The sequence below is a fragment of the Arachis stenosperma genome, chromosome 3 (genome assembly GCF_014773155.1).
Source record: "Arachis stenosperma cultivar V10309 chromosome 3, arast.V10309.gnm1.PFL2, whole genome shotgun sequence".
Lineage (NCBI taxonomy): Eukaryota > Viridiplantae > Streptophyta > Magnoliopsida > Fabales > Fabaceae > Arachis > Arachis stenosperma.
This window is the reverse complement of record NC_080379.1, coordinates 63,534,861-63,598,088: the sequence shown is the minus strand read 5'-3', so window position 1 is coordinate 63,598,088 and position 63,228 is coordinate 63,534,861. Positions and strand designations below refer to the sequence as shown.

Genomic DNA, 63,228 nt, shown 5'->3' with positions numbered 1-63,228 from the left:
TCAAAAAGGCGCCACCTTCACTCAGGTGGATTCATTCCTTGTTCTTTATTTCTTTTCTATTTTCGGTTTTTTTATTGTGTTTATCTATGTTTTGTGTCTTTATTTCATGATCATTAGTATGTAACCATGCCTTAAAGCTATGAATAAACTCCATTAGTCCTTCACCTCTCTTAAAAGAAAAATGTTTTAATTCAAAAGAACAAGAAGTACATGATTTTCGAAATTATTATTGAATTTAGTTTGATTATATTGATGTGGTGACAATGCTTTTTGTTTTCTGAATGAATGAATGAACAGTGCATATGTCTTTTGATCTTGTTGTTTATGAATGTTAAAATTGTTGGCTCTTGAAAGAATGATGAACAAAGAGAAATGTTATTGATGATCTGAAAAATATCATGAAATTGATTCTTGAAGCAAGAAAAAGCAGTGAAAAAAAAAATGGGGGATCTAAAAGAGTATATAGAAAAGGCAGCAGAAAAGCCAATAGCCCTTAAAACCTAAAGGCAAGGGTAAAAAGGATCCAAGGCTTTGAGCATCAATGGATAGGAGGGCCTAAGGAAATTAAATCCAGGCCTAAGCGGCTAAATCAAGCTGTCCCTAACCATGTGCTTGTGTCATGAAGGTCCAAGTGAAAAGCTTGAGACTGAGTGGTTAAAGTCGTGATCCAAAGCAAAAGAGTGTGCCTAAGAGCTCTGGACACCACTAAATGGGGGACTTTAGCAAAGCTAAGTCACAATCTGAAAAGGTTCACCCAGTTTATGTGTCTGTGGCATTTGTGTATCCGGTGGTAATACTGGAAGACAAAGTGCTTAGGGCCACAGCCAAGACTCATAAGTAGCTGTGTTCAAGAATCAAAATGCTTAACTAGGAAAGTCAATACACTATCCGAATTCTAAGTTCCTAGAGAAGCCAATCATTCATAACTTCAAAGGAAAAAAGTGAGATGCCAAAACTGTTCAGAAGCAAAAGCTATAAGTCCCGCTCATGTATTAATTAATATTCATTGATATTTGGACTTTATAGTATATTCTCTTCTTTTTATCCTATTTGATTTTCAGTTGCTTGGGGACAAGCAACAATTTAAGTTTGGTGTTGTGATGAGCGGATAATTTATACGCTTTTTGGCATTGTTTTTATATAGTTTTTAGCAGGTTTAAGCTACTTTTAGGGATGTTTTCCTTAGTTTTTATGTTAAATTCACATTTCTGGACTTTACTATGAGTTTGTGTGTTTTTCTGTGATTTCAGGTAAATTCTGACTGAAATTGAGGGATTTGAGCAAAACTCTGAAGAAGGCTGACAAAAGGACTGCTGATGCTGTTGGATTCTGACCTCCCTGCACTCGAAATGGATTTTCTGGAGCTACAGAACTCCAATTGGCGCGCTCTCAACGGCGTTGGAAAGTAGACATCCAGGGCTTTCCAGCAATATATAATAGTTCATGCTTTGTTCGAAGAATGACGACGTAACTTGGCGTTGAACGCCAAGTACACGCTGCTGTCTGGAGTTAAACGCCAGAAAAACGTCATGATCCGGAGTTGAACGCCCAAAGCACGTCATAACCTGAAGTTTGACGCCAAGAAATGCCTCTACACGTGGATTGATCAAGCTCAGCCCAATCATACACCAAGTGGGCCCCGGAAGTGGATTTATGCATCAATTACTTACTCATGTAAACCCTAGTAGCTAGTCTAGTATATATAGGACCTCTTACTATTGTATTAGACATCCTGGATTGTATTTTCTATCCTGTGATCACGTTTAGGGGGCTGGCCATTCGGCCATGCCTGGACCTCTTGCTTATGTATTTTCAACAGTGGAGTTTCTGCACACCATAGATTAAGGGTGTGGAGCTCTGCTGTACCTCAAAGATTAATGAAGTTCTATTTTCTTTTATTCAATTCCTCTTTTATTCTTATTCCAAGATATTCATTCGTACCCAAGAACATGATGAATGTGATGAGTTAATAACCCTCATTAACATTCTCACTCATGAACGCGCGTGATTGACAACCACTTACGTTCTACATGCACCACAAGCTTGAATGTGTATCTCTTAGATTCCCCAACAGAATCTTCGTGGTATAAGCTAGATGGATGGCGGCATTTATGAGGATCCGGAAAGTCCAACCTTGTCTGTGGTGTTCCGAGTAGGATCCTGGGAATCCGGAAAGTCTCACCTTGTCTGTGGTATTCCGAGTAGGATTCCGGTAATGAATGACTGTGACGTGCTTCAAACTTTAACCTGCTGGGCGTTAGTGACAAACGCAAAAGAGGGATTCTATTTCAGTAGGAGCGGGAACCAACCGGTGATTGGCCGCACTGTGACAGAGTGCGTGCATTAGCTTTCACTGCGAGGATGGGATGTAGCTATCAACCATGGGTGATGCCTCCAGACTGGTTAGCTGTGCGAGTGACAGCCGCACAGGTTATTTCCCCGAGAGGAATGAAAGTAGCCACATCTGATAGTGAACCCCTATACAAAGCTTGCCATGGAAAGGAGTAAGAAGGATTGAGTAGAAGGAATAGGAAAGCAGGCGTCCGTGAGCTCTACAGCACCTCCATTCCACTTATCTGAAATTCCTACCAATGAACCTGCATAAGTATTCTATCCCTTTTTATTATTTATTTTATTATTAATATTCGAACTCACCATAAACAGATTTAATCTGCCTAACTGAGATTTGCAAGGTGACCATAGCTTGCTTCATACCAACAATCTCTGTGGATTCGACCCTTACTCACGTAAGGTATTACTTGGACGACCCAGTACACTTGCTGGTTAGTTGAACGGAGTTGTGAAGGAAGGTCAATTTCCAAAAGGAATAATAAATAAACAGTGCCCTAAGGCTATTTGCCAAAGCTCAAAAGATAGAATAAAATTTATACAACTTAAGAATGTTGAATCACAATTTCGTCCACCACTCCTCCCTCATAGCTCTTTGATCTTCTCTAATCTCATGGAGAATCATGGAGTGCTCTTGATGCTCCACCCTTAGTTGGTCCATGTTATAACTCAAGTCTTCTAGAGAAGTGTTGAGTTGTTCCCAATAGTTGTTTGGAGGAAAATGCATCCCTTGAGGCATCTCAGGGATTCCTCGATGATGAGCTTCCTCATGTGTCTCTTGAGATCCATGAATGGGCTCTCTTGTTTGCTCCATCCTCTTCTTAGTGATGGACTTATCCTCCTCAATGAGGATGTCTCCTTCTATGACAACTCCAGCTAAGTAGCATAGATGGCAAATGAGATGAGGAAAAGCTAGCCTTGCCAAGGTAGAGGGCTTTTCAGCTACTTTGTATAATTCCAGAGAGATAACTTGATGAACTTTTACTTTCTCTCCAATCATGATGCTATGGATCATGATGGCCCGATCCATAGTTACTTCGGATCGGTTGCTAGTAGGGATGATGGAGCGTTGGATGAACTCCAACCATCCTCTAGCCACAGGCTTAAGGTCCAGTCTTCTCAATTGAACCGGCTTGCCTTTTGAGTCTCTTTTCTATTGAGCTCCTTCCACACATATGTCCATAAGGACTTGGTCCAATCTTTGATCAAAGTTGATCCTTCTAGTGTAGGGGCATGCGTTTTCTTCCATCATAGGCAAGTTGAACGCCAACCTTACATTTTCTGGACTGAAATCTAAGCATTTCCCCCGAACCATTGTAAGATAATTCTTTGGATTCAGGTTCATACTTTGATCATGGTTCCTAGTGATCCATGCATTGGCATAGAACTCTTGAACCATTAAGATTCTGACTTGTTGAATGGGGTTGGTCAGAACTTCCCAACCTCTTCTTTGGATCTCATGTTGGATCTCCGGATACTCATTTTTCTTGAGCATGAAAGGGACCTCAGGGATCACCTTCTTCTTGGCCACAACTTCATAGAAGTGGTCTTGATGGGCTTTTAAGATGAATCTCTCCATCTCCCATGACTCGGATGTGGAAGCTTTTGTCTTCCCTTTCCTCTTTCTAGAGGTTTCTCCAGCCTTAGGTGCCATAATTGGTTATGGAAAAACAAAAAAGCTATGCTTTTACCACACCAAACTTAAAATATTGCTCGCCCTCGAGCAAGAGAAGAGAGGATAGAAGAAGAAGAAGAAGATATAGAGGAGAGGGAGAGAGATGTGTATTCGGCCAAGGGGAAGAAGAAAGGGTTGTGTTGTGTGAAAATGAAGAAGGATGGGGGTTTTTATAATGGAGGGAGAGGGGTTTGGTTCGGCCATTTAGGGTGGGTTTGGGTGGGAAAGAGATTTTGAATTTGAAGGTAGGTGGGGTTTTTGGGGAAGAGAGGATGGGTGTGAGTGGTGAAGGGGTAATTGGGAAGAGGGATTGAGGTGATTGGTGAAGGGTTTTTGGGGAAGAGTGTTATTGGATTATGTGAAGAAGAAAGAAGGTAAGTTGAGGTAGGTGGGGATCCTGTGGGGTTCACAGATCCTAAGGTGATCCTGTGGGGTCCACAGATCCTGAGGTGTCAAGGATTTATCATCCCTACACCAATTAGGCGTGTAAAACGTCCTCTGCATGCAATCATGGCATTTAACGCCAGATTAATGCTTGTTTCTGGCGTTAAACGCCAACTCTATGCTTGTTTTGGGCGTTCAACGCCAATCTGCAGCATGTTTCTGGTGTTGAACGCCAGTTCCATGCTTGTTTCTGGCGTTTAACGCCTGCTCTCCTCAGGGTGTAATCCTGGCATTTAAACGCTAGACTGGTGCTTATTTCTGGCATTCAACGCCAGATTCATGCTCTGTTCTGGCATTGAACGCCAGCCAAATGCTCCTTACTAGCGTTTAAACGCCAGTAAGCCCTTCCTCCAAAGTGTACTTTTTCTTCTGCTATTTTTGATTCTGTTTTTAATTTTAGTATTTATTTTGTGACTCCACATGATCATGAACCTAATAAAACATAAAGGAAAAATATAATAAAAATAAAATTAGATAAATAAAAATTGGGTTGCCTCCCAATAAGCGCTCCATTAATGGCAATAGCTTGACAGTGGGCTCTGATGGAGCCTCACAGGTGATCAGGTCAATGTTGTAGACTCCCAACACCAAACTTAGAGTTTGCATGTAGGGTTTTAACACCAAACTTAGAGTTTGGTTGTGGCCTCCCAACACCAAACTTAGAGTTTGATTGTGGGGGCTTTGTTTGACTCTGTCTTGAGAGAAGCTTTTCATGCTTCCTCTCCATGTATACAGAAGAATACCCTTGGGTCTTAAACACAAGGTAGTCCCCATTCAATTGAAGGACTAATTCTCCTCTGTTAATATCTATCACAGCTCCTACCGTGGCTAGGAAAGGTCTTCCAAGGATGATGCATTCATCCTCCTCCTTCCTAGTGTCTAAGATTATGAAATCAGCAGGGATGTAAAGGCCTTCAACCTTTACTAACACGTCCTCTACTAATCCATAAGCTTGTCTTACTGACTTGTCTGCCATTTGTAATGAGAATATGGCAGGCTATACCTCAATAATCCCCAGCTTCTCCATTATAGAGAGTGGCATAAGATTTATGCTTGACCCTAGATCACACAGAGCCTTTTCAAAGGTCATGGTGCCTATGGTACAGGGTATTAAGAATTTGCCAGGATCTTGTCACTTTTGAGGTAAGGTTTGCTGAACCCATGTATCTAGTTCACTAATGAGCAAGGGAGGTTCACCTTCCCAAGTCTCATTACCAAATAATTTGGCATTCAGCTTCATGATGGCTCCTAGATATTGAGCAACTTGCTCTCCAGTTACATCTTCATCCTCTTCAGAGGAAGAATAGTCTTCAGAGCTCATGAATGGCAGAAGGAGATTTAATGGGATCTCTATGGTCTCTATATGACCTTTAGATTCCTTTGGGTCCTTAATAGGGAACTCCTTCTTGCTTGAGAGACGTCCCATGAGGTCTTCCTTATTGGGATTCACGTTTTCTCCTTCCTCCCCAGGTTCGGCCATGTTGATTATGTCTATGGCCTTTGGTGCGCGAAATTGTGAACAATACTTTTCACAACTCTCATAATCCCCGGTAATGAACCCCAAAAACTTGGTGTTCAATACCATGGCATAAACACAACTTCGCACAACTAACCAGCAAGTGCACTGGGTCGTCCAAGTAATAAACCTTACGCGAGTAAGGGTCGATCCCACGGAGATTGTTGGTATGAAGCAAGCTATGGTCATCTTGTAAATCTTAGTCAGGCAAACTCAAATGGATATGGTGATATACGAATAAAACATAAAGATAAAGATAGAGATACTTATGTAATTCATTGGTGGGAATTTCAGATAAGCGCATGAAGATGCTGTGTCCCTTCCGTCTCTCTGCTTTCCTACTGTCTTCATCCAATTCTTCTTACTCCTTTCCATGGCAAGCTTATGCAAGGGTTTCACCGTTGTCAGTGGCTACCTCCCATCCTCTCAGTGGAAATGTTCAACGCACCCTGTCACGGCACGACTATCCATCTGTCGGTTCTCAATCAGGCCGGAATAGAATCCAGTGATTCTTTTGCGTCTGTCACTAACGCCCCGCCTTCAGGAGTTTGAAGCACGTCACAGTCATTCAATCATTGAATCCTACTCAGAATACCACAGACAAGGTTAGACCTTCCGGATTCTCTTGAATGCCGCCATCAGTTCTAGCTTATAACACGAAGACTCTGATCTCACGGAATGGCTGGCTCGGTTGTCAGGCGAGCGCTCGGTTGTCAGGCGATCAACCATGCATCGTGTATCAGGAATCCAAGAGATATTCACCCAATCTAAGGTAGAACGGAGGTGGTTGTCAGGCACACATTCATAGGTGAGAATGATGATGAGTGTCACGGATCATCACATTCATCAAGTTGAAGAACAAGTGATATCTTAGAACAAGAACAAGTGGAATTGAATAGAAGAACAATAGTAATTGCATTAATACTCGAGGTACAGCAGAGCTCCACACCTTAATCTATGGTGTGTAGAAACTCCACCGTTGAAAATACATAAGAACAAGGTCTAGGCATGGCCGTGAGGCCAGCCTCCCAATGATCTAAGATAGCATAAGAACGAAGATAGCTACCCAGATGTCTCAATACAATAGTAAAAGGTCCTACTTATAGAGAACTAGTAGCCTAAGGTTTACAGAGATGAGTAAATGACATAAAAATCTACTTCCGGGCCCACTTGGTGTGTGCTTGGGCTGAGCAATAAAGCATTTTCGTGTAGAGACTCTTCTTGGAGTTAAACGCCAGCTTTTGTGCCAGTTTGGGCGTTTAACTCCCACTTTGGTGCCAGTTCCGGCGTTTAACGTTGGAATTTCTGAAGGTGACTTTGAACGCCGGGTTGGGCCATCAAATCTTGGGCAAAGTATGGACTATCATATATTGATGGAAAGCCCAGGATGTCTACTTTTCAACGCCGTTGAGAGCGCGCCAATTGGGCTTCTGTAGCTCCAGAAAATCCACTTCGAGTGTAGGGAGGTCAGAATCCAACAGCATCTGCAGTCCTTTTCAGTCTCTGAATCAGATTTTTGCTCAGGTCCCTCAATTTCAGCCATAAAATACCTGAAATCACAGAAAAACACACAAACTCATAGTAAAGTCCAGAAAAGTGAATTTTAACTAAAAACTAATAAAAATATACTAAAAACTAAACCAAATATACTAAAAACATACTAAAAACAATGCCAAAAAGCGTACAAATTATCCGCTCATCACAACACCAAACTTAAATTGTTGCTTGTCCTCAAGCAACTGAAAATCAAATAAGATAAAAAGAAGAGAATATGCAATGAATTCCAAAAACATCTATGAAGATCAGTATTAATTAGATGAGCGGGGCTTTTAGCTTTTTGCCTCTGAACAGTTTTGGCATCTCACTCTATCCTTTGAAACTCAAAATGATTGGCTTCTTTGGGAATTCAGAATCCAGATAGTGTTATTGATTCTCCTAGCTAAGTATGATGATTCTTGAACACAGCTACTTATTGAGTCTTGGCTGTGGCCCAAAGCACTCTGTCTTCCAGTATTACCACCGGATACATACATGCCACAGACACATAATTGGGTGAACCTTTTCAGATTGTGACTCAGCTTTGCTAAAGTCCCCAATTAGAGGTGTCCAGGGTTCTTAAGCACACTCTTTTTGCCTTGGATCACAACTTTGTTTCTTTCTTTTTCTTTTCTTTTTCTCTTTTTTTTTCGTCTCTTTTCTCTCTCTTTTTTTTTTGTATTCACTGCTTTTTCTTGCTTCAAGAATCATTTTGATGATTTTTCAGATCCTCAGTAACATGTCTCCTTTTTCATCATTCTTTCAAGAGCCAACATTCATGAATCACAAATCAAAAGACATATGCACTGTTTAAGCATGCATTCAGAAAACAAGAGTGTTGCCACCACATCAAAATAATTAAACTGTTATAAAATTCAAAATTCATGCAATTCTTTTTCTTTTTCAATTAAGAACAATTTTTTTATTCAAGAAAGGTGATGGATTCATAGGACATTCATAACTTTAAGGCATAGACACTTAAGATACTAATGATCATAAGACACAAACAAGGATAAACATAAGCATGAAAATTCGAAAAACAAGAAAATAAAGAACAAGGAGATTAAAGAACGGGTCCACCTTAGTGATGGCGGCTTGTTCTTCCTCTTGAAGATCTTATGGAGTGCTTGAGCTCCTCAATGTCTCTTCCTTGTCTTTGTTGCTCCTCTCTCATGATTCTTTGATCTTCTCTAATTTCATGGAGGAGAATGGAGTGTTCTTGGTGCTCCACCCTTAGTTGTCCCATGTTGGAACTCAATTCTCCTAGGGAGGTGTTCAGTTGCTCCCAATAGTCTTGTGGAGGAAAGTGCATCCCTTGAGGCATCTCAGGGATCTCATGATGAGAGGGGTCTCTTGTTTGCTCCATCCTTTTCTTAGTGATGGGCTTATCCTCATCAATGGGGGTGTCTCCTTCTATGTCAACTCCAACTGAATAACAGAGGTGACAAATGAGGTGAGGAAAGGCTAACCTTGCCAAGGTGGAAGACTTGTCCGCCACCTTATAGAGTTCTTGGGCTATAACCTCATGAACTTCCACTTCTTCACCAATCATGATGCTATGAATCATGATGGCTCGGTCTAGAGTAACTTCGGACCAGTTGCTAGTGGGAATGATTGAGCGTTGGATAAACTCCAACCATCCTCTAGCCACGGGCTTGAGGTCATGCCTTCTTAGTTGAACCGGCTTCCCTCTTGAATCTTTCTTCCATTGGGCGCCCTCTTCACAAATGTCAGTGAGGACTTGGTCCAACCTTTGATCAAAGTTGACCCTTCTAGTGTAAGGATGTTCATCTCCTTGCATCATAGGCAAGTTGAATGCCAACCTTACATTTTCCGAACTAAAATCCAAGTATTTTCCCCGAACCATAGTAAGCCAATTCTTTGGATCCGGGTTCACACTTTGATCATGGTTCTTGGTGATCCATGCATTGGCATAGAACTCTTGAACCATTAAGATTCCGACTTGTTGAATGGGGTTGGTAAGAACTTCCTAACCTCTTCTTCGGATCTCATGTTGGATCTCCGGATATTCACTCTTTTTGAGTGAAAAAGGGACCTCGGGGATCACCTTCTTCAAGGCCACAACTTCATAGAAGTGGTCTTGATGCACCCTTGAGATGAATCTCTCCATCTCCCATGACTCGGAGGTAGAAGCTTTTGCCTTCCCTTTCCTCTTTCTAGAGGTTTCTCCGGCCTTAGATGCCATAAATGGTTATGGAAAAACAAAAAGCAATGCTTTTACCACACCAAACTTAAAAGGTTTGCTTGTCCTCGAGCAAAAGAAGAAAGAAGAGAGTAGAAGAAGAAGAAATGAGAAAGAAGGGAATGGCTTAGTGTTCGGCCAAAAAGAGGAAGAAGTGGTGTTTAGGTTGTGGAAAAATGAATGAGTGAAGATGGGTATATATAGGAGTGGGGGAAGGGTTATGGTTCGGCTAAGGGAGGGTGAGTTTGGGAGGGAAAGTGGTTTGAATTTGAAGGGTGAGGTATGTGGGGTTTTATGAAGGATGGATGTGAGTGGTGAAGAGAAAGATGGGATTTGATAGGTGAAGGGTTTTTGGGGAAGAGGTGTTGAGGTGATTGGTGAAGAAGAGAGAGAGTGGTGGGGTAGATGGGGATCCTGTGGGGTCCACAGATCCTAAGGTGTCAAGAAAAAGTCATCCCTGCACCAAATGGCATGCAAAAATGCGTTTTGAGCCAATTCTGGCGTTAAATGCCGGGCTGGTGCCCATTTCTGGCGTTTAACGCCAGGTTCCTGCCCTTTCCTGGCGTTTAACGCCAGTCTGGTGCCCCTTTCTGGCGTTAAACGCCCAGAATGGTGCCAGACTGGGCGTTAAACGCCCTCCTACTAGCCTTACTGGCGTTTAAACGCCAGTAGGTTCTTCCTCCAGGGTGTGCTGTTTTTCTTCCTGTTTTTCATTCTGTTTTTGCTTTTTCAATTGATTTTGTGACTTCTCATGATCATCAACCTACAAAATAAAATAAAATAACAAAGAAAAATATATAAAATATAACATTGGGTTGCCTCCCAACAAGCGCTTCTTTAATGTCAATAGCTTGACAGAGGGCTCTCATGGAGCCTCACAAATGCTCAGAGCAATGTTGGAACCTCCCAACACCAAACTTAGAGTTTGAATGTGGGGGTTCAACACCAAACTTAGAGTTTGGTTGTGGCCTCCCAACACCAAACTTAGAGTTTGACTGTGGGGGCTCTGTTTGACTCTGATTTGAGAGAAGCTCTTCATGCTTCCTCTCCATGGTGACAGAGGGATATCCTTGAGCCTTAAACACAAAGGATTCTTCATTCACTTGAATGATCAGTTCACCTCCATCAACATCAATCACAACCTTTGCTGTGGCTAGGAAGGGTCTGCCAAGGATGATAGATTCATCCATGCACTTCCCAGTCTCTAGGACTATGAAATCAGCAGGGATGTAATGGTCTTCAATCTTTACCAAAACATCCTCTACAAGTCCATAAGCTTGTTTTCTTGAATTGTCTGCCATCTCTAGTGAGATTTTTGCAGCTTGCACCTCAAAGATCCCTAGCTTCTCCATTACAGAGAGAGGCATGAGGTTTACACTTGACCCTAAGTCACACAGAGCCTTCTTGAAGGTCATGGTGCCTATGGTACAAGGTAGTGAAAACTTCCCAGGATCTTGTCTCTTTTGAGGTAATTTCTGCCTAGACAAGTCATCTAGTTCTTTGGTGAGCAAAGGGGGTTCATCCTTCCAAGTCTCATTTCCAAATAACTTGTCATTTAGCTTCATGATTGCTCCAAGGTATTTAGCAACTTGCTCTTCAGTGACATACTCTTCCTCTTCAGAAGAAGAATACTCATCAGAGCTCATGAAAGGCAGAAGTAAGTCCAATGGAATCTCTATGGTCTCATTTTGAGCCTCAGATTCCCATGGTTCCTCATTAGGGAACTCAGTGGAGGCTAGTGGACGTCCATGGAGGTCTTCCTCAGTGGCGTTCATTGCCTCTTCCTCCCCTCCACATTCGGCCATGTTGATGGCCTTGCACTCTCCTTTTGGATTTTCTTCTGTATTGCTTGGAAGAGTACTAGGAGGGAGTTCAGTAATTTTCTTGCTCAGCTGTCCCACTTGTGCCTCCAAATTCCTAATGGAAGACCTTGTTTCAGTCATGAAACTTTGAGTGGTTTTGATTAGATCAGAGACCATGGTTGCTAAGTCAGAGTGGTTCTGCTTAGAATTCTCTGTCTGTTGCTGAGAAGATGATGGAAAAGGCTTGCCCTTGCTAAACCTGTTTCTTCCACCATTATTGTTGTTGAAACCTTGTTGAGGTCTCTGTTGATCCTTCCATGAGAAATTTGGGTGATTTCTCCATGAAGAATTATAGGTGTTTCCATAGGGTTCTCCCATGTAATTCACCTCTTCCATTGAAGGGTTCTCAGGATCATAGGCTTCTTCTTCAGATGAAGCATCCTTAGTACTGCTTGGTGCATTTTGCATTCCAGACAGACTTTGAGAAATCAAATTGACTTGTTGAGTCAATATCTTGTTCTGAGCCAGAATGGCATTCAGAGTATCAATCTCAAGAACTCCTTTCTTATGATTAGTCCTATTGTTCACAGGATTCCTTTCAGAAGTGTACATGAATTGGTTATTTGCAACCATTTCAATTAGTTCTTGAGCTTCTGTAGGCGTCTTCTTCAGATGAAGAGATCCTCCAGCAGAGCTATCCAAAGACATCTTGGATAGTTCAGAGAGACCATCATAGAAAATACCTATGATGCTCCATTCAGAAAGCATGTCAGAAGGACATTTTCTGATCAATTGTTTGTATCTTTCCCAAGCTTCATAGAGGGATTCTCCATCCTTCTGTCTGAAGGTTTGGACTTCCACTCTAAGCTTACTCAATTTTTGAGGTGGAAAGAACTTTGCCAAGAAGGCATTGACTAGCTTTTCCCATGAGTCCAGGCTCTCTTTAGGTTGTGAGTCCAACCATGTCCTAGCTCTGTCTCTTACAGCAAAAGAGAATAGCATCAGTCTGTAGACCTCAGGGTCAACCCCATTAGTCTTGACAGTGTCACAGATTTGCAAGAATTCAGCTAAGAACTGATGAGGATCTTCCAATGGAAGTCCATGGAACTTGCAATTCTATTGCATTAGAGAAACTAATTGAGGCTTAAGCTCAAAGTTGTTTGCTCCAATGGCAGGGATAGAGATGCTTCTCCCATAGAAGTCGGGAGTAGGTGCAGTAAAGTTGTTTGCTTCAAGGTTCTTTCAGGTTCAGGGTCAGCTTCAACAAGAATGCTTTTGTCTTTGTTCCTGCTCATATGAAAGAGAAGAGAACAAGAAAATGTGGAATCCTCTATGTCACAGTATAGAGATTCCTTGAGGTGTCAGAGGAAAAGAAAAATAGAAGAAAGAGGTAGAAGAATTCGAACTTAGTGAGATAGAGTTCGAATTGTGCATTGAGAAGGAGTGATACTCCATAAATAGAAGGATGTGAGAAGAGGGGAAGAGGTTTTTTCGAAAATTAATTAAAAAGATTTTAAAAACATTTTGAAAAACATTAATTGATTTTTCGAAAACCAAGAGTGGGAAAGAAATCAAGTAATTTTTGAAAAAGATTTTGAAATTAGAATTTAAAAAGATATGATTGAAAACTATTTTGAAAAAGATGAGGTTAAGAAGATATGATTGGCTTTTAAAAAATATGTGATTGAGAAGATATGATTTGAAAACAATTTTAAAAAGATTTGATTTTAAAAATTAATGACTTGCCTAACAAGAAAAGATATGATTCAAACATTAAACCTTTCTCAACAGAAAAGGCAACATACTTGAAATGTTCAATCAAATCATTAATTGTTAGCAAGTATTTTTGAAAAAGGAAAGAAATTGATTTTGAAAACATTTGATTGAAAAGATATGATTTGGAAAAGATTTGATTTTGAAAAACTTTGAAAACTTGAAAAAAAATTGATTTGAAAACAAAATCCTCCCCCTTGTGCCATCCTGGCGTTAAACGCCCAGAATGGTGCACATTCTGGCGTTTAACGCCCAATGCACTACCTTTTGGGGCGTTAAACGCCCAACCAGGCACCCTGGCTGGCGTTTAAACGCCAGTCTGTCCTTCTTCACTGGGCGTTTTGAACGCCCAGCTTTTTCTGTGTAATTCCTCTGCTGCATGTTCTGAATCTTCAGTTCCCTGTACTATTGACTTGAAAATAGAACCAAGATCAAATAAACAATGCATGCAAGACACCAAACTTAAAATTAGACACTAGACTCAAACAAGAAACATAAAATATTTTTGGTTTTTATGATTTTGAAATTTTTTTGGATTTTTCGAAAATTATATGGAAATAGAAAATAAAGGTTTCAGAATTCTTAATTTGGATTCCAGGAATCATTGCAATGCTAGTCTAAGACTCCGGTCCAGGAATTAGACATGGCTTCACAGCCAGCCAAGCTTTCAAAGAAAGCTTCGGTCCAAAACACTAGACATGGCCAATGGCCAGCCAAGCCTTAGCAGATCATTGCTCCAATAGCAAGATTGATAGAGATCAACAAGCTCTTGTGATGATCAGTTGAAACCTCGGTCCAATAAGATTAGACATGGCTTCTCAGCCAGGCAGATTTCAACAGATCATCATGAAACTCTAGAACTCATTCTTAAGAATTCTGAAAAATACCTAATCTAAGCAGCAAGATGAACCGTCAGTTGTCCATACACGAAACAATCCCCGGCAACGGCGCCAAAAACTTAGTGCGCGAAATTGTGAACAATACTTTTCACAACTCTCATAATCCCCGGTAATGAACCCCAAAAACTTGGTGTTCAATACCATGGCATAAACACAACTTCGCACAACTAACCAGCAAGTGCATTGGGTCGTCCAAGTAATAAACCTTACGCGAGTAAGGGTCGATCCCACGAAGATTGTTGGTATGAAGCAAGCTATGGTCATCTTGTAAATCTTAGTCAGGCAAACTCAAATGGATATGGTGATATACGAATAAAACATAAAGATAAAGATAGAGATACTTATGTAATTCATTGGTGGGAATTTCAGATAAGCGCATGAAGATGCTGTGTCCCTTCCGTCTCTCTGCTTTCCTACTGTCTTCATCCAATTCTTCTTACTCCTTTCCATGGCAAGCTTATGCAAGGGTTTCACCGTTGTCAGTGGCTACCTCCCATCCTCTCAGTGGAAATGTTCAACGCACCCTGTCACGGCACGGCTATCCATCTGTCGGTTCTCAATCAGGCCGGAATAGAATCCAGTGATTCTTTTGCGTCTGTCACTAACGCCTCGCCTTCAGGAGTTTGAAGCACGTCACAGTCATTCAATCATTGAATCCTACTCAGAATACCACAGACAAGGTTAGACCTTTCGGATTCTCTTGAATGCCGCCATCAGTTCTAGCCTATACCACGAAGACTCTGATCTCACGGAATGGCTGGCTCGGTTGTCAGGCGAGCGCTCGGTTGTCAGGCGATCAACCATGCATCGTGTATCAGGAATCCAAGAGATATTCACCCAATCTAAGGTAGAACGGAGGTGGTTGTCAGGCACACGTTCATAGGTGAGAATGATGATGAGTGTCACGGATCATCACATTCATCAAGTTGAAGAACAAGTGATATCTTAGAACAAGAACAAGCGGAATTGAATAGAAGAACAATAGTAATTGCATTAATACTCGAGGTACAGCAGAGCTCCACACCTTAATCTATGGTGTGTAGAAACTCCACTGTTGAAAATACATAAGAACAAGGTCTAGGCATGGCCGTGAGGCCAGCCTCCCAATGATCTAAGATAGCATAAGAACGAAGATAGCTACCCAGATGTCTCAATACAATAGTAAAAGGTCCTACTTATAGAGAACTAGTAGCCCCGAAGGTTTACAGAGATGAGTAAATGACATAAAAATCCACTTTCGGGCCCACTTGGTGTGTGCTTGGGCTGAGCAATGAAGCATTTTCGTGTAGAGACTCTTCTTGGAGTTAAACGCCAGCTTTTGTGCCAGTTTGGGCGTTTAACTCCCACTTTGGTGCCAGTTCCGGCGTTTAACGTTGGAATTTCTGAAGGTGACTTTGAACGCCGGTTTGGGCCATTAAATCTTGGGCAAAGTATGGACTATCATATATTGCTGGAAAGCCCAGGATGTGTACTTTCCAACGCCGTTGAGAGCGCGCCAATTGGGCTTCTGTAGCTCCAGAAAATCTACTTCGAGTGTAGGGAGGTCAGAATCCAACAGCATCTGCAGTCCTTTTCAGTCTCTGAATTAGAGTTTTGCTCAGGTCCCTCAATTTCAGCCAGAAAATACCTGAAATCACAGAAAAACATACAAACTCATAGTAAAGTCCAGAAAAGTAAATTTTAACTAAAAACTAATAAAAATATACTAAAAACATACTAAAAACAATGCCAAAAAGCGTACAAATTATCTGCTCATCAGCCTTGCACTCTCTTTTTGGATTCTCTTCAGTATTGCTTGGGAGAGTACTAGGAGGAGTTTCATTGACTTTCTTACTCAGCTGGCCCACTTGTGCCTCCAAATTTCTGATGGAGGACCTTGTTTCACTCGTGAAACTTAAAGTGGCCTTAGACAAATCAGAGACTAAGTTTGCTAAATTAGAGGTGCTCTGCTCAGAATTCTCTGTCTGTTGCTGAGAAGATGATGGATAAGGCTTGCTATTGTTGAGCCTATTTCTTCCACCATTATTAAAGCCTTGTTGAGGCTTTTGTTGATCCTTCCATGAGAAATTTGGATGATTTCTCCATGATGAATTATAGGTGTTTCCATAAGGTTCACCCATATAATTTACCTCTTCTATTGCAGGGTTCTCAGGATCATAAGCTTCTTCTTCAGAAGATGCCTCTTTAGTACTGTTGGATGCATTTTGCCATCCATTCAGACTTTGAGAAATCATGTTGACTTGCTGAGTCAACATTTTGTTCTGAGCCAATATGGCATTCAGAGCATCAATTTCATGAACTCCCTTCCTCTGAGGCGTCCCATTATTCACGGAATTCCTCTCAGAAGTGTACATGAACTGGTTATTTACAACCATGTCAATAAGTTCTTGAGCTTCTGCAGGCATTTTCTTTAGGTGAATGGATCCACCTGCAGAATGGTCCAGTGACATTTTAGAGAACTCAGATAGACCATAATAGAATATATCCAGAATGGTCCATTTAGAAAGCATGTCAGAATGACACCTTTTGGTCATCTGCTTGTATCTTTCCCAAGCTTCATAGAGGGATTCACCATCTTTTTGTTTGAAGGTCTGAACATCCACTCTAAGCTTGCTCAGCTTTTGAGGAGGAAAGAACTTAGCTAAGAAGGCCGCGACCAGCTTATCCCATGAGTCCAGGCTATCTTTAGGCTATGAGTCCAACCATGTTCTAGCTCTGTCTCTTATAGCAAAAGGGAAAAGCATGAGCCTGTAGACTTCAGGATCTACTCCATTAGTCTTAACAGTCTCACAGATCTGCAAGAACTCAGTTAAAAACTGGTAGGGATCTTCTGATGGAAGTCCATGGAACTTGCAGTTCTGTTGCATGAGAGCAACCAGTTGAGGTTTCAGCTCAAAATTGTTATCTCCAATGGTAGGGATTGAGATGCTTCTTCTATCAAACTTGGAAGTAGGTGTAGTGTGAGTGGTGCAATATATCAAACAGTTAGTGGGTTAGTGAACTAAATGGTAGATAGCAAGGAAAACAGACGAAGAAGAAAGAAAACAGAAACGAAATAGCTAAATTGGAAGTAAATGACTAAGATGAAATAATCAAAACAAAGAAAATTGCTCAATCTGGTTTTTCTCTAACTTAATCATTGTCGATACAAAATCAATCCCCGGCTACGGTGCCATAAACTTGATGCACGGAAACTTGTCTCACAACAAATTTCCCTCGGCAAGTATACCGAATTGTTGTCAAGTAAAAACTCACAATAGAGTAAGGTTGAATCCCACAGGGATTGATTGGTCAAGCAACTTTAATTGGAGGAATGTTCTAGTTGAGCTAAGCAGAAGTTGAGTTGATAATTGCAAAAAATTAAATGGCGGGCAAACAAATGACAGAAAATGTAAATGCTGGAAATAAATGGCGGAAAGTAAATTGCAGAAAGTTAATTGCAGAATTTTAAATGGGGATTTGGGGAGATGAACATAAAAGTAAATGGCAGAAGGTAAAGAGAATGGGTAAGATCAGAAATGGAGGATTCATTGGGCTTAGGAGATGTTGCATTCTCTGGATTAAGTTCATTCTCATATCTTTCTCAATCAATGCATTCATTGATCTCCTTGGCAATCTTAAGTGATTGGATCCCAATTCCTTGGCAACCCAATCTCTCTAAGCTTGAACAATTGCCCAATTCCTTGATTTAATTGCTCATGGGAAGAGATGAAGTATGGTCACTGATTATACCACATGTATTTCCAAATCAAAGTGTTGGTAGGATTATATGTCACTATATCCATCCAAACCCCAATTTGGTCCAACATGAGAAAGCAATTCTAGCATGATCTCCTCATCCCTTTTCCAAGGTTCAGAGGAGATCCAATTATGGAGAGTTTCTTTTCCAAGACAACTAACCAATTAATTTAAGATCGAAAGCTTTCTAGTAAAATCAAGAGAAAAGAAAGAAGAAGAAGAATGAAAACTATAATTGATCCATCAAATTACAAAAGAGCTCCCTAACCTAATGAAGAGGGATGTAGTTATTCATAGCTCTAAAAATGGAAGATGATAGAGAAGAGTGCATTCTAAAAGTAAACTAGAATTTTCAGGAAAAGTAAATATACAAAATGTAGTTCCCAATAATGCCAAGCCTCTTTCTAGTTCAAAACTACTCCTATATATACTACTCTTCTTTATCTTCTAGTCAGCTCTTCAAGTCTTGGATATGGGCCTTTGATCTTGAGTTAAAGCAGTTACAATCTTCAGTGGGCTTAGTTTTGCTTGCAGAAAAAGTGTGAGTCAGGCATGGGTGGACGATAGTTAGGATGTTAGTGGTGTTAACGTTAAGTGTAAATTTGGGTTCGAAAACGTTAATGACGATAACCTTTTTCACTAACGCTCCAAACCAAATTGATCCACGTTAACTTCAACGTTAGTGGCACTAACGTGACCATTAACGTTGCCTCTTAGTCCTTCGCAAACGTTATTGGCATTTACCTTTACCAATAACGTTGCTTCTTAGTCTTTCGCAAACGTTATTGGCATTCACCTTTACCAATAACGTTGCTCCTTGCTTCCCTTCCCCACGTTAGTGATCCACGTTAGTGTAACTAACGTGGCCCTTAACATGGGCATGCCCAAGCTTCGAGGGCGTTAATGACACTCAACTTTGTCACTAACGCTTCAAAACACCCCTTCTTCCCACGTTAGTAACTCACGTTAATGGCATTAACGTGACCACTAATGTGGTGGTAATTGCCATTTCCAACATTAGTGACAAAGGTGAGTGTCACTAATGTTGGCCTATCATTCCTTGCTCCATATTACCCTTCACATTAGTGGTCTTAACGTGACCACTAACGTAGGCAATATTGGCTTAGTCCAACGTTAGTGACAAAGGTGAGTGTTACTAATGTTGGCGATTTCTTTCTCCTTCCACGTTAGAGTTCATGTTAATTGGATTAACGTGTAACGTGGCTAAGTATGGCATTTTGGAACGTTAGTGGTGTTCACCTTTACCATTAACGTTAGAGCTCACCTTTCCTTTCCACGTTAGCTCCCTCGTTAATGTAACTTGGTGGACGAAATTGTGATCACTATTCTTTTCAAGTTGTTTGTCTTTATATGGATTTATTCAATAATTGTCCTTATTTGAAGTCACAACTCCGTTCAACTAACCAGCAAGTGTACTGGGTCGTCCAAGTAATAACCTTACGTGAGTAAGGGTCGAATCCACAGAGATTGTTGGTATGAAGCAAGCTATGGTCACCTTGCAAATCTCAGTTAGGCAGATTAAAGGGTAATAGTGATAATTGGATTGTTAAATAAAAAGGAATAATAAAAGGGATAGAAATACTTATGTAGATTCATTGGTAGGAATTTCAGATAAGCGGAATGGAGATGCTGTAGAGCTCTAGGACGCCTGCTCTCCTATTCCTTCGACTCAATCCTTCTTACTCCTTTCCATGGCAAGCTCTGTATAGGGGTTCACCATCAACTGTGGCTACTTTCATTCCTCTCGGGGAAATAACCTGTGCGGCTGTCACTCGCACAGCTAACCAGTCTGGAGGCATCACCCATGGTTGATAGCTACATCCCATCCTCGCAGTGAAAGCTAATGCACGCACTCTGTCACAGTACGGCCAATCACCGGTTGGTTCCCGCTCCTACTGGAATAGAATCCCTCTTTTGCGTTTGTCACTAACGCCCAGCAGGTTAAAGTTTGAAGCACGTCACAGTCATTCATGAACGGAATCCTACTCGGAATACCACAGACAAGGTGAGACTTTCCGGATTCCCAGGATCCTACTCGGAACACCACAGACAAGGTTGGACTTTCCGGATCCAGATAAATGCCGCCATCTATCTAGCTTATACCACGAAGATTCTGTTGGGGAATCTAAGAGATACACATTCAAGCTTCTTTGCATGTAGAACGTAAGTGGTTGTCAATCACGCGCGTTCATAAGTGAGAATAATGATGAGGGTTATTAACTCATCACATTCATCATGTTCTTGGATACGAATGAATATCTTGGAATAAGAATAAAAGAGGAATTGAATAAAAGAAAATAGAACTTCATTAATCTTTGAGGTACAGCAGAGCTCCACACCCTTAATCTATGGTGTGCAGAAACTCCACCATTGAAAATACATAAGCAAAAGGTCCAGGCATGGCCGAATGGCCAGCCCCCTAAACGTGATCACAGGATAGAAAATACAATCCAGGATGTCTAATACAATAGTAAGAGGTCCTATATATACTAGACTAGCTACTAGGGTTTACATAAGTAAGTAATTGATGCATAAATTCACTTCCGGGGCCCACTTGGTGTGTGTTTGGGCTGAGCTTGATCAATCCACGTGTAGAGGCATTTCTTGGCGTCAAACTTCAGGTTATGACGTGTTTTGGGCGTTTGACTCCGGATCATGACGTTTTTCTGGCGTTTTACTCCAGACAGCAGCATGTACTTGGCGTTTAACGCCAAGTTACGTCGTCATTCTTCGACTAAAGTATGGACTATTATATATTGCTGGAAAGCCCTGGATGTCTACTTTCCAACGCCGTTGAGAGCGCGCCATTTGAAGTTCTGTAGCTCCAGAAAATCCATTTCGAGTGCAGGGAGGTCAGAATCCAACAGCATCAGCAGTCCTTTTGTCAGCCTCTTTCAGAGTTTTGCTCAAATCCCTCAATTTCAGTCAGAATTTACCTGAAATCACAGAAAAACACACAAACTCATAGTAAAGTCCAGAAATGTGAATGTAACATAAAAACTAATGAAAACATCCCTAAAAGTAGCTTAAACTTACTAAAAACTATATAAAAACAATGCCAAAAAGCGTATAAATTATCCGCTCATCAGTAACTAACGTGGCAACTAACATGGGCTATGATAGCTTTCGAAGGCGTTATTGGCAATCACTTTTTCCATTAACGCAGCAAACTTACTCCCATTACACGTTAGAGGTCATGTTAGTTAGACTAACGTGGCTGTTAACGTGGCTCTTCCTTGCTTCCTTTGTCCTAAAATCAAGCAAATAAAGTGCATCAAAGCTTGGTTCTTAATCATGAGACCATGCATCATCCATTTTATCATTCAATTCATGCAAAATTCTCATGAAATCATGTAAAGTTCGCAATGTTTGCTTGAATCAAGGTGTAAGTGTATATTTACCCAAAACTTGCTTATTTACTAAGATAATGCATGAAACTACCCTAAAACAGTAAAAAAAAGGTCAGTGAAACTGGCCAAGATGCCTTGGCATCACTGGCTTATGTATTCATTAAATGAATGAACTCTATTATGCCAACCTAACAAGTGTTTATTAAAGCAAAACAAAGGGTAGCGTTCATTAGTTTGAACTTAGCGTTCACTTTGGTGAAATTTGCACGACACAAAGCTTGGAAGCTAGGGAGCACACGGCCAGCGCTCAATTGAATGAACTGAGCGTTCAAAGAAGTGAACGCTAGGCAAGGAATGGTGGCAACAATTGAAGCACCAAGGCGCAACACAAGAAGTAGCGTTCAAACAAGTGAACGCCACGTTCACTCTTGCGAACATTTTTGAGACTTTTCCAGGGAAAGCAAGGCATGCATCAAAGAGAAAGGGGCAATGTTGGGTGAGTGAATGCTACATTCACTAATGTAACGCTAGAAGAAATGTTGCACGAGGGAAGCATGCTTGGCAAAATGAACGTAGCGATCATTCAAGCAAACTGAGCGCTCCACTGGGAGCTACCCATGCAACCTAACTCACTTGAACCAAGCCACTCCTAACCCACTCTCATTCAAATCCAAAGCAAGCAAAGCCCATTAATATGACTCAAAGGCACACGGATAAGCTAGATTAGGAATTTCATTTGTAATTTGTTTTCAATTTCAATTTCATTTTTATTTTGTAAAGCCTATATAAAGGCATAAATTTCATTTCATTAGAGAGGCTGGCTCTGCTAGAGAGCAATAGGAGTAGGAGTAGGAGTAGGATAGAATAGAAAGCTCTCTTTGATACACTTTTTATTTTTTGCATTTTCTACACTTGAGTTACATTGAATTCAATTTGTGCAAATTTCAATTTCTACAATCCTCTACTCCAGTTTCCTTTTCTGCAATTTTTCCTTTCTATTATGTTCATGATTCAATCTGATTTACTCTTCCTGCAATTTAATTTTCTGTAATTGATCTGAGTTCTAATTTACTGCCTTCATTTAATTTTACAGTACCAATCCCTGATGCACGAAAACTTCTCTCAACAAAATTCCCTTCGGTAAGTATACCGAATTATCATCAAGTAAAAACTCACAATAGAGTGAGGTCGAATCCCACAGGGATTGATTGGTCAAGCAACTTTAGTTGGAAGAGTATGCTAGTTGAACTAAACAGAATGTAGTTCGAGAACTGCAGAAAATTAAATGGCGGAAAAGTAAATAGCAGAAAATAAATTACAGAATCTTAAATGGGGATTTGGGGAAATGAGCATGGAAATAAATGGCAGAAAGTAAAGAAAATGGGTAAGATCAGAAATGGGGAATTCATTGGGCTCAGGAGATGTTGTATTCTCCGGATCAAATTCATTTTCATCTCTTCCTCAATCAAAGCATCTATTGATCTCCTTGGCAATATTAGGTGATTGGGTTCCAATTCCTTGGCAACCCAATCTCTCTAAGCTTGAACAATTGCCCAATTCCTTGATTTAATTGCTCAAGGAAAGAGATGAAGTATGGTCACTGATTATACTACATGTATTTCCAAATCAAAGTGTTGGGAGGATTACATGACACTATATCCGCCCAGACCCCAATTTGGTCCAGCATGAGAAAGCATTTCTAGCATGATCTCCTCATCCCTTTTCCAAGGCTCAGAGGAGATCCAATTATGGAGAGTTTCTTTTCCAAGACAACTAGCCAATTGAATTAAGATCGAAATCTTTCTAGTAAATCAAAGGAGAAGAAAGAAGAAGAAGAATGAAAACTATAGTTGATCCATCAAATTACAACAGAGCTCCCTAACCCAATGAAAGGGGTTTAGTTGTTCATAGCTCTAGAAATAGAAAATGGCAGAAAATAATACATGCTTAGCTAAAACTGCAGAAAAGTAAATATACAGAGGGTAGTTCTCTAAAGTGCCAAGCTTCTTTATAGTTCAAAAGCTACTCCTATATATACTACTCTTCTTGATCTTCTAGTGAGTTCTCCAAGTCCTAGATGTGGGCCTTAGATCTTGAGTTGAAGCAGTTACAATCTTTAGTGGCCTCAGCTTGTAGAAAATGTGAGTTAGGCATGGGCGTTAGAGATGTTAACGTTAAGTGAAATTGTGGGTTCGAGAACGTTAGTGGCAATCACCTTTTTCAGTAACGTTCCAACCCCATATAGCCCACATTAACTCCAATGTTAGTGACACTAACGTGACCACTAACGTTGCCTTATGAACCTTCGCAAGAGTTATATGGACTCACCTTTCCCAATAACGTTGCCTTGTACCCCTTGTCCCTACGTTAGAGTTCACGTTAGTGTAACTAACGTGGCTCTTAACGTGGGTATGCCTCATCTTCGAGAGCGTTAGTGACACTTACCTTTGTCACTAACGCTCCAAGTGCCCCTACTCTCCACGTTAGAGCTCACGTTAACTAAGTTAATGTGGCCACTAATGTGGTAGTGAATGCCATCTCCAACGTTAGTGACAAAGGTGAGTGTCACTAACGTTGGCTCATCAATCTTGGCTCCACGTTAACTTTCACGTTAGTGGTCTTAACGTGACCACTAGCGTGGGCAATGCTAGTTTGATCCAACGTTAGTGACAAAGGTGAGTGTCACTAACGTTGGTATTGTTCCTCTCTTCCATGTTAGAGTTCACGTTAACTAAGTTAACATGACTCTTAACATGGCTCATTGCCAATTTTTGGAGCGTTAGTGGTGTTCACGTTTACCACTAACGTTAGAGCTCTCTTTGTCTCCACGTTAACTACCACGTTAACCTAGTTAATGTGGCAATTAACGTGGGCTTATGATGGCTTCGCAGGCGTTATTGACAAGTCATCATATGCTTGTTTTTCAAGCTAATTTCACTTGTTTCATTGGTTTTTATGCACTTTCTTGCATTACAAGTAAGTAATTTGGAGTAGAATTGTAGGGTTTCTTTGAATCAATCAACCACCCTTTAATTGACACAAAATCATGAAGTTTGAGCTTGGATTAATTGATTTTTAAATGAATTTTAAGTTTTGTGAATTTTGTGATACTTTGATTGGTTGTTTTGATTACTTGAAGGTGAAGAAAAGAAAAAAATAGGAAAAGCGTGGCCTAAGGAGCATGATCTAAGCAAAGAAAGAAAGTGTGGCACAAGGAAGAGAAGCATGGCTCAAAGAAGGAAAAGCATGGATGCATTCAAGGAACAAGGGCATAAAGCTCTTGCCAAGAACTTAAAGCTCTTGTGGAGAGCTTTCCTTTAAATAATCAAAAGCCAAGCTCTTGCCAAGAGCTTAAAGCTCTTGCCAAGAGCTTTATCACAAGCACATGGAAGAAGGAAGCAAGGCAAGCTCACATGCAAAGCTCTTGCCAAGAGCTTTTTCGGGCATTCCAAGGAAAAAATCAAGGAGAAAAAGCTCAAATATGCACTCACCAAGACTTGAACCCATGACCAAGGGGAGGGAGCCAGCACTATTCAACAAGGAAAAACAAGCCAAAATTGGCTTGTTTTCATTCAGCAAGGTTCGAACAGGGAGCATTAAGGAAGCAAGGCCTTGTGCGCCACTCACTTGCCAAGGAAATTGGCCAGCAACTTCCTTCACCAAGATTCGAACCGGGTACCTCAAGGAAGCAAGATTTTGGGTGCTACTCTTGTGCCAAGAAAGCTAGCTGATGCCAGGGCATTTTGGTCAGTTTCACAGACCTTTCTTTACTATTTTTAGGGTAGTTTCGTGCATTTTCTTAAGAAATAAGATAGTTTTGGGTGGATATTCACTTACATCTTGATTCAAGCATACATTGTGCACTTTACATGATTTCATGAGAATTTTGCATGAATTATATGACAAATTGGATGAAGCATGACTTATGACTTGGACTAGAACTTTGATGCACTTTGTTGCTTGATTTCAGGACAAAAGAAGCAAAGAAGAACCACGTTAGCAGCCACGTTAGTTTAACTAACGTGACCTCTAACGTGGAATGGGAGCTAGCTTGCAAAGTTAGTGAGAAATGTAATCGCCAATAACGCCCTCGAAGCCATCATAGCCCACGTTAAGAGTCACGTTAACTTAGTTAACGTGAACTCTAACGTGGAAGAAGACAACAAGGCCAACATTAGTGACACTCTCTTTTGTCACTAACGTTAGACCAAGCTCATAATTGACCACATTAGTTGCCACGTTAACTTAGTTAACGTGGACTCTAACATTAAGAAGCGAAAGAGAAGTCAACGTTAGTGACATTCACCTTTGTCACTAACGTTGGCCAAGCCTCCATAAGCCACGTTAACTCCCACGTTAACTTAGTTAACGTGGAAGCTAATGTGGAGAGAGCAATTGATTGCCAACGTTAGTGACACTTACCTTTGTCACTAACATTGGGGTGAACAACCAAGAGCCACCATTAGCAACGTTAACTCCCACGTTAACTTTGTTAACGTGGAAGCTAACGTGGATAAAGAAATGATGAGCCAACGTTAGTGACACTCACCTTTGTCACTAACGTTGGAGATGGCTAACATAACTACGTTAGAAGCCACGTTAACTTAGTTAACGTGGACTCTAATGTAAGGAGAAGGGGTGACTCACCACGTTATTGGGAAAGGTAAGTCCCAATAACGTATGCGAAGGACCAAGAGGCAACGTTAGTGGTCACGTTAGTGCCACTAACGTTGAAGTCAACGTGATCTTATTTGGGTAAGGAACGTTAGTGAAAAAGGTGATTATCACTAACGTTCTCGAACCCACACTCTCACTTAACGTTGACACCACTAACGTCCTGAGCCAAAGTCCCTGCCTACTTCACATTTTCTCTCTGCAAGCAAAGCTAAGCCCAATAAAGAGGATAACTGCTTCAAACTCAAGATTCAAGAGGCCACACCCAAGATTTGAAGAACCAACTAGAAGATCAGAAGAGTAGTATATATAGGAGTAGCTTTGAATTAGAAGGGGGTTGGAACTTTAGGGAGCCTTGGGCATAGAACGACTCTCTGTATTTACTTTCTCTGCAACTTCTAGTTTTATTTTCATGATGTATTCTCCATCTTTGTTTTCAATTTTCAGAGCTATGAACAACTAAACCCCTTTCATTGGGTTAGGGAGCTCTGCTGCAATTTGATGGATCAATATTAGTTTTCATTCTTCTTCTTCTATCTTTTCTCTTGATTTTACTAGAAAGCTTTCAATCTTCATCCAATTGGGTAGTTATCTTGGAAACGAAACTATTCATATTTGGATCTCTTCGAAACCTTGGAAGAGGAATGAAGAGATCATGCTAGAAATGCTTTCTCATGCTGGATCAAATTGGGTTTGGATGGATATGTGACTATAATCCTACCAATACTTGATTTGGGAATGCATGTGGTATAATCAGTGACCATACTTCATCTCTTCTCATGAGCAATTGACCAAGGAATTGGCTATTGATCAAGATTTGAGAGATTGGATTACCAAGGAATTGGAATCCGATCACTTAAGATTGCCAAGGAGATCAATGAATGCATTGATTGAGGAAGAGATGAGAATGAATTTGATCCGGAGAATGCAACATCTCCTAAGCCCAATGAACTCCCCATTTCTGATCTTATCCATTCTCTTTAATTTCAGCCATTTACTTTTATGAGCATATCCCCAATTCCCATTTAAGATTCTACCATTTACCTTCTGCCATTTACATTCAGCTCTTTATTTCTAGCATTTACTTATTCTGCTATTTACCTTTCTGCAATTTAATGTTTTGCAATTCTCAAGTCAAATTCTGGTTCGCTCAACTAAAACATTCCTCTAATTAAAGTTGCTTGATCAAATCAATCTCTGTGGGATTCGGCCTCACTCTATAGTGAGTTTTTACTTGACGACAATTCGGTACACTTGCCGAAGGGAGATTTGTTACTAGACGAATTTTCCATGCATCACTAGCTCCACAAGTGCTCCACCCAAGATTTAAACCAAGGACCTCAAGGACAAGTAAAGCTCTTGCCAAGAGCTTTAAGCTCTTGCAAAGAGCTTTGTTCTCTTGTCACAAGGGAGGACCGTGCACACACTTTAGCAAGGAAGGGAACCAAAGCTCTTGGCCAAAGCTCTTGCCAAGAGCCAAGCTTTCCCCTGGGAGGAGCACCTTGGGCCAAAATTCATTCAAAATCCCAAGTTAATTCATTTCTTCACCAATTTTGAGAGCCCACCCAAATTCTTAAATCCATATTAGGAAGTGTATAAATAGGTGTTAGTTAGATGTAGAGAGGACACTTTTTTTTACTTTTTTTACTTGAACCTTTACTTTCACTTTTTGGGATTTTGGAAATTGTAGTTGGAGAATTGAATCATTTTTCTGCTTTCTGTTTTAAATTTTGCTTCCTCATTTGGGAAACCTCTGCTTGAATTGGAAGGAGAATTGAGTTCTCTTCCTTTGGGCATTCTTATTTCCTTCTCTGCAAGCTTTGCTTGGATCTTAAGTGTGAAGAATAGAGGGAATTCTTTCTCATTCTCCTCTTAAGATCTCTCTGTTACATTCACTGCATAATTCAATAATTTGAGTTCTTCTTTACTGATTTTCATCTTTAATTCTCTTTCACTTGTTTTTTGAATTGGATCAAGGAAGGTAGTGAGATCTAGACTTGGTTTTCTAGTCTCTTGACCCCTGAGATCTGCAATTTCTTTTCTGTTCATCTGCTGAGGCTTCTTCAAGCCAATTTACTTTTCTGTTGAGATCTACTTCAGTTTAATTCATCTTTTATTTTCTGTCTTTTGCAATTTACTTTACTTTGTTTAAATTTTGCAATCACAACTCCCAATTCCCTTTTACATTCAAGCAATTTACATTTCTTGCACTCTAAGTTTCTACAATTTACATTTCTTGCACTTTAAGTTATTGTCATTTACTTTACTTGTTCTTTAAGATTCAGCACTTTAAATTCTCTAGCTCTTTAATTTACTGCCAATTTTCCCTCTCCCTTTACAATTCATGCAATTTAGCTTCTGTCAATCACAAATCACTCAAATCAACTCTTGTTTGCTTGACTAAATCAACCACTAAACTAAAATTTCTCAATCCTTCAATCCATGTGGGATCGACCTCACTCATGTGAGTTATTATTACTTGATGCGACCCGGTACACTTGTCGTTGAGTTTGTGTTGGATCATTTTCCACACATCAATGAGATTATGCATCATCAATTTGTCATTCAATTCTTGCAAAATCCTCATGAAATCATGTAAAATTCATAATAGTTGCTTGAATCAAGGTGTGAATGTATTTTCATCCAAAACTTACCTTATTCTGTAAGAAAATGCATGAAACTACCCTAAAACAGTAAAGAAAAGGTCAGTGAAACTGGCCTAGATGCCCTGGCATCACAACACCAAACTTAAAGCTTGCTTATCCCTAAGCAAGTACTAAAATATAGGAAGAATAGATGAAAGAACAAGAAGACAATATAGAAGTAGAATTCCTGGTTTTTGGGGTTTCATGCATAGCAACTTAGGTTCATTCCTTTACTAGGTTTCAGGCCTTTATCAAGTCCTTGGTCACTCTCTTGATTGCATCCTTTGAGACTTCTTAATTGTTGATCCTTCCCCTTTTTTTTAAGATTTATTGCATTTTTCTTTTGGCTAAATGCTCTGTAAGAGGGCGACTCTTTATGATAAGCTTTCAGCCAACACTCCCGAACCAGTTGGTTCAAGGTGCTAGGTGTTAAGACACCCCTAAGGACTTACTCCCTCAAGTCTCTTTCCCTCATACATACACACCACAGGCACATGGTTTGTTATTTTTCTTTCTTGAGACCTTGGTGTCCAGCACCTCTTTGGGTTACTAAGTGGTCTGTAGCAAAGGTCACTCTTGATAGTGGACTTTCAGCTGATAATCCCGGATTAGTTAATCCAAGTTACCAAGTGATAAGGCACCCCTAAGAGCTTATTCATCCAAGTATATCCCTTGCACATGAACACCACAGACACATGCCTCAATCTTAAAACCTTTGGTGCCTAGCATTATTTCTTATTGTGTTTCTCTTCTTTTCAGCTTTTATTGCTCTTTCTCTTTTCTTATTGGGATCTTATTATTTAGTTAGTCTCATAGGATGTGTTTCAAGCATTGGATTCAGGATAGATAGTTGCCTTCTTTCCTTGTTGGTGAACCAACTTAGCTAATTAATCACCCTACCACAAACATTCAGAACTCACTTCACAAAATAACTCCACTCTTGTTCTTATCATAACATTTTCTTTTTGATTGACTTAAAGGACAGTCATATAAGTAAGGAAGGTGGAGATGAAAACTAGGGACCTAGACTAGTGAGCATGGACCTAAGCAACAACATTTTAAAGCATAATAAAAAATTCCTAAGCTACTATGGAAGCATGTTCTGTTTCATACATGATTTTCCTTATTTAAGGCTTTAAAAAAAAGATAGAACTAAGAAGGAACTCCACCACCTTTTATTCATGGGGATGCCTATGTTCTTCTGCTTCCTTGTCTTCTTTATGTCCACTTTGTCCACTTGTGCTTCCTCTCATCCGATTCATTCTGGCTATTTTCCAATCTTCCAGTGCCTTCCTTACTGACTCATGACTCTTTTCGGCCCTTTCGCGCTCCACTCGTGCTAATTCATCCTTTACATCCTCATATTTTGTGATCCCAAGATGCAATACAGGTAGTTGTCCGACTAAGTATCCAAGCCTGGCTTGGGTATTTACATGATATCCAATTTCACTCATGTAAACCCCTTCCTAAAATGCTCTGTATTCATCAAAAAGATCTGCCTATTCTCTTTGTTTTCTATGCATCTTATGAATGTGTGCACTTTGATGTGCTTGGATGTTGATTAGCTTTTGGATGGCTTCTTGTTGTTGATCTTGCTTTTGGTTCAGGTTATGCAAGGACTCACTCCATTGTCTTCCTTATTCCAATTACTGGTCCATCAATTGTTTTTGCCATTCCCCTTGCTGATTCATCCATCTAGAGAGTGATTCTTCTTGGCGGTCCATTATTTGCATTTGAAGCTCCTTCTATGCCCCTTGATTTTCCATACATTGCCTAGATAAGGTATCAATAGCCTCTTGTAATTGGTGCATGCCTAAGGTGGCTGGGGCTTGCTCCTGTGGATGTTGTCCTTCCTCAGCTTGATGGGCTGGCCTCTTTCTTACCCTTCGTTGAAGTAGGGGAGTTGCAACAGCATGCATCTGACGATAAGTGATTAGAAGGCCAACCTTTATCCACTCGGGGTTTCCATCCTCGAATACCACCCTAGCCTTGTTGCAAAGATGGAGAATAGTACTGGGATAACCCAACCTTCCTCCAGAATCACTCTTCTCAGCAAGCTTCCGAATGCCTTGGGCTATGAGTTCATGAACCTTGATTTCTCCTCCCTTTATTATGCATTGCACCATTGTTGCTCTCTTAAGGTTTACCTCTGAGTTGTTTCTGGCTGGGAGGATGGATCTTCTTACAATTTCAAACCACCCCTTAGCCTCAGGAAGGAGGTCTCCTCTTTTTATAAATCTGGGTTTCCCATGGGGGTCTCTGTCCCAATCTGCTCCTTGCACAAAGATATCTTTTATAATCTGGTCATGGTTGGGGTTATTATCCATTCTTGAGTGATAGCTCTCTTCTGCAAAGGGTATAGTTCATAGCTTTAGCACTCTCATGATGCTCATGGGACTAAAATCCACCATGACCCCTCTCACGAAACTTGTATAGGATTCATCTACCTTATCATGTCTAACTGTATTTGCATAAAACTCTCTTACCAGAGTTGCGTTCACCCTTTTAATCGGATCGGTGAGGAGCTCCCATCGACGTTTTTCCACCTTCTCTGTGATTTTCGGGCACTCAGTTTGTGTGACTTGAAAGCCTAATTCATATATGATTTCTTTGTCAGCCATCCACCCAAATTGTAGTGCATGGTAAAAGGTTATAATTTTTTTTTTCATTAAAAGGAGGCTGCTCTATAGGTTCCTTCCCTTTTCGTCTCTTGGAGCTTGATGATGCCATGCAAGATGGTTGATGTGTTTGTTACTCACAAGATGGCTAGGAGAGTATGTATGAAAACCTTTGATGGAGAACAGAGTGTATGGTGTATACTTTGAAGGTGAAGAGTTGAAATAGAGGGATGCTGTATGAATGGGTTTATATAGGAAGATGGTAAATGATTGAAGGGTGTGGATTGATTGTGTTGTTTGATAGTGGACGGTTAGGGTTTGGTATTAAATGAGCACAAGGATCACCCCTTTTATCATGGTCTTGGTTCGGTCTCCAAGGCTATCCACTCCCAATGTTGCATGGCAACACTCCCCAAGATACTCCCATTGAAGATAAATGTGTAAGTTCCTTGGTATAGTGGCCGAATTTCCCCTCTTTAATTGTCCTATCAAGTGCCATCAATACCCTTTTTGATTTCCTATACAAGACAAAAGGGAATGCAAAGGATTAATTGAATTTTTGGTGGGAAAAAAAATTAAAGTGTGAAATAGCTACTAGTAAAGATTTTTTTTCTTTGTTTTTGAAACAACTAAATGCTTTTCATAAATACAAATCAATCGACCACTCAAGTTCCCATGCATGCAACGTAAGTAACACCAAACTTGTTTGTGATCATATGGTGCAACAAGATTTGAAAGGGATCTTATACTATTGAGTGTGTTCAAGCCCTCTTGGTGTGCCTTGAACATCAAACTTATCATGTACTATATGCTGCATGTAGGGGGTCTTATATTGTTTGTCGAAGTTGATTTAGAATCCATGAACTTTGCTTTATTACTACTATTAGAGATTAAAGAGAGAGGGTGTAGAACATGGGTTGCCTCCCATGAAGCGCTTCTTTAGCGTCATTAGCTTGACGTTTGGTCCTTGTCAAGGTGGTTGGTAATGCTTAAAATCTTCCCCTTTACAGTGAACATGTTTCCATTGGCTTTGTTGAGAAGTTCCACATGTTCCAGAGATAAGATTTTGTTGATGGTGTATACTGGAGGCAGTTGAGATGGAATGGTGGGGAGATGAGGTGGTATAGATGGGAAGTAGGTAGAGACCACTTCATCTCCTGAAGAGAAACCTTCTGTAGGGATTTTCTTGTTTTTCCATCCCCTTGGGACCTTTTTTCTTGTGTCATTTGATGTCGCTTTGCTACTTGTGGTTTTCCCTTTGAGGGAAGTTTTGTTGCTTGTCTCATACGACTCTGGTGGGTTTGGTTCCTTTTGGATTGCACTTGGTTGATGTTCTTTCTGATCACATTGGTTGTTAACCACAGGAGTTCTTAGGGGTAATGCTTCCCTTGTTTGACTTTTCCTTCAGCTCTTTGTTATCATGATCTACTTCTTGTGAGAGTTTGAAAACATTGAAGGTGAGCTGTTCATCATGTATTCTCAGTACTAGCTCTCCTCGCTCCACATCTATAAGTGCTCTGGCTGTGACTAAGAATGACCTTCCCAAAATGATGGGGTGAATAGGATTCTCATCCATTTATAGGATGACAAAGTCTGTGGGGAGGAAGTAGTTCCCAACCTTCACTAACACATTCTCAACCACTCCTATTGCCTGTTTTTGAGTTTTGTCAGCCAATTTGATGATTACATATGTGGGTGTTAGCTCATTGATTTGAAGCTTTTTCATGAGGGATAGAGGCATTAGGTTGATACTTGCTCCCAGGTCACAGAGTCCCTTATCAATCATTGTTTCTCCTATAGCACAGGTAATGTAGAAACTCCCTGGATCCTTCTTCTTTGTGGGTGGCTCTGTTTGAATGAGAGCACTGCAATCCCTGTTCATCTTTATTGTTTGTCCACCCTTCAATAAACTCTTTCTGGCTAGTAGCTCCTTTAAATACTTGATGTAGGAGGGCATTTGCTGGAGGGCCTTAATGAATGGTATATTTACATCAAGAGATGCAAACATGCCGAGGAACCTTGAATACATTCTCCCTGCTACACCACCCTTAAGCCTTTGGGGAAAGGGTGCATATGGGTTCAGTATCTCCCTTTTCTTTACCTCTTCCTTGAGTGTGAGTTGGGGTGCATGGTTTCTTTCTTCAGGGTTTCCCTTTGGACTATCTTGGTTTCTTTTTTTCTTTACTTTCTTTGTTTCTCCTCTTGGATTCTTCTCTGTGTCACCTGGAAAACCATCAGTGGGTTTGGGAATCTGTTAAGATAAATACCCTACTTGGGACTCTAGTCTTTTGATGGTTTCCCCTTGGTTTTTTATATTGGCTCGCACTTCATCCTTGAACACCTTGTTGTCTTGAACTTCTCTACATATGTCTTCAAGTAGAGTTTCAATTTTGGAAAGCCTATCCTCAGTTAGTGATGGTGGGTTGAGATTAGGTGGTTGAGAAGGGTGATTAGGTGAGTGTTGATAGGATCTCTGTGAGGTATGTTGGTGAGTTGCATTGTTGTTGGGATTGTGGTTGTGGCGTCTCTGATCTTGGCCTTGGTCTTGTTGATTTTCGCACCCAAAGTTGGGGTCATTTCTCCATCCAGAGTTAGTTTTGGAGTACGGATCATGGATTTGTCTGGGTGAGTTCCCAACGTAGTTGGCTTGTTTCCAGTCACCTTCTTCTCCTATATTTACTCATTCTTGAGCTGGTGATGAAGTGATGACTGTTGCCACTTGGTTTTTTTCCACCTTCTTAGTAAGATCTGCTAGCTGCTTAGTGATCATCTTATTTTGAGCCAGCAATGCATCCATGTGGTTCAGCTCCATTACTCCTCGGGTGTTGCTTCTTTCAGAAGCATAGAAGTAGTCATTCTCAGCTACTGTTTCAATGACATCTATGGCTTCTTCAATGGTTTTCTTCTTGTTTAGAGAGCCCCCTGATGAATGGTCTACAGCCTTCTTTGACTCATAAGAAAGACCTTCATAGAAAATGTGAAGTTGAACCCATTCATTGAACATATCTGGTGGGTATCTTCTTGTTAAGTCCTTGAACCTCTCCCATGCCTCACAGAGAGTTTCACCATCTTGTTGCCTGAAAGTTTGTACCTCAGCTCTCAACCTGTTAATTCTTTGAGGAGGGTAAAATCTTGCCAAAAATTTGTTCACCACATCTTCCCAATTTGTTAAGCTCTCCTTTGGGAAAGACTCCAGCCACTTGGATGCCTTGTCTTTGAGTGAAAAAGGGAACAAAAGCAGCCTATAGACATCCGGGTGGACTCCATTAGACTTCACAGTGTCACAAATTCTCAGGAAGGTGGTTAGATGTTGATTGGGGTCTTCTTAGACACTTCCTCCAAATGAGCAGTTGTTCTGAACAAGGGTGATGAGCTGGGATTTTTGTTCAAAGTTGTTGGCATGTATGGTGGGCTTTTGGATGCTACTTCCATAGTTTCCTTGGTTTGGATTAATGTAAGAGCCTAGAACTCTCCTCTCTTGCCCAGCATGATTTACAGGGCCTTCTCTGGCATGGTTGTGATCTTCTCCTTCTTGATTGTTTTCCAAATTCTCTTCCATGTTTGTTTCAAAATACTCTTCCTCTTCCTCAGCACCAACAAATCCTTTCCCTCTTGCTTCCCTCCTTAACCTCCAGAGGGTCTTTTCAGGTTCTGAATCGAAGGAAGTTAAAGCTCCCCCTCTTCTCCCTGTCATATAACTAACAAAGCACACAGCAAGAGATGAAATGAAGAGATTATTCTTGTTAGAGTGATTGTTAGTGTGAGTGGTGCAAATTATCAAACAGTTAGTGGGTTAGTAAGCAGAATTGTAAATAATAACAAAGAAAGAAAGAAAACAAAGAGGGTCTAGGGGATGAGGAAGAAAGTAAACAAACTGAAGGTAAACGACTGAATAAAGTAAACAAACAAAAGAAAAATGTTCAATCTAGTGAACTTCCAACTTAATCATTGTTGATACAAAATCAATCCCCAGCAACGGTGCCATAAACTTGATGCACAAAAACTTGTCTCTCAACAAATTTTCCTTCGACAAGTATACCGAATTATCGTCAAGTAAAAACTCACAATAGAGTGAGGTCGAATCCCACAGGGATTGATTGGTCAAGCAACTTTAGTTGGAAGAGTATGCTAGTTGAACTAAACAGAATGTAGTTTGAAAATTGCAGAAAATTAAATGGCGGGAAAGTAAATAGCAGAAAATAAAGTGCATAATCTTAAATGGGGATTTGGGGAAATAAGCATGGAAATAAATGGCAGAAAGTAAAGAGAATGGGTAAGATCTGAAACGGGGAAGATCAGAAAGTATTCTCCGGATCAAATTCATTTTCATCTCTTCCTCAATCAAAGCATTTATTGATCTCATTGGCAATCTTAGGTGATTGGGTTCCAATTCCTTGGCAACCCAATCTCTCTAAGCTTGAACAATTGCCCAATTCCTTGATTTAATTGCTCATGGGAAGAGATGAAGTGTGGTCACTGATTATACCACATGTATTTCCAAATCAAAGTGTTGGGAGGATTACATGTCACTATATCCGCCCAGACCCCAATTTGGTCCAACATGAGAAAGCATTTCTAGCATGATCTCCTCATCCCTTTTCCAAGGCTCAAAAGAGATCCAATTATGGAGAGTTTCTTTTCCAAGACAACTAGCCAATTGAATTAAGATCGAAAGCTTTCTAGTATAACAAAGGAGAAGAAAGAAGAAGAAGAATGAAAACTATAGTTGATCCATCAAATTACAACAGAGCTCCCTAACCCAATGAAAGGAGTTTAGTTGTTCATAGCTCTAGAAATGGAAAATGGCAGAAAATAATACATGCTTAGCTAAAACGACAGAAAATTTAATATACAGAGGGTAGTTCTCCAAAGTGCCAAGCTTCTTTATAGTTCAAAAGTTACTCCTATATATACTACTCTTCTTGATCTTCTAGTGAGTTCTCCAAGTCCTGGATGTGGGCCTTAGATCTTGAGTTAAAGCAGTTACAATCTTTAGTGGGCTCAGCTTGCAGAAAAGTGTGAGTTAGGCATGGGCGTTAGTGATGTTAACGTTAAGGGAAATTGTGGGTTCGAGAACGTTAGTGGCAATCACCTTTTTCACTAACGTTCCAACCCCATATAGCCCACGTTAACCTAGAAGAGTTGTTAGTGACTGAAGTGATGATCCTAGAAGAGTTGTTAGTGACTGGTTAAGCTAGAAGATAAGAAGTTAAACTGAGACAGCTAAGGAAACTCATATGGCTGAAATGGTTAAGAGAAGAGGACATGAAGTTTCTCACCTATTTATTGATTTTTGGGCAGCTAGGAAGAGATGATGGTGGAGGAGGATCAAGCTTCTTGGTCTCTTAAGGAAGATGATGCCATGAGGATGATGTTCTTGGTGATGGATTAATGGAGATGATCTCTCTTGCTTCAAGTTTTGGGTAGCTCTCTTTCTCTTCGTTCCTCACTTGGCTCTCACTTTCTTGGCTCTCACTCAGCCCCTTGGTATTCTCTTTTTGTTTTCATAATACTCATACTAACACTTAAAAATTTATAGGGAGATTGGGTGGAGGGAGATGAAGCTACGTTGTTTTTCATTAAAGAAGCAACAGATGTTAATATGCATGTAACCATCTTATTAATGCCACTAACTTAATCACACTTTTAGTTGTTCATTTGTAATGACCTAATTTCTAGTATGTCATGACCATGCTAAAAACCAAACTCCAACAACCTACTTTCCTAAAAGTTATCTAATATTTATTATTAAGCCTATAGTCAAGTTAGCACGCGATCAATTTTTTTTATATGAAAAATAAATGATTGCAAAAAATTAAACAGACACAAACAAGAATAAGAAAATAAATAGCATAATACACAGGGTAAAATAATAGTATATATCATGTACAATATATATTAAACATCATACAAAAAGAACCAATCAATGTACCACCTTAACATAGCTTATGACTATACACACACACACACACATACACACACACACACACACATATAACACTCTGGGCCCTGGTTTATAAAGGAAACCCCTAATCTGGCTCTTGAACTAGCCAGCTATATGATGAGCGGATATTTTATATGCTTTTTAGCATTGTTTTCTTAGTGTTTTCGGCAAATTTTGTTAAGTTTTATTATAATTTAGTAAGTTTTATTGCAAAATTCACTTTTTGGATACTACTTTAAGCTTTTGTATTTTTCCTATGAATTTATATGAATTTTGGGTGAATTTGGCCAAGTCTGATTCAAAGGCAAGGAAAGCATAGTAGATGCTATCAGAATCTGACCTCTATGCATTCAAACGAGCATTTCTGGAGCTACAGAGGTCCAAATGACGCGTTCCTAATGGAGTTAGAAAGCTAACTTTTAGAGCTTTTCAGAAATATGTAATGATTTATACTTTCCTTCAGACTGAACAGCCCAAAATGGGCATTGAACGCCCAAACTACCCCCTAGTGGGCGTTCAACGCCCCAAGAGGACCAAGGCCAGCGTTGAACACCCAAACCTGGCGTTCAATGCCACAAGGGGAGCAAGGAATCAGCATGGACACTCCCAAGTGGGTGTCCAACACCCACTCCTTCAAGTTAGAAGCCAAGCTCAGTGCAAACACTCACCAAGTGGGCCCAGAAGTGGATTTTCACATCATTAGCTTAAGTTTATTTTACTTTTTATCTCTTTAGGTTTAGTATTAGCATATATTGAAGGAAGATCACTCTTGTTAAGGATCTTCAACTTCTCCACCACATTTGAACCTTACATATTATTTTCTGTACAGTATGAGCGACTAATCCTCCTAGGTTAAGGTTAGGAGCTCTGTTGATTCCTATGGATTCATACAATTACTTTTCTACTTCATTCTATGTTTGATTCTATTCTATGATGCATTGTCATTCTTCATCCTTATGAATCTTGATTCTACATGAGTTTGTTGCGAGTCCTGGCCCGGATAGTATTGAGCTACAGGTTGAGAATGCATCACGGGTTCCAACAAGTTATCTGGGCTAATTATGGTATGTGACATAAAACTACGACCAATGGCTTAAACACTTACAGCCTTGCCATTGAAGGAGTCACTCATCATTAGAGTAGTGAGCATGATGTGTTAATCCATAAGAAGAAGCATCTCTGAAGCCTTAACTAATCTATCATTACTGTCTTTACATCAACTCTTTATCGCTTTTGTTATTGCTTGTATATGCGCCTACAACAAACAACAACTATCCTTCTATTAGCTTGACTAAGATCTATAGGATAATCATAGCTTGCTCAATCTGGCAATCCTCGTGGGATTCGACCTCACTCACATGAGGCATTACTTGGATGACCTGGTGCACTTGCCAGTTCAATTGTGCAAGTCACAAAATCATGCACCAAATTTTCGGTGCCATTGCCGGGGATTGTTTGTGATTGACAAACTACCAGTTATTTTGCTCCTTAGATCAGGTACTTTTTACTGCTTTTCGTTTATTTGTGTTGCTTTTAGAAATTTTCTTTTCAAAAACATATCTTCAGTCATCTTTTTCTTTTGTTTTAGTCTTTTGTTGAGTTTTAAGTTTGGTGTCCTGATTTTTGTTGATTTTTATTTTCGTGAATTTTTCAAAATCTGGTTTTAGGTTCTTTCTTATTATTCGAATTATTCTTACTATTTCGCTTTGCATGATTTCAGAATCTCTAAGTTTGGTGTTGATGAATCCACATTTCGTGGTATTTATTTGCTTTAATTAGGTGGATTTCATTGACTTTTCTTGCATTTATACATTGAAATAGCATAGTTTCATGATGACTTCCTAATTTATACTTGAAAGTGAAAACATGCTCTTTAGGCCTTTTTATTGCTAAATTTTATTCACTTTTATTCATTTTATTCACTTTGCACAACGGTGACTTCGTGGAAGGATGCGTACGCACCAAATATCGTGCGTACGCACGATGGAATTTTTGCGCAAGGATGCATACGCACTGTAGGTCGTGCATACGCACGTCTGCATACATGTGAGGTCATTAATACAAATCGCTGGGGGCGATTTCTAGGCCTCCAAAACCCAGTCTAACTCATTTTCTGAAGATATTTAAGGCCAAAGTGAATAAGGATGAAGGGGGGAGCACTTACGTTTAGGTTTTTACATGTTTTTGTTTGTTTTCTAGAGAGAGAAGCTCCCCCTTCTCTCTAGAACCTAGGGTTTTAGTTTAATTTCCTTGTAATTGATACCTTTAATTCTTGTTTTAATCTAGTTTCTTCTACCTTTCTTTGTTCTATTGCCTTAATTTCCTTGTTTATCTTGTTAACTTCTCATTTTAGTTGTCTTTTATGTTTATGCACACTCTTGTCACTTCAATTTACATTTAATGCAATTTTATGTTTCATGCCTCTTTTATTGCTTTATTAAGTTGCTATCTTTATTTTCCTTACTTGGTAGTTGTAGCATTTATTATTCCTTGTCATTTACCATGCTTTCTTTTCATACCCACCAAGTGTTTGATAAAATGCTTGGTTGGGTTTTTGCATAGTTTTCTCACTCTTGGTTGAGAAATTGAGTGGTCTGGGTGAACTTGAGTGGTGGATGTCCATTCCACATTGTGTGAGGGTTGTTAATTAACTTGGTTTCCACTAACGCTAGCCTTTCACTAAGTTAATTAGTGAGTTAGTTAGGACTTGTGGATTGAGGTTAATTGTGCCCTTTTGACTTATCCTTGATGTAGGGTTGACTAATTGGGATTAATTCACACACAATTACCATGTTTATGGTCCACTACTAGGATAGCAAGCCCTAATCACCCAATCCTCACCAAGAGCTCTTTTAGTATTTAAATTCTATTTTCATTGCCTTTACTTGCCTTCATTTAATTTCTTGCATGTTAAGTTACCTTCTTGCCTTTTAATTTCTTGCCAATTGCTATCATCCAACCCCCATTTCCTTATAGCCAATAATTGAGCATTTTATTGCAATCCCTAGGGAAGACGACCCGGGACTTAAAACTCCTGGTTATTTTGTATTGAATTTAATATTTGATTGATGTTCAATTGTTGGGTTTGGACTATACTTGCAATAAACAATCTCTAATTTTAGTTTGAAAATCCGAACCTATGCTTTTAGCCATCGTCAAATTTGGCGTTGTTGCCGGGACTTACAATGGTGTTACATTATTTGTTATTATTAATATGTGAATATGTGAATATTTTGGTTTTGATTGATTGCTTAGTTTTAGGAGTCCATTTTGCTTTTCCTTATTATCTTTTGTTTTTATTTCCTCCTTCTCCTATGGATTCTCATCCATTGCATTATGAGTTTGGTTGTTATTTTGTTATAGGGATTGAGAATTTCAAGTATTTGTCACTTAGATGGAATGAAGAGAATTCACAAGAAGATTGGGTGTACAAGTTTTGGAATCTCAAAAGCCATGAAAATTGCAAACATGGGAGGAAATTCAAGGAACAATGGAAACATAAGCCTCCTTGATGAGAGCTTCTCAATAAATTCCAACTTAAGGACTCTAAATAGAAGTTCTAGGTGGGAGACACCCCACCATAGTAAAACTTTCCAATTTTCCTCCTTTATTTCACTCTTGTAAATATATCTCTTGATTGGTAGCTTGTCTTTTTAGAGTTTTAGTTTTTCAATTGCTATTTTGAATAGTTGGTAATTTTGTTTGAATTTTTCTTTGTGTCACGAATTGAAATTTTGAAGTTTTTAATTGGTTGTGGATAGTTGAAGTAGTTGGTAGCTTTTGTTTGTGCATATTTTAAGTATTTTGAGTAGTTAACAAATTTTGTTTTGGAAAATAAAATCTTGATAATTTTAAAGTTAAATGTAAAAAGTTGCAGGTTTTTGTTAATTTTTATTTCTGTAAATATTAGGATGTTGGGTGATGCTAAAAAAAATTACTTCGTCCGTACGCACGGTGATGCTGCGTATGCACACCACAAAACATGGCTTCTGTCCACGGCGTCCGCACAGTTGGTCCACACGCACGGATCTAATTTCCCTCATCCGTGCGTACGCATGTTCATGGTGCGTACGCACAATAACATAAATCCTTATGTGCGAACCCTATTGCTTCGTGCAAAACACTACCCCCCCTCCGACGTCTTTTTCCCTCTCTAAACCCCCCATCCGTTTCAAATTCCCACCACACACCTCCACCAACCACCACTTTTGAACCCACCATCGGCGTCAACCACCGAACCCGAGTCACTGCGTCTAGCCTCCTACCTTCACCCACAACTACCGTCGAGTTCTTCTCCTCTTGTCGAAACCCTAGCCTATCTTCTTCTTCTCCTTTCATCTTCTTGGAGCCAACCAATGTCCACCATCAGCTTCATCCTCGAGTCTTATCATCATCACTGAACCGCCATTTCTCCTTCCCCTCTCCTCTGATCATCGTCTCCCCTGTTTCTCAGCCCTGCAACGTGGTGCTACCCTTCCTCTTCGCCGCTTAAGTCTCTGAGTATCACCTCCTGTGCCGCCACTTTGGCCGGCTACTTCCAACCTCCAGTGCTTGTCTTCCCCTCCGATCCTCTGTTCCATTTCTTCTTTCCAGGTTCCCCCATTTTTTCTTTTATTCTGTTTCTGTCATTAGTTTACTGCTAATTAATTTTGCTTAGCTTATGCATGTTTAGTTCATTAGGTTGTTAGAGAATCTGAGCTGGATAGTGGATTTATGTTTGTTTTGAATAATATTGCTGTATGGAAATATTTTGTTTCATTACTTTGCCCTGTGCTCATTTGATCTGTTGATGCTGCTGCATAGTCTTATTGCTGCTTTATCCTTGTTGATGGCTGTTAATTGGAAGACATAAGTGCTTGATTGCTTATGCAGTAATAGTCTTGACCAAATTTTGAATTCAACATCTTATTGCGACTAAGTTCCTGTTTTAATTTGCACCTCATTGTTGGATTCAATTATGCTTAATTGTTTGAACTCATGCTGCGTCTGGAATGGTCATTGAACTCAATGAAAAGAATGCTGCTTGATGCTGTTGGTTTGGTTTAAGTTGTCATTGATGTTATGCTGCTGTTTTATTGATTTGCTTTTGTGCTAAACTAGATTGTTTGGTGCTGCTGTATAGTTGTACTATTGCCTTATTCTAGTTAAAGGCTTCTATTAGAATGATGCTGATTTTCTTGAATTTGAATTCAATTGTCAATTGCACCAGTTCAATTATCCATTTTGTTCTTGCTTCAAGTTTGACGGCTGTTGATTTTTCAATCCATGTTGGCTAGTGCACGAAAATTAAACTCATACTACGTAATTCCGCACAACTAACAAGCAAGTGCACTGGGTCGTCCAAGTAATACTTTACGTGAGTAAGGGTCGAATCCTACGGAGATTGTTGGCTTAAAGCAAGCTATGGTTATCTTATTATTCTTAGTCAGGATACCAATAGGGTTTTTTTAGTTTTAATTGTAAAAAGTGAAAGTGCATAAATAAGTAATTGTTACGCAATGATGGAGAATATGTTGAAGTTTTGGAGATGCTTTGTCTTCTGAATCACTGCAACATAATGCTTTCTCACTTTCAAACATGCAAGGCTCCTTCCATGGCAAGCTGTATGTAGGGCGTCACCGTTGTCAATGGCTACTTCCCATCCTCTCAGTAAAAATGGTCCAAATGCTCTGTCACAGTACGGCTAATCATCTGTCGATTCTCGATCATGTCAGAATAGGATCCATTGATCCTTTTTTGTCTGTCACTACGCCTAACACTCGCGAGTTTGAAGCTCGTCACAGTCATCCAATCCCTAAATCCTACTTGGAATACCACATACAAGGTTTAGACCTTCTGGATTCTCAAGGATGCTGCCAATGGATTCTAGCTTATACCACGAAGATTTTGATTAAGGAATCTAAGATATATTCATTCAATCTAATATAGAACGGAGGTGGTTGACGTTAGGATTTTTGCCAGTAAAGAATGTCATAAAAATAGTCGCATTGTAGATATAGTCTCTAAACTGACAAAAATCCCTTCGTACAAACGTTTTGGGTGTCACAAGTAACAAACCCCTTTAGAAATTGTTAACCGAGTATTCAAATCTCGGGTCGTCTTCTCAAGGAACTGCGAGGAAGTATGTTCTTATTATTGGTTATAAAGGTTGTAATCGGGGTTTAGAAGGTGAGAAGCAAGTAATTAAATGATGAGTGAATTAAATGGCAATTAAAAATAAATAATAACTATAAAACAACTCTTGGCAAGATAAGGGAATTTAGAGGTCTAACTTAGTTATCTCTCTCAACTATAATAAAAGTTGAATCTAAACTCCACTTGGTCAACCTTTACCAGGGCAAAGGAAAGTCAAGGGACTAATTAAATTGACCTTTGAATCCTAATTATTTCCTAAGAAAAGGTTGGGATTATTCAGGTTCATCTCAATTAGCAATATAACGATTATTAATTACGTTGAATTTAATAACTGTTGAGTTACTAAATTCTTAATCAGAACCAAAAGGGGAAAAAGTAAAATTGCTGGAATAATAAAAATATCCTTAGCTGGGAAGCAATGGCAACTTAATTCAAAGAGAACAATTATAAACTGAAAATACCTCAATTATCATTAATTCAAAGAACAATCCGTGACATGGGAGAAATTCATAAATCAAATTATAATAATCAATTCAAATGTTGGAATAAATAAATAAAAGTAAAACTTAAAATAAAAGAACATTAAACCTGGGATCCAGAGTTACTCTTAAAACAAGAAGAAATCCTAAATCCTAAAAGAGAGAGAGAACCTCTCTCTAGACTAAATCTAAATCATAGAAAACTAAAAATTGGTGAGCTCCCCTTGAATGGATGCTTTCCCTCACTTTATAACCTCTGGTCTATGCTTTCTGGACTTGGATTTGGGCCAAAAAGGGCTTTAGAACTCGCTGGGGCGTGTTCTGTAATTTTCTGGTGCGTGGCCTCTGTCACGCGTTCGCGTGGGTCACGCGGTCGCGTCATTCGGAGCTTTTCCTTGCCACGCGGTCGCGTCAGTCATTCGACCGCGTCATGTGCGTTCTGCTTAAGGCGCGCGGTCGCGTCAGTCATGCGGCCGCGTCGCTGAATCTTTGCTTCTGGCACGCGATCGCGTCCTCCATGCGATCGCGTGAATACCAGTTTCCTTAAAGCTCCGTTTTGCTTTCTCCTTCCATTTTTGTATGTTTCCTTTTCCATCCTCTAAGTCATTCTGCCTTAGAAAATCTGAAACTACTCAGCACACTATTGGGAACAACTCAACACTTCCTTAGAAGATTTGAGCCACAATGTGGAACAATTAAGGGTGGAACATCATGAGCACTCCATCATTCTCCATGAAATAAGAGAAGATCAAAGAGCAATGAGGGAGGAGCAACAAAGGCAAGGAAGGGACATAGAAGAGCTTAAGGACATTGTTGGTCCTTCAAGAAGAAGACGCCACTAAGGTGGATTCATTCCTTGTTCTTATTTCTTTCTGTTTTTCGGTTTCTATGTTATGTTTATCTATATTTTGTGTCTCTACTTCATGATCATTAGTATGTAGTAACCATGTCTTAAAGCTATAAATAAAATCCATTAATCCTTCACCTCTCTTAAATGAAAAATGTTTTAATTCAAAAGAACAAGAAGTACATGAATTTCGAATTTATCTTTGAATTTAGTTTAATTATATTGATGTGGTGACAATACTTTTTGTTTTCTGAATGAATGCTTAAACAGTGCATATTTTTTGATCTTGTTGTTTATGAATGTTAAAATTGTTAGCTCTTGAAAGAATGATGAACAAAGAGAAATGTTATTGATGATCTGAAAAATCATGAAATTGATTCTTGAAGCAAGAAAAAGCAGTGAAAAACAAAAGCTTGGAAAAAAAAAGGGGGGGCGAAAAAAAAAATATATTGAAAGAAAAAGAAAAAGCAAGTAGAAAAAGCCAATAGCCCTTAAAACCAAAAGGCAAGGGTAAAGAGGATCCAAGGCTTTGGGCATCAATGGATAGGAGGGCCCAAGGAAATAAAATCCAGGCCTAAGCGGCTAAATCAAGCTATCCCTAACCATGTGCTTGTGGCATGCATGTCCAAGTGAAAAGCTTGAGACTGAGTGGTTAAAGTCGTGATCCAAAGCAAAAAGAGTGTGCTTAAGAACTCTGGACACCTCTAACTGGGGACTTTAGCAAAGCTAAGTCACAATCTGAAAAGGTTCACCCAGTTATGTGTCTGTGGCATTTATGTATCTGGTGGTAATACTGGAAAACAAAGTGCTTAGGGCCACGGCCAAGACTCATAAGTAGCTGTGTTCAAGAATCAACATGCTTAACTAGGAAAGTCAATAACACTATCCGAAATTCTAAGTTCCTAGAGAAGCCAATCATTCTAAACTTCAAAGGAAAAAGTGAGATGCCAAAACTGTTCAGAAGCAAAAAGCTACAAGTCCCGCTCATCTAATTATAATTAATATTCATTGATATTTTGGAATTTATAGTATATTCTCTTCTTTTTATCCTATTTGATTTTCAGTTGCTTGGGGACAAGCAATAATTTAAGTTTGGTGTTGTGATGAGCGGATAATTTATACGATTTTGGCATTGTTTTTAGGTAGTTTTTAGTAAGTTCAAGCTACTTTTAGGGATGTTTTCATTAGTTTTATGTTAAATTCACATTTCTGGACTTTACTATGAGTTTGTGTGTTTTTCTGTAATTTCAGGTAATTTCTGGCTAAAATTGAGGGACTTGAGCAAAACTCTGAAAAAGGCTGACAAAAGGACTGCTGATGCTGTTAGATTCTGACCTCCCTGCACTCGAAATGGATTTTCTGGAGCTACAGAATTCCAAATGGCGCGCTCTCAACTGCTTTGGAAAGTAGACATCCAGAGCTTTCCAGAAATATATAATAGTCTATACTTTATTCGTGAATTGACGACATAAAGTGGCGCTCAACGCCAAGTACATGCTGCTGTCTGGAGTTAAACGCCAGAAACACGTCATAACCCGGAGTTGAACGCCAGAAACACGCTATAACTCGGCGTTCAACTCCAATAAAAGCCTCAGCTCGTGGATAGATCAAGCTCAGCCCAAGCATACACCAAGTGGGCCCCGGAAGTGGGTTTATGCATCAATTACTTACTCATGTAAACCCTAGTAGCTAGTCTAGTATATATAGGACATTTCACTATTGTATTAGTCGTCTTTTGACCCCGTTACATCTTTGGTCTCAGTTTTGTTTTATTCTTCATCTTAAGAGGCTATTGATCACGTTTGAGGGGGCTGGCCATTCGGCCATGCCTGAACCTTTCACTTATGTATTTTCAACGGTGGAGTTTCTACACACTATAGATTAAGGGTGTGGAGCTCTGTTGTACCTCAAGTTTCAATACAATCACCATTATTTTCTATTCTATTCTCTTTTATTCTTATTCCAAGATATACGTTGCACTTCAAACTTGATGAACGTGATGATCCGTGACACTCATCATCATTCTCACCTATGAACGCGCGTGACTGACAACCACTTCCGTTCTACTTTAGGCCGGGCGCATATCTCTTAGATTCCCCAACAGAATCTTCGTGGTATAAGCTAGATAGATGGCGGCATTCATGGGAATCCGGAAAGTCTAACCTTGTCTATGGTATTCCGAGTAGGATTCCGGGAATCCGGAAAGTCTAACCTTGTCCGTGGTATTCCGAGTAGGATTTCGGTATTGAATGATCGTGACGAGCTTCAAACTCCTGAAGGCTGGGCGTTAGTGACAGACGCAAAAGAATCAAGGGATTCTATTCCAACCTGATTGAGAACCGACAGATGATTAGCCATGCTGTGACAGAGCATTTGGACCATTTTCACTGAGAGGATGGGATGTAGCCATCGACAAGGGTGATGCCTCCAGACGATTAGCCATGCAGTGACAGCGCATAGGACCATTTTCCCGAGAGGATGAAAAGTAGCCATTGACGACAGTGATGCCCTACATACAGCTTGCCATGGAAAGGAGTAGGAAGGATTGGATGAATGTAATAAGAAAGTAGAGATTCAAGAGGAGCACAGCATCTCCATACGCCTATCTGAAATTTCCACTATTGATTTACATAAGTATTTCTATCCTATTTTATTTTCTGTTTATTATTAATTTTTGAACTCATCATAAACCATTTAATCTGCCTAACTGAGATTTACAAGGTGACCATAGCTTGCTTCATACCAACAATCTCTGTGGGATCGACCCTTACTCACGTAAGGTGTTACTTGGATGACCCAGTACACTTGCTGGTTAAGTTGAACGGAGTTTTGATCACACCAGGGATTATTAAGATCCCAATTCATCACACCATGATCTCTTTGGGGTATTTTTGATTTCATACAAATACAAAGAGACCAACTTTGAGGATCACAATTTCGTCCACTATGTCCCTACCCCACGTTCCTCCTTCTCACCAGCTAATCCGCTCTGGTTTCGTCAGAGCGAACCTCACCCCTTCTCAGTAGACAGTCTGCTCTGGGTCCATCAGGGCTACCATTAATTTATACAATTAATTCTAGTCTTCCCCAGAATATTCACACTTCATTTCAGCATAATTACTTTTGCTAAAGTCTACTTGGTATCTTGGCACCTACTTTAAATTCTAACATGTTCTTCTAGTCTCCTCTTAGAATATTTAGCTTAACATCCTACTGGCGACTAACTTTCTGTTTAATAATTAGTATAACGAATGGCCTTGAAATTGTACAAATTTTATATTCACATGTCTTTGACAGACTAAAGTTTATGACAATGCCCATTATGCATGGTTTCAATGCCTGTACCTAAAATTATGCATACAAAACAGTGACTGCTATATACAGATCACCGACTCAGCACCTGTTGACTTTTTAAGGCCCATATATATTGTGAAAAACTCACGTACGAGACCTTTACTTATACAATATAATTTTGTAGGTCCAAAGATTTAATTTGAAACTGGTTTTGAGGTAATCCGATCAAAATTGAATTTTATAATAATTTTCAAAATTCTGCTATTATTTTAAAAAAATATAAAAATAGCAGAGAACAATTATTTTAATAAATTCATGAAAAATCAATTATAACCAATTGTCCTTCAAAATTTGTGACCTTAGACTCGTTTAGATTTCAAGCAAATCAAATTTCAGATCAATATTATGTCACACGAAAAAGATATACAGTTAGAAACATAGCCCTATTTTGGAAAACGTTGTTTTTAAAGGTCGGTAAGCTAGTCACCTTCCCATCTGCATATTTATTTTGTCAAACATGGCATTGGTCTAAAATTCAAACTGGGTGTTATAGACGTACAAAGCTTCAACTTGCCGTTAGTTTCAACTTTATCAGTTATTAGAATCAAAAGTTAAGTAGGTTATAAGTTCATGCTTCTGTAACAAGAGAATAGACTTTTCTGCAGAAACCAATAATTTGCAAAAATTCATTCCTCTTAATCTACTCATCAATAAGTTCTGAATTTTTTATAGGACATTTAAAACACACGAAGGTTTCACAGAAAAATAATTTTATTCAAATCAGTGGTCTAGATTTCTCTCAGAGTTTGTTTCAAGTCGCTGCCAAATATGCAGAAATTCTGCATCAAGTAGTTTAACAATCTCATATATCAAATTTCACAACTAAACTTATAACACTTCTAAAACCATAATTCTATCTTCTTTTTTATTAAACAAAGTTTTTAGAATGTTGAGTACAGCCCCAAGAACTCAAAATCATCAATTCACATTTTTACACGTATGTATACATAATTGAACATTCACTTTTTTGTATCATATCAAAACTGAATTCAAAATACACTTTTCATTAATCAAGCATATAATGAATCATCAATCATCACAAGCAAACACAGCAGCAAACATAGCATTCTATCTATCCTATCCTTTACCTTCTTTGAAAATCACAAACTAAATTCTGCTCCTCTATTTATCTTGAATCAGAAACCCTAACAATCACAAATTCATGGCTCTGTTACTTCATCAAGGCCAAATGGCTGAATCAAAATGGAACAAGAGAAGAATTTATTACATGTGTAAGTGGTTGTTTCTGAATGGTTTGGTCACTAAATAAAGAAAATGGAGCACAATGAAGATTGAATTTTCGAATTGGAAGAAGAATAGAGGAATAGGAATCACTGGTTCTTACCCAGTGGAAGAACGTTGAAGAGATTGAATGGTCGGGGGTCTCTAACTTCGATTATCCTCCATCAAAGACCATTCTTCTGCTCTTCTATGTGTGCTGAAGATGATGATGATGATTCAGCTTCTTGTTGTTCCTTCTTCTCCCGTTGCTGGCCCTTTCTCCCTTTTCTTTTCTTCGTTTGGTGTGTGTTTGGGATGAATAAGAAGATGATGTTATTAACCTATATATTCAGAAGAGAAGAAGCGATGGTTAAGATTAAATCTAATCAACGGTCCAGATTAATCATCTAGAACCTTCTTTACAAATATCTATCCTACCACAATTTTTTAAATATTTCTAGATTATTCCATAGCACTCTTTATACTTCTATATACATATACTCTCTTCTAGAATACTCTATGAACTTCAGGGTCTTCTAGAACCTTCTAGGATATTCCAGGACCTTCTAGGACATTCTAGAACATTCCAGAACCATCTAGAGTATTCTCAAACACTCCAGAAAACTATACAAACACGGTTAAATCTAACCTTCTAAAATTTACCGTGACATTTTCCCCCACCTAATGCGCAGACGTTCTCATCGCGTTCTGTTCATGATAGCACCGTAGGTGTTCTTGGAATTGCCACAAATCTTCACGAGTTTCCCAGCTAGCTTCGATTATCGGGAATCCTTTCCACTTGATCAAGTATTGGATAGTTGGTGGTACTCCTCTTCGTCGCACGATGCGAGTAGCTAATATCTCTTCAATTTCTTTATCAAAGGATCTAATTACCATAGCCGGAGCACGACTCGAGTCACCTCTGCTCGGTTCATCTTGGTCTTCATGATATGGTTTAAGCATACTCACATGGAAGACCAGGTAGATCTTCATAAAGGGAGGGAGTTGTACTTTGTAAGCAACCTCCCCAACACGTCTAATGATCTCAAATGGCCCTTCGTATTTGCAGATTAAACCCTTATGAACTTTGCGAAAGGGTTTGAATTGTTGTGGAAGAAGTTTGATCATTAACTTGTCTCCCACTTGATAGCTTGCATGCCTCCTCTTCTTATCTTCCCATTTCTTCATCCTCTTTGCAGCTTTGTCAAGGTAAGAACGAGTGACATCTGCTTGTTCTTCCCAAGACTTAATCATATGATAAGCTCCAGGTCTCTTTCCTGAGTAAGAAGAAGAAAGAGAGTGAGGTGTAAGTGGCTGTTGTCCAGTCACAATCTCAAACAGACTCTTCCCTGTAGACTCAATCATTTGAAAATTGTATGAGAACTGAGCAATGTCGAGGAGTTTTATCCAATTCTTCTTATTAGAGCTTATGAAATGCCTCAAGTAACACTCGAGTAAGGCATTCCTCTTTCAGTCTGCCCATCGGTTTGAGGATGGAAGCTTGTTGAAAAATGAAGCTCTGACCCAAGGAGTTTGAACAACTCTGTCCATAGTCGTCCTGTGAAGCATGGATCTCGATCACTAATGATGCTCTTTGACAATCCCCAATATTTCACCATATTCTTGAAGAATAGTCGTGCTGCCTCCTCTACAGTGCAATCAGTAGGGGTGGGTATAAAGGTAGCATACTTCGAAAATCGATCTACTACCACGAGAATAGATCTAAACCCCTCGAACTTTGGTAAGGCAGAGATGAAATCGAGAGAGACACTTTCCCACGGTCGCTCTGATGGAGGCAGGGGTTCCAACAATCCACTTGGTATCTTGTTTTCAATTTTATCTTGTTGGCACACAAGACAAGTCTTCATATAGCTCTCCACTTCATCTCTCATTTGAGGCCAATAATAAGAATAGTCAATGAGTGCTAAGGTCCTTCGCTGACATTGGTAACCAGCCCAATTGGTGTCATGGCATTCTCTTACTAACTTCCTTCTCAGATTTTCCTACTTAGGAACGTATAGTCTTCTCCCTTTTGTGTAGAGAAGGTCGTTTTCTAACCAAAATATTTTGGTCTTACCTTCTCTAGCCAACTCCACCAACTTCTTGGCTAATGGATCGTGATGCAATCCTTCCTTGATAGTATGCACAATATCTCCTTCAACCATAGAAATGGCCACCAACTCAGCCTTGCGACTCAGCGCATCTGCTACCACATTAGTCTTGCCTGACTTGTATTCAAATTCAAAATCAAACTCAGCTAAGAAATCTTGCTACCTAGCTTGTTTGGGGCTTAACTTCTTTTTAGTTTGGAAGTAGCTTGTAGCTACATTGTCTGTCTTGATAATGAAGTGTGAACCAAGCAAGTAGTGATGCCAAGTTCTCAGACAATGCACCACCGCGGTTATCTCCTTCTCTTGGACAGTGTATCGCCTTTCTATATCATTTAATTTGCAACTTTCAAAGGCAATCGAATGTCTTTCTTGCATCAGAACCCTTCCAATAGCGTAGTCAGAGGCATCAGTGTGAACTTTAAATACCTTTGAGTAGTCGGGTAATGCTAGTACTGGTCCTTCTGTGATAGCAGCCTTCAACTTATCAAAGGCCTTTTGACACTCCTTTGACCATTCCCAAGAGTGATTCTTCTTGAGAAGATCAATTAATGGTGTATCCTTGGCAGAGTATCCCTTGATAAACCTCTGATAGTAATTAGCCAACCCAAGGAATGACCTCAATTCAGATACCTTGTTTGGCGGCTCCCACTCTTTGATAGCCTTCACCTTTCTTTGATGCATGCAAAGAGTTTCATCTTTAATAATGTGTCCCAAGAAGTGGACTTCGTCCCTTGCAAAGGAACACTTTTCCTTCTTCACATATAGGTTATTCTTTCGCAAGATCTTAAATATGGTTCGTAAGTGTTCTACATGTTCCTCCAAGGTATTGCTATAGACAACAATATCATCCAAGTAGACCACTACAAACCGATCAAGGTAAGGTCAAAAGATCTCGTTAATCAAGGTACAGAAGGTCGCAGGAGCATTAGTCAAGCCAAAAGGCATCACCAACCACTCATACGATCCATACCTCGCGACACACATGGTCTTAGGCTCATCACCATTAGCAATTCTCACTTGGTGATATCCTGACCTCAAATCTAGCTTTGAGAACCACTTGGCTCTACCAAGTTGATCAAACAAATCGGCTATCAAAGGAATGAGGTATTTGTTCTTGATGGTTACCTTGTTCAGTGCTCGATAGTCGATGCATAGTCTCAATGAACCATCATGCTTCTTTTGGAACAAGACTAGTGCACCATAAGGTGCCTTCGATGGATGGATGAACCCAGCATCTAGAAAATCCTAGAGTTGCTTCTTTAACTCCTCGAGTTTTGGCAGTGTGATGAGTTTGAATTCAATCCCCCCAATAAAAAGGTGAATCTGCTCTTTGGCAAGCACACCAAAGTTATCGTCAAGTAATAACCTACAGTGGAGTGGGATCGTATCTATAGAGATTGGTAGATTTGAGCAATTTTTAATCAATTGGTGAATTAGTCAAGCTAAACAGAATAAGTTGTGATTGCAGAATAATAAATGGCAGAAACATAAATGGCAAATGAATAAAGAAAGGCAATAGAGTGAAGAAATAGAAATGGCAAGAATGTAAACAAGGAATGGGGATTTACAGAATGTAAATCAAAGCTATAAAAGAATGGGAGAGATAAGAATAAGGGGAATTCATTGAGATCAGGAGATATTGTCTCTTTGGATTAAATCCAGCTTATATCCTCTTCAATCATGCAACTCATTGACCTCTTGGCAATCATGATTGATTAAGCCCCAATCCCTTGGTGACTCAATCTCTCAGATCTTGATCAATAGCTAATTTCTTGGTCTAATTGCTCATGAAGAGAGATATGCTTGGTCCCTGATTATACCACACATCATCATAGGTCCAAGTAGAGGGAGGATTATATGTCACCATATCCAAACACCAAAACCCAGATCCTAATCAAGTGTGAGAAGAAATTTCTAGCATGGTTTCATGTTTCCTTTTCCAAGGTTCCGATGAAACCCATTTTGCATTCAATCTCTTTTCCAAGATGATTGAACACTAAGCATGAAAAATGAAATTCCTTCTAGCAAATCAAAGAGAAGATGAAGAAAAGAAGAAATTCACTATCATTAACCCATCAAGTACAATAGAGCTCCCTCTCTCAATGAGAGGGAATTTAGCTACTCATAGCTCAGAGACAAAGTACAAGAGATGAAAGAGAAAAAGTGTAAAAAGTAAAAAGTGAATCCGATCCCTTTTTTAATACTTCCAAGGGATATTTATACTACTCCTAGGTCTAGAAAAATAAAGGAAAATACAAAAGTGAAAAGAAAATTACAATTTGGAAGAAAAAAAACGTGATCTTCCAACTGGTGTGTGACTGGCGCTTCGCTGGCGTGTCACACTTCCTTTGATTCTGGCTTGGCGTGCCACGCCTCATCATCCAAGTGGCACGCCCTCCTTCATTACGTCCCTGGCGTGCCACGCCTTCGAGCCAAAGTGGCACGCCCAAGCCATTTTAATAACCTCAAGTAGCCTGGCGTGCCACGCCTTCAATACAAAGTGGCACGCCCAGGCCATTTCCTCATCTTCATGCTTTCTGAAAACTTGTACCAGCATGACACGCTCAAGGTCTGGCGTGCCACGCCTCTCTAAATGCCTCATCCCTTTGCTGGCGTGCCATGCCTCATCCCTTTGCTGGCATGCCATGCCTCATCGCTCAAGTGGCACGCCTAGTTCGTTGGCTTCTTATCTCCTTCTCTGGTAAACACTACCAGTGTGCCACGCCATGAGACTGGTGATGAGCGGATAATTTATACGCTTTTTGGCATTGTTTTTAGGTAGTTTTTAGTATGATTTAGTTAGTTTTTAGTATATAATTATTAGTTTTTATACAAAAATCACATTTCTAGACTTTACCATGAGTTTGTGTGTTTTTCTGTGATTTCAGGTTTTTTCTGGCTGAAATTGAGGGACCTGAGCAAAAATCTGATTCAGAGGCTGAAAAAGGGCTGCAGATGCTGTTGGATTCTGACCCTCCTGCACGTGAAATGGATTTTCTGGAGCTACAGAAGCCCAATTGCCGCGCTCTTAATTGGGTTGGAAAGTAGACATCTTGGCATTTTCAGCAATGTATAATAGTCCATACTCTGTCTGAGATTTGATAGTGCAAACTGGCGTTTTAACGCCAACTTTCTACCCTTTTCTAGCGTTAAACGCCAGAACTGGCATAAAAGCTGGAGTTAAATGCCCAAACTGGCACCAAAGCTAGCGTTTAACACCAGGAATAGTCTCTACACATGAAAGCCTCAATGCTCAGCCCAAACACACACCAAATGGGCCCCAGAAGTGGATTTCTGCACTATCTATTTTAGTTTACCCATTTTCTGTAAACCTAGGTTACTAGTTTAGTATAAAAACTACTTTTAGAGATTCATTTTGTACCTCATGACATTTTACATCTGAATTTGTATCTTCTACGGCATGAGTCTCTAAACCCCATGGTTGGGGGTGAGGTGCTTTGCTGTGTCTCGATGGATTAATACAATTATTTCTGTTTTCTATTCAATCACGCTTGTTTCTATTCGAAGATATTCATTCGCACTTCAACATGATTAATGTGATGATCCATGACACTCATCACCATTCTCAACTTATGAACGCGTGCCTGACAACCACTTCTGTTCTACCTTAGATTGAGTGTGTATCTCTTGGGTTTCTGGTTCATGAGTTTGATTGCCTCTCCTGACAACAGAGTGAACGAATCCGTGAAACCAAAGTCTTCATGGTATAAGCTAGAATCATTAGCAGCATTCCTGAGATCCGGAAAGTCTAATGCTTGTCTGTGGTATTCCGAGTAGGATCTGGAAAGGGATGACTGTGACGAGCTTTAAACTCATGAATGCTGGGCGCAGTGATAGTGTGCAAAAGGATCAATGGATCATATTCCAACATTAGTGAGAACCGACAGATGATTAGCCATGTACATGGACCTTTTTCACTGAGAGGACGGCTGGTAGCCATTGACAACGATGATCCACCAACATACAGCTTGCCATGGAAGGAGCCTTGCGTGCGTGAAAAAGAAGACAGTAGGAAAGCAGAAGTTCATAAGACAGAACATCTCCAAAACCTCAACCTGTTCTCCATTACTGCATAACAAGTATCATTTAATCCATGTTCTTTTACTTATTCCAATTAAAACTGAGAATTATTATTGCTATCCTGACTAAGAGTTACAAGATAACTATAGCTTCTATCAAGCCGACAATCTCCGTGGGATCGACCGTTACTCATGTAAGGTATTACTTGGACGACTCAGTGCACTTGCTGGTTAGGTTTGCAGAATTGCAAGTGTGATTGTGATTTCGTGCACCAACTGGCGTGTCACGCCCATCACTAGCCTTGGTTCCAAGAGTTGGTGTGCCACGCCTGAACGTTCAAGGGGCACGCCAAAGTGAGATTCCTTTGCTGGCGTGCCACGCCTTCGATACCAAGGGGCATGCCTAGCTTTTGCTTGGCCTCCTTGAGTGTTGGCGTGCCACGCCTGGTCATACAAGTGGCACGCCCAAGTGAGATATGTGAGCTGGTGTGCCACACCTTCAACTCCAAGTGGCATGCCCACGTTTGGTTTGGGTCTTCTTTGTGCATTGGCGTGCCAAGCCTGTGTTGTTCAAGTGGCACACCTTAGTGGAATTATTGGGCTGGCGTGCCACGCCTTCGACACCAAGTGGCACGCCCAGACCTTATTTAGCCTTCAACCTCCTTTCTGGATTCTTGTACCAGCGTGCCACGCCATGTTGCTCAAGTGGCACACCCATTCAATTGTGGGTCTCTTAGGCTTGGCGTGCCACGCCTTGATCCTCAAGTGGCACGCCCAAGTGAATTCTGGAGCTAGCGTCCACACCTTCGAAACAAAGTGGCACGCCCTAGTGATGAACTCTTCTAAATGATGAATTGGCGTGCCACGCCCAGCCTCTGGCATGCCACGCCCCTTCAATGGTCTTCATTGTTGCTCTCTAGAAAGTTGTACTAGCGTGCCTGATAAACCCCATTTTGAGGGTTTATCTTGTGTTGATTTCAGGGGTTTTATCAATGATTCCACATACTTTCTATATGAAAATACAGGATTTTGTGTTCCTTTCCTAGTTCTGCCCCATGGAGGAAAACATGCTTATTTTTGCACTAAAATAGATACATTTCTAATCTTCTCTTGATGCCATTCGATGCCGTGACTCGTGTGTTAAGTGATTTCAGAATATAGGGCATGGATGGACCGGAAGAGAGAAGGAGAATGGGTGCAAAGGAAGGGAGCATGAGAATTAAGTCTTGGAGATCTCAGCATGGGCGCGTGCGCGCACTTGACGCGTCCGCGTGGATAGAGCAGCTAGAAGTTGAAGCTGAGAGCCAAGCCGCGAGCCGACTTGTGTAGCGGCTAAGCCACGATCTTCATGGGCGCGCACGCGTACATCACGCCTCCGCGCATATTACAAGATGGTGGCGCGCGCGCGCACCTTGCGCGTGCGCGCCGATGTTCGAATATGATTTTTTTAAGAAGTCACGTGACTTAGGCGTGGAAGCAGTTGGGAACTCCCACTTTGGGAAATGCCTTGGCGGGAAAAGCTTAAGAAGACCAAAGGAGCAAGGGTTAAGGACTTTTTTTAGTTCATTTTCTAGATTTTAGATATTTTGGGAGGTTAGTGAGTCACACTTTTGGAGAAGGAGAGAGAGATTTCAAGCTTTCACTAGGGTTCATCTTCATCCAATTTCTGAATTTTCAATCACTTTTTGGTGAGATCCATTACAATTCTCACTTCACTTTGTTCATGTCATAGATTTTCTTCTCCAATTTCGAGTAGTAATTGTAATTGCTCAATTCTCATAGATCTAGAATTCAACTTTGTAATTTTGGATTTCATCAATACTTTGAGAATTTGATTTTCATTGTTGCTCTTTGATACTTGTTGTTAGTTCCTTGTGTTGCGATACTTTTAATTCCACTTTTCTTCTCATTTTACTATGACTTTCTTTCTTGCTCATCACATGTTTAATAAAATGTCAACACTAGTTATGGAGTAGAAATATTTCACTTGGCATAGGGTTGGGCCATTAGAAGAAGTTGAATAGTTGTGTCAATTGTTGATTTGAAATTCGGGATTGCTAATTGACTTGGAGTGCACTAAAGCTAGATTCCCATAAGGTGAAGCTAGGACTTGTGACTCAAGTTGATTATCTTCATTTGACTTTCCTCTATACCTAGGGGATAACTAAATGAGGCAAGGCCTAATTGTCGTCATCATTGAATAAACTATAAGGATAGAAATTCTAATGCCAACCCTAAGCCAAGTCTTTTAATGATTGATTGTTTGTTTCATATTACTTTGCTAAAACCTTCAAAGAATTCCAACAAAGCTTTCTAATCAATAAGATGCACACTTTGGCAATTCCAAGGGAGGACGACTCGGGAGACTTGTACTCTCGGATATAGATTGTAGGATTGTTTGGTACGAAATTTAAGTGTCGATTAGACTATACTCACGATCATATGCATCTTTGAATTCTAATTCGGCATGTTAAATTTCGTTTATCAAAATGGCGCCGTTGCCGGGGATTTTGCTTAGTGTGCCATGTTATTTTTTGGAATAAGTGTACATAGTTGCATTTCATTGTAAATTGTTCAAGTGACTACCCCCTCATCGTTACCATGAATTTCATTTCCCCTTCATTGCATGACGCGTTCACAACCGAATCCGAGCTTAGTCCCTTTTGATCCGAAAATAGAACGAACTTTGTTTCATATTAGACAAGCTCGGAGGCGGCTAAAGTTTGGAAAAGGTGAAGAGGTTTTCACCACCTCAACCACCTTACTAAAAGTGAACAGTGAACCGTCACTCAAAGAAGGCATTAGTCATACTTCCATCAATCTCACTAACAATTCTTTTTTTGTTTTAGATACTAGTACCATGGATGCTCCGAGGAGAGTTACCATCAAGGAAGCGGGTGCACCGGATTATGTCCTTCAACCCCTTCATGTAACTCACCCCAACTTGAATGCAAACTTTAAATTGAAGACCGCTTTGATCAACCTCTTACCTAAGTTTCACGGGCTTCCCGTACAAGACCCTATTCGACATCTCAAGGACTTCCATCGCATATGCTCAACTACTAGACAGGAAGGATCCGATGAAGTTGCTATATGGTTGTTTGCTTTCCCTTTCTCCCTTGAGGACAAGGCTAAAGAATGGTTCTACACTCTATCTAGTGAAGTCACCTCCGATTGGGACCTACTTAGAAGAGGATTCTTGGAAAAATTCTTGCCCCCGGAAAAGATGGATAGGCTAAGGAAGGAAATGTCTTGTATTGTGCAAGGTGAGACGGAACCACTCTATGAGTATTGGGAACGGTTTTGCAAGCTACTAGACGCATGCCCTAATCACATGATCGACACTCAAGTATTGCTTGGATACATATGTTAAGGGATGCGAGAGCAAGATAGAACTCTCTTGGACACTTCTAGCAATGGTTCTTTGTCCAAATATAAAACAGCGGAGGAGGCATGGCAACTTATCATTGACTTAGCCGAATCCAATCAACATATGAGACGAAGAGTCAACCGCCAAGGACCGTGAATGAGGTGTCAACTAGTAGTGAAACCACCGCTCTAACTCAATCCTTGAGCGAGATGACATCCATCTTGAGGCAACTCCAATTGAACCAACAACACCACAACAACCTCAATCATACCAACAACCCCTCCACCACCTCAACACACAACCAACAATTGGTTCCTCAAAAGTATGTGGCATTTGTTCTTGCTATTCCCTACACGGATGAATGCCCAAGCCTTCAAGAAGATAACACCTTGGCGGCCACCCATAATTTCTATGACCGCCCCAATCAAGGGTACTACCAGGCGGTAATCCTAACCAAGGGCACCCCTATCAAGGAGGAGGCTACAACCAAGGGAATGGATACCACAATCAAAATTGGAGAGACAATCATCAACAAAGGAATAGGGATAACAACAACAATGGAGGAGGTCAAAGGTGGGGCAACAACTCACAAAATTTCTCACAAAACCGACCATATAACTCACAAAATCAACCATACAACCAACAAAACCCACAAAGAAACTACCAAACATACCAACCACCACATCAAAGACCACCACCCAACCAACCACAAACTCCTCAACTCACATATACAACCACTCCCTCTAACCAAGACGAAACACTCCGGACCATTATCCAAGGCCAAAAGGAACTACAAAACACACTTGCTTCCGGTCTCACCGGCCTCACCTCTACACTACAAGCCCTTCTTGCACGCATGGATACACCATCAAATCCCACTCCTCAACCCCCAATCCAAAGTGTCATTCCCTCTCAACCTCAACCAAATCCAAAGGGAGTATCAATGCCATCACCCTTAGATCCGGAACACAACTAAAAGAGAAGGAAACAAAGGACTCAAACCCTATCACAACCACCCAAGAGGAGGAGAGGATAGATATAGAAGAGGTAGTGGAAGAAGAGACACCACAAGTCATAGTTGAGGATGAAGCCCAACCAACAAGGAGACAACCAAGGCCAAGAGAACCTTGGAAGAAGAATTGCTCAACCACTCCCATTTCCAACACTTGCAAAGAAAGCTAGAAAGCGCATGGAACTCGACCCCAAAATGGTAGAAATGTTCAAGAAAGTTGAGGTAACCATCCCCCTCTTTGATGCTATCCATCAAGTTCCTAGATATGCAAAATTTCTTAAAGATCTATGCATGAACAAGGATAGGATTCTTGAATTGGAAACCATCCCATTGGGGAGTTCTATTTCTGCTTTAATGGGAGCATTGCCCGAGAAGTGTGATGATCCGGGCCCTTGTATGGTCACTTGCACCGTTAATGGAGTTCATGTTATAGATTGTATGTGTGACCTTGGAGCATATGTTAGCATCATGCCACTCTCCGTCTACTGGGTATTGAAGTTGCCACCACTAAAAAGGTCGATGGCAAGATTTGTCCTAGCGGATAAAAGCATAATAACCGTGACGGGTGTTACGGAAGACGTATTGGTGAATATAAAAGGGTTGGTGTTTCCGATTGACTTTTATGTCCTTGAAATGCCATCAAGCGAAACCGAGAGAGCATCATCTATCCTCCTTGGAAGACCATTTTTGAGAACTTCTAGATTCAAGCTAGATGCCTACTCGGGGACCTACTCATTTGAAATAGATGGGAGAATTGTGAGTTTTAGCCTAGAAGAAGCAATGAAGCATCCACCGGAGAATCACTCTCTATTTTGGTGTGACCCAATTGATAACATGGTTGCCGAAGTGCACCTTGTAAAGTTAGATGAGAAGTACATGATTGAAGAAGCAAATGAAGGTCCAAGCGAACTAAACACCACACACCATGCAAACCATCCGGAAACTCAAACTTCAAAGAATGACAAAAAGATGGAATTGAAGCCACTACCACCCCTTGAGGTACTCATATCTTGATGAAGCCCAAAAGTTCCCCGTGATAATTGCAAACGAGTTAACTCCTCAACAAGAAGAAAAATTGCTAGATGTATTGAGGAAAACAAAAGGGCAATTGGGTGGAGTTTGGCGGATCTAGTGGGAATAAGCCCCCAAGTATGCGAGCACCGCATATTTCTTGAAGAAGGAGCAAGACCGGTCCGACAACCTCAAAGGAGACTTAATCCAACCATTCTTGAGGTAGTAAAGAAAGAAGTCACTAAGCTACTTGAAGCGGACATCATCTATCCTATCTTGGATAGTGAATGGGTAAGCCCGGTCCAAGTAGTGCCAAAGAGTCCGGGGTGACAACAATCAAAAACGAAAGTGGTGAACTTATAGCAACAAGAGTGCAAAATTCTTGGAGAGTATGCATAGACTACCGAAGGTTGAATGCGGCCACAAGAAAAGATCATTTTTCACTACCATTCATTGATCAAATGCTTGATCGATTAGCCGGTAAATCATATTATTGCTTTCTTGATGGTTATTCCGGATACTTCCAAATTCATATTGCTCTAGAGGACCAAGAAAAAACCACATTTACTTGCCCCTTTGGAACGTATGCTTACAAGCGTATGCCGTTTGGCCTATGCAATGCACCGGCAACGTTTCAAAGATGCATGATGAGCTTATTTGCGGACTTTCTAGAGCAATCCATGGAAGTTTTCATGGACAACTTTAGTGTGTATGGTGATTCATTTGAGCATTGCCTAGGTAACCTTGAAAAAGTCTTAGAGAGATGCACCAAAACAAACCTTGTCTTAAATTTTGAAAAATGTCATTTCATGGTCAAACAAGGCATTGTTTTGGGACACATAGTCTCAAAAGAAGGCATCTCCGTAGATCCGACAAAAATAAATGTCATATCTAGTTTACCTTACCCCTCCTCCGAGAGGGAAGTCCGCTCTTTTCTTGGACATGCAGGATTCTACCAGAGATTCATCAAAGACTTTAGCAAGGTGGCCTTACCTCTCTCTCGACTACTACAAAAGGACACGGAATTTGAGCTAAGCAAGGAATGTATGAAAGCATATGACAAGCTTAAAGTAGCATTGACACAAGCCCCTATTGTGCGAGGACCAAATTGGACTCAACCATTTGAAATCATGTGTGATGCTTCAAATTATGCGATAGGAGCCGCGTTAGCACAACGCGAGGGTAAGATCTCCTATATCATAGCTTATGCTTCCAAAACACTAGACGGAGCCCAATCTAACTACACTACTACCGAAAAGGAACTCCTAGCTATTGTTTTCGCTTTGGACAAGTTCCGAGTCTATCTTCTTGGTTCCAAGGTTGTAGTGTACTCGGATCACGCGGCACTAAAGTACTTGTTGGCCAAAAAGGAATCAAAACTGAGATTAATTCGTTGGGTGCTTTTGTTACAAGAATTTGACTTGGAGATCAAAGATAGGAGTGGTTCCCAAAACCTAGTGGCGGACCATCTAAGTCGCCTCGAACACACAAAAGGCAACACCACTCCTATCAATGACTCCTTTCCTTTAGATACCTTGCACGCAATCTCGGAAGTGGTTCCTTGGTATGCCCCAATAGCAAACTATTTGGTTTCACGCACATTCCCTCCCAATCTCAACAAACACCAAGGATAAGCTGAAAAGCGAATCCAAATACTATGTTTGGGACATCCCTATTTGTGGAGTGTGGAGCGGACCAAATAGTGCGACGGTGCATACCTCAAACCGAATTCCAAGCAATCTTGGACGCTTGCCATGCTTCCGAAGGAGGTGGCCACTACGGCCCCCAAAGAACGGCAAGAAAGGTCCTTGATTGCGGATTTTGGTGGCCAACCCTTCTCAAAGATGCTCTCTCTATTGCAAATCTTGCCCCCAATGCATTCGGTTTGGAAATATTTCCAAGAAGGACGAAATTCCCCAACAAAATATGCTTTTTTGTGAAATCTTTGATGTATGAGGAATCGACTTCATGGGACCATTTTCAAATTCTAATGGCTTTCTCTACATCTTGTTAGCCGTTGATTATGTGTCAAAATGGGTGGAGGCAATTCCCACCCGAACGGATGACGCTCATGTTGTTTATTCTTTTGTGAGGAACAATATCATTTGTCGCTTTGGCTCCCCAAGAGCAATCATAAGTGACCAAGGATCCCACTTTTGCAACAAAAAAATGGAAAGCCTCATGAGAAAATATGGCATCATACACAAAGTCGCCACGGCCTACCACCCTCAGACAAATGGCCAAGCCGAAGTTTCTAACCGGGAAATCAAACATGTGTTGGAAAGGATTGTGAAGCCGAAGGAAGGATTGGAGCACTAAACTCTCCGATGCACTTTGAGCCTATCGCACGGCTTACAAGACACCTATTGGCATGAGTCCCTTTAGGCTTGTATATGGTAAAGCATGCCACTTACCGGTAGAGATTGACACATTGGGCCATGAAAATGTACCTAAGGGGTGG

The 63,228-nt window shown here is 40.2% G+C and overlaps 3 non-coding genes across 3 annotated transcripts; all 3 read left to right on the top strand.

Moving 5' to 3' along the window:
* Positions 1 to 12,287: 12,287 nt before the first annotated feature.
* On the top strand, positions 12,288 to 12,395 carry LOC130972625 (small nucleolar RNA R71). The gene has a single exon (XR_009083786.1). It is a non-coding gene; the product is annotated as a small nucleolar RNA R71 (small nucleolar RNA).
* Positions 12,396 to 16,705: 4,310 nt separating this feature from the next.
* On the top strand, positions 16,706 to 16,809 carry LOC130972335 (small nucleolar RNA R71). Its single transcript, XR_009083520.1, has one exon. It is a non-coding gene; the product is annotated as a small nucleolar RNA R71 (small nucleolar RNA).
* Positions 16,810 to 34,242: 17,433 nt separating this feature from the next.
* Positions 34,243 to 34,349, top strand: LOC130972579 (small nucleolar RNA R71). The gene has a single exon (XR_009083739.1). It is a non-coding gene; the product is annotated as a small nucleolar RNA R71 (small nucleolar RNA).
* The last annotated feature ends 28,879 nt before the right edge of the window (positions 34,350 to 63,228 follow it).